The sequence below is a fragment of the Impatiens glandulifera genome, chromosome 2 (assembly GCF_907164915.1).
Source record: "Impatiens glandulifera chromosome 2, dImpGla2.1, whole genome shotgun sequence".
Classification (NCBI taxonomy): Eukaryota; Viridiplantae; Streptophyta; class Magnoliopsida; order Ericales; family Balsaminaceae; genus Impatiens; species Impatiens glandulifera.
The window spans coordinates 51,522,041-51,578,866 of record NC_061863.1 but is presented as its reverse complement, the minus strand read 5'-3'; the positions used below and the strand labels follow the sequence as shown (position 1 = coordinate 51,578,866).

The window sequence follows — 56,826 nt, the reverse complement described above, 5'->3', positions numbered from 1 at the left end:
TCATTTGCATGTTTGGACGAGAAGAGCCAGTTTGAAGTGGCGGTAGTAGACTAGAGATGCCTTTTTCTGGTTCATTCTTTACTATCTCCAAAGAAGAGGCAGTTTGAAGTGGCGGTGGTAGACTGGAGATGCATTCTTCAGGTTCCTTTTTTACTATCGCCAAAGAAGGGGAGTTGTTGTTGGTTTCGGTTTTGATGACATCGGTTAACCAATCCGTTTTCAAATTTCGGGGGGCTTTTCTGCAGACATTTAAGGCCTTTGACGGTCCTGCTTCCTCTTTTTTTGGGATAATTTGGGTAGGAGGCAAGGCTGGGGTGGTTGGAGTGCTGGTGTTCGTGTTGGTTTCTATTTTGGGAGTAATGGGGTTGGCTTTGGGTTTGTCTTGTGCCATTGGAGGGGCTGGTGTTTTGAGTGGAGGAATGGGGTTGTCTTTGGCTTGTGCCATTGGAGGGGTTGGGGTTTTGAGTGGAGGAATGGGGTTGGCTTTGGCTTATGCCATTGGAGGGGTTGTGGTTTTAAGTGGAGGAATGGGGTTGGCTTTGGCTAGTGCCATTGGAGGGGTTGTGGTTTTGAGTGGAGGAATGGGGTTGGCTTTGGGTAGTTCCATTGGAGGGGTTGGGGTTTTGAGTGGAGGAATGGAGTTGGCTTTGGCTAGTGCCATTGGAGGGGTTGGGGCTGTGGTTTTGGTTTCTGTTTTGAGTGGAATGGGGTTCTTGTGGGATTGGGCCGTTGGTGTGATGGTGGTTTGTGTGTTGTCTTGGGTGTTTAGAGGAAGGGTGTTGGATTTGGCTTGGTTGTTGGCGTTGATATTTTTTTGAATGTTGGGAGACAGGGTGCTCTTGTTGGATGGGGCCGTTGGTGGGGGGTTGGCTTTTGACTTTGTTTCGGTGATGGGGGTTAATGTGTTCTTGTTTGTTGGGGCCGTTGGAGTGGTGTTGGCATGGATTTTGGGAGGAAGGATGTCTGCTTTCGCGTGTGTGGTGGTTTCTGTGTTGGGGTTAGTGCCACTTTCTCTAGGCTGCTGATGTTTAGTTTTGTCCAAGCTCCGTTGTAACCCTTCCCTCATGATTGAATGGGAGTTTAGTACAGTGGCCAATGGCTCAAATGCGGACTGTACAAGTTCCATTGCGTTTATCTGGTGCATCTCATTCAGATATTTAGCCCCTTGTGCCAATTCGTCTGCAGCGGCCGCAACCTTCCTCAAACATGATGCCAGGTTCTGTGGAATTGGAGCCTGCTCAGTTTGATTGTCATCTCCATATTGTGGTTGTGTTGGCTCCACATTTTGTTGAATCGGTGGTTGCTCATTCGGAATGGCTATGCGAGCAACTACCCTACTGTTACAACCGTAACATGCTGTCCTCGGTCCGGGCTTGATTGCGGAGGGCCAGGACCGAGAGGTACCCAAAAAGAGTCGCGGGGGTGCGGCAGGGTACCGGAGATGAGGAAGGCTATGGAACTAAAGCTGGTGTTCTGGTACTTGTGTGAAGCGCCAGGACCGAGAAGAAGCGTGCCGAGACGAAGTCGTGTGCGGGCGACTTAGGTGCAGGGTTTCAGCCGAGTGGTCTTGGCTGTGTGTTGGCCAGGACCGAGGGGGTGCCGAGAAGAGTGTCGCGGGCGTGCGGCACTGGCGCCAGAATGCTATGTAATCAATGTTGCTGTCGGACCGAAGGGTTGAGGACCAGGACCGAGAGAATGATGTTAGCATGCGTTTGTCGGACCGAAGGGTTGAGGACCAGGACCGAGAGAATGATGTTAGCATGCGTTTGCCGGACCGAAGGGTTGAGTACCAGGACCGAGAGATTGATGTTAGCATGTGTAGGTCGGGGCCGGATTGCGGAAGGCCAGGACCGAGTGGAGGCCGAAGTGGGGTCGCGTGCGTGCGACCTAGGGCCGAAAGAGTAACAACAGCCGGCGCATTGAGTGTGCGCGCAGAAGGCGGGAAAAGTGTGGAGAAGGAAGCATCCGACCGAGGAGGACCGATGACCGTGGACCGAAGCGTTTCAGCATGGGCCAGATCATTGTACATGGGTCAGGCCTCGACCAGAGATTGGGCCTTGGGCCAGTGGTGGACCGATAATGTCCCGATCCTCTGGGCGACCGAAGAAAGGCGCAGCGTTAAGTCAAAGATGGAAGAAGTCTTGGCCGAGACCGAGTATTTCGGGAAGGCCCGGTCAAAGTCCGGGCCGAGACCGAGTATTTCGGGAAGGCCCGGTCAAAGTCCCTATAATTTCGGAAGGCCAAGTCTTGGATGACTTTTTCAGCCAAGACCTAGCCAAGAGCTTTCTCCGTCTCCAAGTTTCTTATTGTTATTCTTAAGGCTATAAATATGTCATGAGCTGCACAAGACGAATTGTTGGGTGTTAGGATCTAGAGTAGATTTTCGGATAGAAAAATATCCCCCACAAGTGAGAGTCATTTTGTGTGCAGCCTTGATAATTTATAGCCTCTTTGTAATTGATATTTGTGAGTGAATATAATACAAAGTTGGGAATTAGCCCGTAATCTGGTGTGTGTTTATCTTTGCTGAATGTTTGATTTATTATTGTGGGTCTGGGCAGAATTGTTAAGTGAGTTGTTTATTTCTTTGTGAGAAGTGAACCTCGGAGTTGGCTGACTGTTTTGGTGCGCAAAACAGGCCGCACAAGGGCGAAAAACTTAGTAAAAATTCCGCTGCATAATTGCCTTTGTGACAGGTGGTATCAGAGCCTAAGTTGCTGGATATTTTTCAAGAGATGGCCGAAGATAGATCAACCAGAAGTCGAGTTCCAGAGAGAGAACCAAGGGTGCGACACCTTGAAGACTTGGCTGGTGCCCCAACCCCCGGTGGAGAAGATTCTTTATCTATTTTCAGAGCAGATTGCCCAAATTCAGATTGGTTGTCCAGGCGGGATACTAATGCTGAAGTTATGGATTCTGTTGGAAAGAAGGTGTTTCTATGCGAGGAAGGCCTTGAATCTAAACGGGAAAAACTTGATAGAGAGATCAAGTTGTGGAAGAAAGTTGCTGCTTCGAGATTGGAAACAGTAGGGTGTTCTTCAACATGGTTCAAGGTACGTGAACCAACATTCTTTGGCGGTTTGAAGAGCTGCAAAGAAAGGGAAAAGTTTCTGTGGGATCCTGGAGGAGATTGCACAGCAGCGAAGGTCATTATGGTGGAGCGAGGATTTAGAACCAGCATGTGTCTTATGGGGGATGCAGACCTTTATTGGAGGGCTTGGTTGTTCAAAGATTCTTGTTCAGATCATAAGAAGACGGGCTTGCGGGAAGTCCTCTTAGGGATTCTAAAGCGGGGATATGTTTGGTCCCAATATAAAGGCCGGGAGAAGGCCTTGAATTCCAAAGCAGCGCCAAGTAAAGGCGGGCAGATTGCTGATTTCCATGCGGGATATTGGCTGGGACAGATCAGGTGTGTTTCTGTCCTCCTAGATGTTAGTGATATCATTCTAGGAAATATGTTTCTGGTCCAAGCAAAGGTGGAAGTGCAGACTTATGTTGAAGTGCTGCCAAGTGGAGAGTGGAGCTCTCTCTCCTTTATGGCAGAAACTTGCGATGCTCCAAGGAGAAAGAAGTCGAGATGTCTCATAAACATTCAGCCGGATGTAGGCCGAATGTGGGTAGAAGAGGCGGATGCGTCGGCTTTGATGGAGATGAGGGCCAGCGAGGGCCAAGTGTCGGCCTATGTTAAGGGCCCGGCGCTTAAGAAGTCCAGACTCTTGAAGGATGCTAAAAAGGTAACCAAGGGGGACTTCAAACATCAGCTACGGGGGAAGTTGATGGCTTGTTCAGTATGTAAACTGGGCAAGACCGAGAAGAAGATGGAAGTGGGTCTGCTGCAGCGACCATCACATATTCCGGGGAGAATGGGCAGATGTCTCTCAAAGGGCTTCGTTCTCGAATTCCCAAGGGCAAGTGGGAAGATCTCTACTCCGTGTGTGGGTAGATCAGCCAAGTATACGGTCTTAATGGGAGTGCTAAAGGTGTTTCCAGCAGGGGAGACCGAGGAATGTTTTTCTAAATACTTGGGTGCGGCGAAATTCCTGAAGGCGAGCAGGAAGACCTCGGTCCCAGGAGTGGGCCGATCATACAAGTATACGGTCTTATTGGAATGGCTGAAGGGATGCTCGGCCGAGAAGACTATTGAAGGGTGTTTCAAATACTTGGATGCGGAAATATTCCTGAAGGCGATCAGGAAGACCTCTATCAAGGGTGCGGATAGATTTTCTGAGCACACGGTCCTGATGCGGATGCTAAAGGTGAGTTTGGCTAGGGGGACCGAGAAATTATATTCTATGTGCTTGGGTGAGGCGAGTTTGGTGCAACCCACAACGAGGACGTTGTGCTCTTCTAGTGGGGGTGGTTTGTTACAACCGTAACATGCTGGCCTCGGTCCGGGCTTGATTGCGGAGGGCCAGGACCGAGAGGTACCCAAAAAGAGTCGCGGGGGTGCGGCAGGGTACCGGAGATGAGGAAGGCTATGGAACTAAAGCTGGTGTTCTGGCACTTGTGTGAAGCGCCAGGATCGAGAAGAAGCGTGCCGAGACGAAGTCGTGTGCGGGCGACTTAGGTGCAGGGTTTCAGCCGAGTGGTCTTGGCTGTGTGTTGGCCAGGACCGAGGGGGTGCCGAGAAGAGTGTCGCGGGCGTGCGGCACTGGCGCCAGAATGCTTTGTAATCAATGTTGCTGTCGGACCGAAGGGTTGAGGACCAGGACCGAGAGAATGATGTTAGCATGCGTTTGCCGGATCGAAGGGTTGAGGACCAGGACCGAGAGAATGATGTTAGCATGCGTTTGCCGGACCGAAGGGTTGAGTACCAGGACCGAGAGATTGATGTTAGCATGTGTAGGTCGGGGCCGGATTGCGGAAGGCCAGTACCGAGTGGAGGCCGAAGTGGGGTCGCGTGCGTGCGACCTAGGGCCGAAAGAGTAACAACAGCCGGCGCATTGAGTGTGCGCGCAGAAGGCGGGAAAAGTGTGGAGAAGGAAGCATCCGACCGAGGAGGACCGATGACCGTGGACCGAGGCGTTTCAGCATGGGCCAGATCATTGTACATGGGTCAGGCCTCGACCAGAGATTGGGCCTTGGGCCAGTGGTGGACCGATAATGTCCCGATCCTCTGGGCGACCGAAGAAAGGCGCAGCGTTAAGTCAAAGATGGAAGAAGTCTTGGCCGAGACCGAGTATTTCGGGAAGGCCCGGTCAAAGTCCGGGCCGAGACCGAGTATTTCGGGAAGGCCCGGTCAAAGTCCCTATAATTTCGGAAGGCCAAGTCTTGGATGACTTTTTCAGCCAAGACCTAGCCAAGAGCTTTCTCCGTCTCCAAGTTTCTTATTGTTATTCTTAAGGCTATAAATATGTCATGAGCTGCACAAGACGAATTGTTGGGTGTTAGGATCTAGAGTAGATTTTCGGATAGAAAAATATCCCCCACAAGTGAGAGTCATTTTGTGTGCAGCCTTGATAATTTATAGCCTCTTTGTAATTGATATTTGTGAGTGAATATAATACAAAGTTGGGCATTAGCCCGTAATCTGGTGTTTATTGTGGGTCTGGGCAGAATTGTTAAGTGAGTTGTTTATTTCTTTGTGAGAAGTGAACCTCGGAGTTGGCTGACTGTTTTGGTGCGCAAAACAGGCCGCACAAGGGCGAAAAACTTAGTAAAAATTCCGCTGCATAATTGCCTTTGTGACACCTACCATGTCCAAACCCCCCCTGTGCAGCCTCATACTCCACCCTTTCGTACATCTTCTTCTCGTCCCAGCATCCTAAAATAGGAAAACTCCTTGAGATCTGACTGTTTACCTTGAACTCAACCACACGGTCCAAGTAGCACAACTGATACATTAGCATAAACAAATACATGTTACGTTCAAACTCATGAAAAAATATGAAGGTACAACCCACAGCAAATAGATTTCTACACTCACCAAAAGAAACGTTAACGGTCCATGGAAATAGGATGTCTTCTTTTCTTTCCACTTATAAACACTGTCCACTAGCCCGTCTAACGTGAACTTGCACCAGTTGTAGTCTTTGATTTTAGATACATCCTGGAGGGATTTCAGTACTTTGAATCTGTACATAAAACAGGAGTTACTCAAGCCATTTAAAATGATATTGACGTTCCAAATGAAATCACCGAATTAATGCTAGGTTCTTTGGGTATACCTGCACTGTGGATTTTGGGATGTCCACAAAAAACTGGATACAACAAACACCACGAAGTCCATCTTGAAGTTACTGTCTCCTTCTGTGTTCTGTAGAATTTTCTCAGGCATTTGGTAGGTTGAAGGACCTCCACTGTTCTCGTATCCCCATCTCCTTCTCCACGCCGTGAGATGGTCCTTGTACACCTTGTCGTCCGTGTGATTTCCTAAACACTCTGCCACTACTAATTCCCTTCTGGGTATGTTCAATACACATTGAACATCCTCTTCATCAATCTGCATCTCCTCTCCACTGTGTAGGACGATGCTCCTCCTTCTGGGATTGAATAGACTCACAATGCACCGTGAGAATTGAAGTGGGCATTTTGATATGCCAAGTGACAGAAGGGAACCAAATCCTATGTCCCTCACAGCCTGCTTCTGTTCTTCCGATAACCTGTTAATCAGGTGATGAAGTGACGATGGAGAGGTTCTGCTCTTGAAATCAACATCAGGGTCACGAGTCCTTCTTCTTTTCTTCTTAACTTGGTTCTCACTAAGTGCTTCATTAGCCGCGTTGGCCAGAATATCTAGTGGTGTCGTGGGCGTGCCTGATGCCTCGGGTTTTCTTTTCCTTTGTTCAACATTGCATTATCATTAGCAAATTGGATTACTTCCCTAATCCAAATATAGTCAAATTTGTACATTTTCTAACATTAGCGTAATTACCTTAGTGTGTTAACTTCCGTCGTGGATTCAGTATATGGAACTATTTGCATATCGGAATCCTGATTCTGAGATGATAGAGTCACATTTAGATTCGAACGAACTAAACTAAGAAAACGAAATAGAACCAAGCATGCAACCGTAAACACTTCTTACCATTTTCGCAGGAGCAGAAGATACTAACCGGAAGAGAAATGGATTCGTAGTCGAAAGGTCGGAGACGATAGCGCTGGGTCAGATTGTAGAATAACCTGTGTGTATGACGGCCGGAGTCGGGCTTGAGATGTTTTACTTTGTAAAGTGCTCTGTTAGTGTGAATGTATTTTCATGAGGCCGTATCGGTTTTCACAAACATGAATCAGGAGTTTCTCATGAACTTCGTATGAGTAGAAGCGATATTCGCTCATGGAATGTGACATGTAATCCTGCATTATGAATAGAAACATACTAGAATAGGCGAGGATGTATTCGTGCAGAATTCCGCATTGTACGAATATATCTTCGCTTAGGACATGTGTTTCTCGTTTCACCTTATTTGAAAAAAAATTCCCACAATGTGAACAACTATTCGCTTCTCAATGCAGAAGAAGCGAACAAATCTTCGATCTGCAAATCTAACAGATCGTATCCAATCTAAAGGATTGACATTTGATGGGATGGTAGCGGTGGAAATGACTTGCCGTGGTCACAAAGCCTGAGACTTTGTGACAGTTGAATTGACATGTGAAAAATTTTTTGGCGCTTCATTTTATTAATTTCATTTTTAATGGAGCTGTGAATTAAATTTAAGTTATTTTTCTTCAAATATAAATAACAATATATATATTTTAATTTTACACTGATGTAATAAATATAATGTTTGTTATGTATGAATAATTTAATATTTCATATAATGTTCAGTATATTAAATGTAATTTTTTGATTTCTGACAGGAGTTTTCAGCCTTTAATTCTATAAATTTTTGGTTTCGATAATAAGTGTACCAAGATCAAGATCAAACAGCACCTAATTTTTGTTTCTACTTTTTAATTAACAATATATAAATTATGAATGATGTTTCCTGTCTAAAATACTGTAGACTGGTCCGATTCGATGTGTAATGATTAATTTAAGATATGATACACCGTACGAAAACATTTCATTAATGAATTATAAATAAAAATGAAATGTGATTTAAGTGATAAAAATGGAAAAATTGTTTGTAGCGAAGATTTATTCGCTGCGTGTATTTTCCTCCCACATTCCTTCATAATTTTGGTCTTCACATACAAGCGTTGGTGTACTTACATCAGGGGTAAAGGGTCTTCTCATGTTAGGGTTGAGTGTTTCACATGTACGTCAGCTTAGAATTCATTGAAGCAAAGATTTATTCGCTTCATATTAGTTTCTCATAAATTGCAATTTTCACTGAACACGGATATATGTTCGCTGCTTTTCATCTTTAATTAGATGAATACATGTGTTAAAAAATTGAAAAAAATATTAATGTTAATTTTGGCATTTACATACAAGGGTTAGTGTGTTTCCATGAAATTAATGAAGCGAACATTTATTCGCTTCCGACACAAACCCCGTACAGAAAACATGTTTCAAAAAATCAAAATGTTAATATGTTTACGAATATTTATTCGCTGCATGTCATTACCAAGTCTTTCATTAAATTGTTCGGACGCTATAATTGAATTATATGAATTTCTTTAATTGATGATATTTTAAATGTTAATTATATTCGATATGATTTTGCTCATATAGAAATAATAGTATATATAATAAAAATTTATACTTATTTCCTAACATAATTTTATCTATATAGAAATAATGTTTAATGAAATATAATGTTAACATTACACTATTGTAACAATACTTTATCAATAATGAAATATTTAATATAATATAAATACTTCATTAAAATATAATAATTATTACTTTTTGTGATGTGACAAAAAGATTGCACACTGTTCCGATTTGACATATGTTGACGGGCTTAATACTTTTACTGAATCCATAGATATGAAATGATTTCTTTATAGGGTTTTATACAGAAACACACTTCTTTTTCAATGATGAAATATAATTTCTGCATGATGTGACAAAACAAAGGACTGCCTACTGATCCTCCAAGTCATTTGAGCGAATATTTGTTCGCTTCATGTCAGTTTTAATAATTTAGTATACTATTTATTAAACGGAAATTTAAAATACATTTAATTTTGGTCTTCACATACACGGGTTAGTGTCTTTCCATGACAGACAAGCGGGCTTCTCATGGTTTTGTTGGGGGGTGTACACGGGGGATAGGTGGAAAACAATTGTGGCGAATATTTCTTCGCTTATGGAGTTATTTTTGCGAACATATCTTCGCTGTTCGAATTAATTTTTTTATATGATACACGGAACTTCAAAATTCATGTTAATTTTGGTAATTTGTGGGATATTAAAATGTTTTCAGGCTTAATGTTTTCAATAAAATATATTTTAATTCTTATTTATATTGAACATAATTTCCTTCATATAGCAATAGTATTATATTGAATATAATTTTATAATTATTTATGAAAATATTTTTATTAATGTAGAAATAATTTATTATTAAATATAATGTTAATGACAATATTGAATTATTTGTTTTATTTAATATAAGTGTTATTACTTTTTCGTTAATGAAATTACTTTTTCATGATGTGACCAAAGGACTGCCAACTGTTCCGATTTGATATTTCATCACGGGAAATTTACTTTTTCTGAATCAATAGATCTAAATATTTTATGAATAAAACAGATTTTCTGTTTGCTATAAATGTAGGGATTACATAAACAATCTTAGTCGGCAGCATGAAATATTTCGTGAGCGTTGTTGTTGAGAGTGTGTGTTTTTTTCAGATAGTTTGTTGGGATGTATCATTTGGGAGATTCTCTGTGATGGAAAACTTGTACAATGAAGATCAACTGGTGGAAAACATCTTCAGTTACCACGAATGCTTGATACCTCAAGTAGAAACTACCGATCAAATGAAGATCATTCGTGTCCACTGCTGGTGGGAAGCGCCAGCTTTGGGAGATTCCCTGGGATGGAAAACATCTCAAGAGATAACTCAACAGGTGTATGACCCCAGTTATGCATGAGAGATCCGTTGTGGTCGCTTCAATGGAGATGCCTTGAAGCTGGAGATGCAGATGAATATTGTTAAAATGTACAAATGTTTATGAAACGTAGAAATGTTTATGAAACTTGTAATGAAATTTTGTACGTCGAATTATAATAATTATTTGTTATTCATATTTTCATGCACATGTCATTAAACATTTATAAAATAACGAATTTATTATAAATAATAAAGTATTATAATATCTACTCTTCTAGCTAATTATACGTTTCCCATAAGTGAAATCATTGTCATAATTGTAATCTGACGTGACATGTAATGTAAAATGTTTTGGCGCTTCTTCAATCATTCAACCATTCCTTGGATTTAATATACAAGCGAATACATTTTCGTTCAATGTGGTCGACCTCAAATATGAATATCAAGCGAATAGTATTTCGTTTCGTAACAATGTTGTGTTTAATATAGATACTTACAGGCGAATGATTCTTCGTTTTCAAATTCATTAGAGTATGACATTAAAGTGTCACAAATACAATAATATGTAACTTCAAAGATTGGATGCGACTTCATCTTCGTTTTCAAGGGGTTTACAGGCGAAGAAATGTCCGTTCGATTTACTGATTAGATACTGTGTAAGGAAGCGAACAACCAATCGATGGATCAATGTAAGGGGTTTACATGAACACATCAGTTGTTTTACATTATACTTTGAATTGATCATGACATCCAAATTGCAATCAAAGAATCAAACATAACGACAATGATTCGATTTATATCACTCCAGAATAAACTAACTACATAATGTAAAATATAACTTTCAGACTATAATCAAACATAACTTCATAATATTGTTGAATACACAAAAACATTCCATAATCCGTTTACATAAGTACTGCACAGATTAACCAACAATATAGCTGTTCAACAATACAAATGAAGCTCTAGTCTGATTCATGAGAGGATGACTCGTCTATCGGTCCTGTCAGCGACACGACCTCATGTTCGATGACGGGTGGAATGTATAGCTGAATGGCTTCGTTCACAGCATTGATCCATCGGTTGGGGATTAAAACCGTCAAAGAATTTTCAATTATTGATGCGTACTCTAAGTAAAGATGGTGAGGAGTAAGCATGAAGTCCTCCGGAGGATTGTGTCCATTTGAAGGTAGGGGATTCCGTAGGCCAAATTGTCTGTATATGACAGTTGTGCAGTAGGAGGTAGTTCCCTCAAGGCCCAACAAAATGATGAATGGAGAACCCCTCATCTCGTACATCATTTCATTAAAGAGATACCACGGAACAATGAACCTAATTGGGTGAATATCCGAAATAAAATTTGGAGGCACGAGTCCATTGACCCTTTGCACTTCTAGATTGGCAAAGGAAGTGTAGGGAATTGAAGGACGGGGCAACCAATGCAACTTGTCTAACAACCAGAGGTAGAGAACCAAAGGTGATCCACGGCGAGAATAGTTGTTTTCCTCGGGAACAAATTCGTTAAGACCAAGTAATGTCTCAGCAAGTACCAGGCTAGCCAGGTTTGGGGCGTTTCCCATCAGTGCAGGAACTACCTGCAGGATCCTTTCCGAAGGCCGTCGTCCTGCAGCCGGACATAAAAAAAATGAGCCAGAACCACAAGCATGATTAGTTTGCTTTGTGTGTGGTTGATGGTCCTCTCAGCTCCCTAGACACGCCAAATGTACTCGTCTATGCTTGTCATATTGAGAAATCCATGTTGGAGGGTAAACAAAAGAGCATCAAACATTGTACATCCATAGAAGCTGTCGCAAATGTGGACGGCCATATGAGGATCTTGATTGACAGGCAAAATCATGAGTGCAAGACTACCACACCTAAGGATTGAAGCAAAGTCCTCTATCGTCGGGCATATGTGCATTTCCCCAATAACAAAAGAACGAGAGTCCGTATTCCATCTGCTTTGCATGTGGGCCATCAGTCCGTCGTTAACGTTTATTCGTAATAGAGGTAGAATCTCATCTACATGATAGACACTAAAAGGGACAGGGTCATCGTTGATTAGACTTAAGTATCGCTCCAGCTGTTGCTGCGATAAAATCAGCATGTCTGGGTCCATCTCTACATCCATCTTATGAGTTTTACACTAAATGACTGAAGGAAAGACACCGGTAGATAGAGATTTAGGAAGGAAAGAGTCAAAACAGAGAGAGAGGTGAGAGTGAGAGTGTAGTGTGAGAGTGAGAGTGAGAGTGAGGGTATGAGAGTGATGATCTTGATACAGCAGTAGTTGAAGTAATAAATGAGTTTTCATTCTTGAATTGACATCAATACAGAACTCTGGTAGGGGCATTACATGTTGCGAACATATCTTCGTATTATAATTTTTAGTTCATGTAGTTACGAATATATATTCGTCTAGGAATTGACAAACATATATTTAAGAAGATATCTTCGTCTCTTAATTTCAAAATGTGGATTACACCAAAAAATAACATAAGAAGATATCTTCGTTTAGGAATTTGAAAATTTATAGTTAAGAGGATATCTTCGTTAAGGAATTTGCAAACATATATTGAAGAAGATATATTCGTCTCTTATTTTCAAAATATGGATTACACCAAAAACAAACATAAGAAGATATCTTCGTTTAGGAATTCGAAAATATATAGTTAAGAATAGGGGCACAAGATGGCATAAGAATATATTTTCGTTTATGGTTTTAGAAATATGGGCACAGGAAGACATAAGAATATATCTTCGTTTATAAACTTCAAAACTAGAAGTTAAGAATATATCTTCGTTTAAGAATTTTAAAAAATACACTTACAAAATTAACCTCGTTTGTGATTTTAAAAGTATGGGTACAAGAAGACATATCAAACATCAATACATTATAAGTTATAATTACATATCAAACATCCATACATTAAAAATATCTCAATTGACCTGTGTAAACATAAGAATTACTGTACAAGTATAATTCCGTATAACACATACAAATCTCTAATATCTTGATCTAATTACAGTCTTTAACTGAAACATATTGATATTGTGCTCCGACATAAGAATTCTGTATAAATATTTTATTCTCAATGTACTCAAAGCTTCTTCGGCCTTCAAAAGAAAAAGAGAAAGTATAAGAACATTTCAAATTGTTAAATGTCAGAGAATAACATATGGTATAACACTTACATTATTATCGTTGATGTCAATAGACCAACCCTTCGTCACTCCTCTATATGTTTCCATATGTCTCATTAAATATACCCCACAGTCTGTCTTGTTTGTTTGGTCTTGCCAAGGCAGCTTTGGGGCCATGATCCAGTATTTCTTAACATTTTCCGCAATTCTTTGTATGCCTTGCCTTTCCAAGAAAGTCGAAAAACCATCTATTTGTTTCCTCAAATGTACATACTTCTCCAAAATTTTCATTCGATGCGGACGACCGGAGTTGTCTAGTACAGTGATGTTGGAGTCTTTGATATTCACACACACAAGAAAGAAATGTCGGGAAATGACGACAGGTAGGAATATCTGCAAAAAGAACATAAACATTTATTATTTTATGGCATTGTCGTTACTTGGAATTGAGGGATATGTACATACCAGGTCAGCGAAGATGAGGTCTTCTTTTGTGACATGGTAGTTTCTCATGTCTTCTTCAAGGGCTTGGCAAAATAAGAGAATATCATGCTGCAGACTCACCTGCAAAATAAGGGTGGAGACTCAAAGTCATGAACATTGAAGGATACATAGCCCAAAACAAGAGAAGCACTTACATGTGAAATTGATGAAAAACAAATTATTCGTGGTTCATGCCTTGGCAACCTACGGCATTTGGAGTGCACAATTATGGACCAAGCGTCCAACACTTCGCTTGCAATTTCTTCACCCATTTTCATTGTACGAAATAGCTGACGGGTGATATTACCCGGTGCACCTTCGTACAGAACGTCACTGCAAAATAGATTCAGTTAGAAGACCATAACTAACTAATTTCATATTTCAAATTTCTAAAAGCATGCGAAGTAACTTACGATGGAGGCAGGTCTTTATCAAACACAAAATCGGCGAATCTCTGTTCCTTGTTGGTTATTTTGTGGTCCAACATATCCGCAACCTATTGCATGTAAGGGGATCGAAGGTGCACAGGAATTTTTGAGATCTTCCTCTTAGGATATTCTCTAATGTTGATGCGTCCCCCCCATCACCTTCATCTTCATCTTCAGAAGATTCAACGGCCTTAGAAGAATCAGCCTGTTCCTTGCCTTCACCCTGATCACTTGGTGCAACAGACTGAGCTTGAGGTTCCGCAACATTTTCCTTCCCTGCACCATGATCATTTGGTTCAACATGCTGAGATTTGGGTTCCTCAACATGTTCCTTCCCTTCACCCTGATCATCGTCTTCAACAGTGGGTGTCTGCACTTTGTGTGCCTCATCCGGTTCCTTCCCTTCACCCTCATGATCAGTTGGTTCAACACTGGGTGAGTCATCTTTGTTGGGCAGAACTGCATCCTCAGGTTCGTCCTGTTGAGGAGGGGGTGACTTGGCTTGAATGTGCTGAAATGCAGCCTCTACATCTTCCTGTTCAAGAAGGAGTGATTCATCTTCAATGTCCTGACCTACATCCTCAACATCTTTCGGTTGCACAGGGGGTGACGGAGCTTCATTGTGCAGAACGGCATCATCGAGATCATTAGGTTTAACGTGATCTGTTGGATTTTCTTGATTTGCCATCACTGCATCCTCAAAATCATTCAGTTCAACCCTTGCTGGTGGATTGTCTGCATTGTCCTCCACTGCATTCTCACAGGGGTATTCAACCTGTGGACTATTGATTTTAAAGCCCGCACACTGTAAAGTGTCCCCAAGTGCCTCACTTGGAGGATCTTCCACACCTACACGCACCTCACCATCGTTCACCAACTTCAAGTGTTTCATGAACCCCTCAGACTCTCTGAGGTTTAGGAAACTGGCCTCAAAAAAGGGCTTCGGATCGATGTTGCGTTTCTCCAACTCCCCTGATAGGTAATTAAGTTATTGGGCTGTATCTTTAAAAGTTTGCAGGATTTTGGATGTCAACATCTGTACATTATGAAAAACAGATTTCATTAATCTTGAAAATAGAATAATAAAGAACAATGGAAGTCAATTTCTTGTTTCCACATACCTCATTATCGTCTTCTTTTACTTCAACCGAGTCAACTGGATTCTCGGGTTGTTTAACTTCTAGGCGCGCCCTTGCCCTGCCCAGCCCAAAACCACCGGCACGAACTTCTAAATTGGTAAACTCTAACACGGTGACGTCATCCCAACAAGAGATTATTGGAAATTTTCTTTCGTAGGGGATACGTTCACCTTCCACAAAAACATCATCTAGGTAGCAAATCTGGAGTAAAGGAATTGGAAACATGTTAGAAAATATTACATATCTATAAATCATATATAAGAGAGGCAAGAATACTTACCGATAAAAGGGTTATAGGTCCATCGAAATATGGATTTTTATCTTTACTTGCTTTTTCTTTCCAACTTCTGACACTGTCAACCAATCGTTGTAGTGTGAAGTTGCACCAGTTCAGTTCCTTTATGTTATCAACCTCCATTAAGGATTTGAGAATTTTGAACTTGAAATGAAAAAAATACATGTGTCAGTATTCACAAATACAATTAGATATATAATAGGTTTGAATACATGTTTACCTGGCTCGTGAATTTTGAACTGGACATAAAAAACTTGAGACAACAAAGACAACGAAGTCGATTTTGAAATCGTTGTCTGCACTTGTGTTACTTAATATCTTGGGGATCATCGAAAGTGTTTCGGGAGCTTTTGAGTCTTCCCCGGTCCATCTGGTCTTCCAATCCCTCAAGAAATTAAAATAATCAGGGTCCTTAGTCTTGTCCCCCCCAACGGACTCGACTTCGTTCATTGCCCCTCTAGGGAGGTTCATCACGAGTTGTACGAGATCTTCATCGATAAGGATCTCATCACCGTTGGACAATACCAGAGAACTCTTATCCGGGTCAAAACATTGGATTACGTGTCTGGAAAAATGAGCCAGGCACTTGGAGACGCCCATTGTAAGAAGAGAACCAAACCCGATTTCCTTCACGGCTTCCCTCTGTTCTACGCTCAATTTAGGAAATCAGTTGAGCGAGGCCATGAGGTGATGATCTTGTTAGAAATGTCAGTTTACGTTTCTTGATGGTTTTGGTTTTTGGGGGAGATGGTGGTAACTCTTCATCGAAGGGGGTAGTACACGGAGAAATATTAGTGGTTTCTGGGGGTGGTTCGGGTAAATCTTCATCGACTGTTGGAGTGGAGGTAGGAATAACATTGGGTTTTTTTTTTAGGGGGAAAAGGTGGTGGTAAAATCTCATCAAAATGGGTAGTACCTGCAGCAACATCAGTAGCTTCGACAGCAACTGTGGAAACTGATTCAGCAGTCGATGACGACTTAGTATTCGTCTTCGGATTTCTCTTCCTCTTCCTTTCATATGTAAAGTTATTAAACCTCGAAGTCATTATTTTTGGTGGGATAGCATAAATCAGTATTCAACGAAATAAATTGAATAAACATGTGTAAAATTAGTATAAACACAATAAGATTAACATACCTCTCTAGTTTATTGCTGGGATTGACGTTGGATGCAGGAGTGGGGGTAGTTTCGTTTTCGTTTATGCTCCTACAAACTTGCAAGACGACCTCTCGGGAGTCGATGGGATCCACTTCCATGTTGTTGCCTTGGTTCCCTGACATCTTCAGAAGAAATCCTTGTAGTATAAACGAAATATCTAGGGTTTCGACGTTCAGTGTTTGGATTATCGCCGGGGGATAGAGAGAGAAGAATATGAACAGTTGCTTATGAAAATGAAAATGATGGAGAGTGGGATTGTAGCGGGAAATGGAAATTATATCAACTAGTAATGGAAGCGAATAAATATTCGTTCGACATCGTAACTTCTTAAAAAAATGAAAAAAAATAAATTTAAAAAAAACCTGATATTCGAAGCGAAGATTTATTCGCGGGATGTAAATGCACGGGTAAGTGAATTTACATGACAGGCAAGTTGGCTTCTCATGGGAGGGGAGGGGGTTTTACATGAACCTCAGGCTAAAAATAATTGAAAAGAAGAAATCTTCGCTTTCAATCGTCTCCTCGAAAAACAAAATTAAAGCGAATATTTGGTCGTTTACTGAATGTCATTTTAAATTAATTGAATTAACATTTATTAATAAACGGAAATATAAAATTAATAAAAATAAAATAGCCAAGTAATTGAGGCGAAGATTTGTTCGGTTGCTGCATGTGATTTTTAATAAATTAAATTAATATTTAATAAACGGAAATATAAAATCCATGTCATTTTGGTCTTTACATGCACGGGTAAGTGTCTTTCCATGGCAGGCAGACGGTCTTCGCATGGGTGGGTTAGGGGGTTTACATGATGTTTTTATTAAAATTAATTGAAGCAAATATATCTTCGCTCCAGAGGGTCTCGAGGCAAAAAAAAATTAAATAAAAAAATTAATTAAAATTAATTAAAAAAAATATGAATTAATTGAATTAATATTTAATAAACGGAAATATAATTATTAAAATTAATTGAAGCAAATATATCTTCGCTCCTGAGGGTCTTCAAGCCAAAAAAATGAAATAAAAAATTAAATTAAATTCCGAGAAAAAAAATGAATGAATTAATTGAAGCGAATATTATATCGCTGCATGTGATTTTTAATAAATTAAATTAATAATTAATAAACGGAAATATAAAATACATATCATTTTGGTCTTTACATAGACGGGTAAGTGTATTTTCATGAACGGCAGGCGGTCTTCTCATGGGTGGGTATGGGGGTTTACATGAGGGTCAGGGCAACGGGCGTGTAAATCTTCGCTCCCATCGCATCTCACCCTTCCCTCTAACACGTTGCTCTGAGCGAAGATATGTTATCTGGGTGCTATATGATTATTATATTAATTTTCGGGCGTTAACAGGCGTTGCCGTTAACGGCGTCTTATGTGAACCCGGGCCGAAACCCGGATTCTGGATTCTCCCTCCCTCCGTCTCCTCCCCAGATTGATTTATTATTAAAATAATAATGCTGCAATCTGATTGGTCCGCCACAGGGGAACACAGTAATCGGTAGCAGAAGATCTTATTTGAAAGATATTGCCATACCTTCCAAGGACTCTAAGAAGACCCTAAGAACTCTATTCAATTCCCAGAACAAGCCAATCTTGTCATAGTTTCTTCGCTTTGTTTAAATAGAAACAATAAACATTTGGATTGTCCTAATGTTCAATAAACATAAGTAAGATTTAACATCCATCTAATACCGTAAATATGATTCTTAAATGTTCATCAAACTTTCTTAATTTAAATCGTTAGATAATTCACAACAGAGGTAAAAAATAGCTGTCCAAATCAAAAGTAACAGCTACAAAATCTGAATGATGCCAACAAGAACATTAAAATTTGTAAAACATTTTAATTAAGTTAGGTTAGGGAAATACAAACAACAAACAGTCTGCTCAAATACAAACACACAACCAGAAAGACAGTAGACAAGGATTCAATATACAACAACAAGAAACATCTCGGCTTAGCTTGCTTTCTCTACCAACAGAAGAAGCATATGCATAGTCTGATAGTCATCCCGATTCTAAAATCTGTTATTATTATTACTAATCTTCAAGTGGATTAAACACTTGCCCAATGAAGAGAATCACTCCAGTTTGATCTTCTCTTATGATAAAGAGAAATGGATGATCTGCCACAAAATCTATGGGGTCATCATCAATCATTATGGACCTTAGAGCAATCACACCAGCAGAAGCAGCTGCAGCCTCTGTCCCTTCTTCATTGACTTGAACAAAAGACTTGTGGAAAATGCTTGAGACATACAACTGTTGGCCAACTGATGAATCGTCCACCATTTCTGTGAGTCCACCACCCGCAGTTGTAGTAGTAAAAGGAGAAATCAATCCCATTTGCTTCAGAACTTCTGAAGCTTCGAACCCAAAAGAAATCTTAAACCTTGGTATCAGAAACTCTCCCACTTTTACTTTCTTATAAGGCAAGTGTTGATCTAAGAAACCGGAAGGTTGGGAGTTAAGTTTTTCTACCAAGCCTGTCAAACCACCTTCCTCCTTTGAATTCGGAAGGAAAATGTACATGGAAAAGCTACGCTTGTCTTGACCCTGTTCATATCGAAGGCCTAAAACTTTAAAGTCGTCAAAGGCAGAAACAAATTGTTTCTTCTTGCTGCTGGTCATGAAAGGCACTTTAACTGAGTTTCCATTAACAAGGTAAAAGTCATGGTCTTTTGTTTCAGATGCATCAAACTTCTCAGTCCAGGAACCTTTGAAATACAGAGCATTTGTCAGGATTAGCTTACTGGAGCTGTCGACTGAACCGGGGGGAAGAATTTCTTTGATAAGGCCTTTGGTCTCTTTCTCAGCCCATGCGTTTACTTGCCCTGTTACTTCAACAGCCTTTACAGATCATACATATACAATAAATTCAATAATTAAGTCCCCAGAAGAAAACATGAAAGGAGGGTGGGTTACTGACTGACCTTAGTTTGAAAGTCGACTTGATTAGAAGCAGCCTTGTAAACATCTTCCACGACGTGTTTGAAAGAAGACTTAAGAGATAGAGACTGGTCGATCCAGGCAGCATTAGCAAATGACAGTTTGGGGCCACCAAGGGGATCGCCATCGGCGAAGACGAGAGCGATTACCTGTGAAGAAAGAGAGTTGAGATCTTCATTTGAGTTGGACTTAAGGTATGAGAGGAGCTGATCGAGGGTAGGGCCTTTGGCGCCGGAAGCTATGAGGCTGAGAACGACGTGAATTGACAAGGGAGAAAACACCGAGTTGGAGTGCTTGGCATGGCTCAGCATCACCTGCTTCGCCAGCGACAACGAGACGTCCGTCTGATTACTAATCGATTCTCGGAGATCCATTTCGGCAGAGAGAGATTCAGAGGAGAATTAGGAATTGAGTTGAGAGATCAAGATCAGATCAGATACTTCGAGAAGAAGAAAGAAAATGAGAGGAGTTGTTAATAATTGTCTAGGGTTTATAAACTTCAAATTTGGGAACTTAAAAATTCATTTTTGTTATATCTCTCTTTAAATAATTATTGAATTTAACATATATATATATATATATATATATATATTTCATTAGAATAGACCACCATCGTGGAACATGTTATTTGGGACAGCATCAAATGTGCTTCAACATGTAATCGTGACATTTGCTTTCAATATGTAATCCGATCTGTCGATTTTTACTTTTTACTACTAAACTATCATGTTGGATTATATATATAATAATAATATTTAAGGATGTCATACCTTTAAAACATCAACAATAATTGTATAAAATAATTTTATCATAGAAAATATAATTTTTAAGAGTTTTTTTGTTATAAAGCTATGCTCCACAATTTTTTTTTTTAAAATCTATATATATATATATAATTTTTCAAGTGTCGGATGACCGAGTCGAGAGCTGGGTTAATTTGAATATATATATATATATGAGAGTATTGTACAACTCTTTAACCAACTAAACTAATAACACTTTATATTTTAAATTCAACACCAAATTTGATGAACGCGGACATTTTAACAATATAAGTTCAACTTTTTAACTAACTAATCAATATATATATAATGATTAATTTTTAAAAGGTCCGGATTATCGGGTCAAAAGTTGTGGTTAATTTGGATATATATGTGAGTGTAAATGAATACTTGGGTCGGATTGTGGGTTGTCCCGTCCTTAAACATTTTTACCTTAATATTTTTTCACGGTTTTTTATATTATTACTCGTGCAAATGCATAAGATACATGTTAGTCGATTATAATAAGCTTACACTCATCTAATTGTTATCTCTAACTCTAAACCTAATTGAAAATATATTTAATAAAATTATTTTATTTATTTGAATGATTAAAATGTTAGATGATCTAATATTTTTTCTTAAAAATAATAAAATAACTCATGATCAAATTCAATGCTTAAATACATTTTCTTTTATTAAATTTTATATTAGCTAATTCAAGTTGAATTTTTGTTTTATACATGTATTAAATACATTGTTGGAACAATTATTTTTCAGTTCTTTGTGACTTCTTACCCTTATACCTTCCTTGCTAAGATGTTATTCGTAAAAGTTGGGCACATTTGTAAGATTCCAAGTAATTTCTTAATTTCAAACTAAAAGACTAAAGATCTCATACTAACTAATATTATATAACTTAACTCTTAAGTTTTTATTATTGACTTAACTCTTAAGTTTTTATAAATTAATAATTTCTATAAAACTATTATTATTTTTCTTTTTCAAAAAGTATTTAACTTCATTATTGTAATAAAAAGTTAAAGAAAGATTGCAGTAAATACTAACATACACATTTTACAAACACTCAAATCAATATTGACTAAAATAACATTAAGATAAATACTTTCAACAAAACTAATCATCAAATGCTCGGCCACTATCATCGCATAACGTATTGTCGCAAATAATGCATTATTCAAATGATTAAGTCAAACATCAATGATATTATTTTAATCATTAAGCAAGTAAATTTACACAAAAGATATTGATTTTATCATCATGAAACAAGCGAGAGTCACAAAATAAATCAAACAAACAAGAAAAAACATCAGATTTGAGATGTGCAACCAACAAAATTTGACTAGCGTTCAACTAAGTCAGTCTTGGCTTTGAGTCTCGCTCTCGCGTACCGAAACACACATGAAAAAAAATTAATATAGTTATTATTTTTTCCGTTAATTGGATAATATGGTAATAACTTGGTAAGCATCACTTAACATGCAATGTATATGTTAAAACTATTTTTTTTTTTTTTGCTAAATATATATAATTGCATCACTTCTCTTAAATTTCTCAACCTAAGCCGATTTTTTTCAAGCAATCTTATTTATAATTGGCGTCATTGACAACTGAATTCTCTCATCAAGCCAAACCACATATATGAAGCCTCAGTCAGTTTACGGATCAGAATTCTAACAAGGAAGAAAAGAACATGAATAAACAAAGCATCATAGTAGCTATAGCCAGCTTAATTGAATATATCGATCTCAATCTTTCCATTAATACTTATTATATAATAAGTAACATTTAAAAAGTCTTATCTAGGGTTCGGTTTCGAACAAAATTTGGTGTACCGTTATATCATATTATCTTAAAAAAAAGGTTTTAACAATTTTTTTAATATTATATATATATTGTAATAGATTGAAAATTAATATTATTATAAAAAGATAAATTTAAATATTTTTAGAATATAAAAAATAAATAAATATATTTGTGGCATTATATATTTAATTGTGTTTATTAAGGTCATCCAATTAAGATAAGAATCGGACATGAAACACAAATATCATCTCATTCCTAATTAACTGCCGCCCTAGGACCTAGAACCTAAAGGGCAACACGAGACATATTATAATTCTGGTACCTACCTGCATAGAACAGAACGTACATATAGACGATCGGGCAGACCTGCCTCTTAATTATTCATCAATCAAACAGGACATATATATATATATATATTATATATGGATCTTACAATACACATGCACAGAGGCAACCCACCCTGCCGGGCGGCCATATTGGATGATCATAGATAACTAATTCCTCTAGACTGATCGATTAATTAATCATAACAAATCGGATCAGATCGAGGGAAGGAGGGTGAGGGAGATTAATATATGATTTATAGAAGAAGAAGAAGAAGTAAAGTGATGATGATTGTGATCAGAAGTGGTGGTGATTCTTCTTGTCATGATCTTGATGTTTCTCTGCCTCCTTGATGTCGTGGTGCTCGTGTCTGCTGTATCCGGCCGATCCAACCGCCGCCGCCGCTGCAATCTCTTCCTCTATCTTGTGCCTGTGACTGTGCTCCGGATCCTTCTTAGCCTCGTGCTTCTCATGCTTCAGAAATATCATTATATCATATCATATTAAACCTAGATATATTTATAGCTAATTAATTATGAATGAATTACCAATGCAATTGCTCCGGCGGTGGCAGCCCCAAATTCTCCGAGGTGTTCCATATGCTTATGATGCTTCTCTTCCTTCTCTCCCGACTCATCCTTGTGGTGAGAAAAGAGCCCGTGGTGCTGCTTTTTCTCTTCTTCCATTTCTCTATTTTAATTATTCATTTGCTTACCACTAACTATCAAGTATTTATACCACTAATTATTCATTCATTCATTAATTGACCTCTCTAACTATTTTTCATTTTTCATCTCCCCTTTTCCTAGTTAATTAATTTCTTATATATTCATTCATTCATTTCTAAATTATATACTTTTACCCATTAATCAATTATTAATGGACCTCAATGATTTGATTTGATGGGATAATAGTTAAGAATTAATTATTATTTTTATGAATTTCTTGAGTTTGTTTGATATGAGTTATTTGAGAATTTTAAGTGGTTTTTTGAAAAAATAAAAATATTTGTTTAAAAATATAACTTATTTGGATTTTTATTAATTCTATTTATATTTAAATTTTATAAAATAAAACAATACTATTTTAATATTTTAATTAATTAATTTAATAATTTAAAACAAATAAATATAATGGGATAAGTAGGTTTATGATAAACCAAATAAACCTAACATCCATCATTCGCTTGTATAGTTTTTTTTTATTATTCTGTCGGCACTAATTTATTAATGTGAGTTATATATAGAGAGAGAGAGGCTTGTACAAGAATATTCTAAAGATTCTAAACAATATTGTTTCCTAATATTAATTTAAATGAGTTAACAATATTATTTTATTTGAGAAAAACAAATTACTGTAATTTGAATATGAAATAAAAAATAAAAATAAAAAACATATTTTGAATCCACAGTCCAAGAAACAAACCAAAATAAAATATAAAATAACCAAGAAATTTTTATTCAAAACCAAATTACAACCATAACATGTATATATAATCCAATTCATGATACAAAAACAAAAACAAAAAAACAGCTTAATTAGTTAATATTATTACTTATAATAATTCAAATATATATATTTATTTTAAAATATTTTAATTTTATAAATTGAATACTAATTAGACAATTTTGGATATTATTTTTTGTATAATTGAATTATTATTTTGTTGGTGAAAAGTGGGTATTGAGAAAATGACAGGCAACTACAAATTATCTACCATTCCAATCCAACTTTTTTTTTCTCATTTCCTGAGCTGACCTGGAGGATCCACCGGATGAGATCTTATCCATTCAGGTTCTCCAATCTCCTGTCCTCCATCATCAATAATGTCATATCTTCACATTTTTAATCTAAATCATTCATTTTATAAAAAAAAATATATATATATTTAACTTGTAATCAACATTTTTCTATCATTGAATGAGTTTAATTTCTACACTTTTTCATCTCAATATATAGGGAAGTCAATCAAAATGAGAACTATTTAGGGCACTTAACAAGTATATATCCCAAACTTTCACACAATTCTTTCAATTCCAACATCATATATATAGAGAGCATATATATTATTTAGAAAGAAAAGATCACATGTACAATTATTAATAACTAATTAGACATAAATAAAGTGGCAAATTAAATAGTACATATGATTGAAAACAGAAACTTCTAAAACACATTTATTAATATATAGGGTTTTAGAGAATTAGAAGAAATGGTGCTTCTTATGACCTTGTTCTTCCTGTTGTTGTTCATAATTATCCTTAGCTTCCTTCTTCTCGTGGTGCTCGTGGAAAGCGAACCCGCCGGACCCAACAGCTGCCGCCCCCGCTATCTCTTCTTCCCTCCTATGCCTTCCTGCATTCTCCGGATCCTTCTTTGCCTCGTGTTTCTCATACTGCATGCATGCATTCATGTCCACCACGTAAATATTTGTTTGAAATTGTTCATGTATAATAAAATTTATAAAAAGCATGAGATATCCACGTAAACATAATTAATAATTAGTTTACTATTAGGTTTACGTAAGTACCAAGGCATAAGCACCCGCGGCCGCAGTGCCGAATTCTCCCAATTTCTCAAGGTGGTTGTGGTGCTTCTTCTCCTTCTCATAATCGTCGCGTGACTCCCGCCTCTGCTTCTCCTGCCCGCCATCATAGCCACCACCACTACCATAACCACCAGAGTTTCCGCCATTGTAGCCACCACTGCCACCATAACCACCGGATTGAGAGTTTGACCTGTTGCTTTCGTAGCCACCACCGCCACCATAACCACCGGATTGAGAGCTTGACATGTTGCTATCGTAGCCACCACCTCCAGTACCATAACCACCGGTTTGAGAACCAGACCTGTCGCCATCGTAGCCACCACCTCCACCATAACCACCGGATTGAGAGCCAGACCTGTCTCCATCGTAGCCACCACCTCCACCATAACCACCGGATTGAGAGCCGGACCTGTCGCCATCATAGCCGCCGCCGCCGCTGCCACCATAACCACCGGATTGATTGCCGGATCTGTCGCCATCGTAGCCGCCGCCGCCACCACCATAACCACCGGATTCATTACGGCCGCCACCATAACCACCGGATTCATTACGGCCACCACCATAACCACCGGATTCATTACGGCCCTGGTCGTAGCTGCCACCACCATAGCCGGAGTCATTGCCGCCAGTCATACCACCAGTACGGTAAGAACTGTCTGATCCACCTCTATTAGGATTATCTGAAGAGTTATAAGATCTATCATTTCTGTCATCCTGCTGTTGGTTACTGTCTTGGCCAAAGAAGTTAGACATTTTCCCCCGTTTTCTTGTGATTAATTTCTGAGAAAGTTTTATTTATTTATAACATGTTTGTGGGTGAAGCTTGATTTACATTTGAGTGATGATGATACCTAGCTATTTAAAGCATGAATTTGCTAGCCATACATATATATGAGATCAGTTCGAGGGAACGTACGTTACAAATATTAGTAAGAAAGAGATCACCTTAGAATATACTATTCTATTATATTCTATATTGCATTCTAATTTTAACATTCGCTTATTTTTTCTGTCATTATATACACTTTATCATGATATATATGGTATCATATTAGTTTGGTTGGTTGTCCGCACGCTATTGGATGCGTCATGGATCGACCATGGTCGACATATCGACCACCTCATCAGTCAAATGATATGACTGGTCATGTGGATAGCGCGGGTGGTATATATGGTTAGAGTCGGCCCTAGAGTAAGGCAACTAGACAGACGCCTAGGCCTCTGCCTACCCCCGAAACTCTTACAAAAAATAAATTAAATGCTTTATACATATCTTTAACCTTAAAATTGATGGTAGTAGAACATTTATCATAAACAGATCAAGCAATATCTTGCCACGACATAACCAAGCTCTATCTACTTTTAGCGTGGCTGATTAACCTAAAACCAGCACATCGAGTAGTTCTTCATTACCCATGGTGAATAAGACATACCATAGATATTGAGATGATGATGTTGTCTCTGTCTTCGGTTGTTATTGTCACTAGTTTGTTTCTCTTGTATCTATTCTCTAATGTTTGTTTATAATTAATTACAAATTTGCACCTATATGTATTAGTCATTATTAAATTGGACCACTTATTTTTTTCAAGAATAATAATATATATATATATATATATATATATATATATATATATATAATTATATCAATCACTGCACCACGTCATTTTCTTATTCTTTCTTTTATCCAAATTCTCTCCCTCAATCATTTTTTAATTAATAATTTGATACATGTACACTTGTACCTCGTAAGATTGAGATAGTGCATGTAGGGTATGATCGAATTAATCAGGGCGGTACATGCGTGCAGTAGACAACAAATTTAAAAAAAAAATCAACCAATAAAAAGAAACAACGTTTTACCGACAATTATGAATAGACATACACAACACTAAAAAAAAGTTAGCCATGGCAGCATGTGGACTGTTACTTGTCGACAAGAAATTAATTTTCTTAATTAATTTGAAATCTTAATTCAATCTAGTTTATATTAGGATCAAAGTTTAATTAATACATTATTTATTGCCATTTTGAATTTGAGTTATTTAAATTATTTTATTTTTTAGTTATGAAAAGTTAAGTAATTGAATGTATTTAAAAAGTATTAATATTTAGCATATGGAACGGTAGTTGAGCGCTGTTACTTTACTCACTTCATATGTGTTAATTTGTGTCGGCAAAGAAGGAATATACATATATATTCCACCAGATATCCTTTAATGTTTTTTTATTTATATATATATATATATATATATTAACTAACTTCTCTATAGTCTATCCCATGTCCAAACCACACAACCTCAATTATTATTATTATATTATGCTGTAATATTGTGTTTCAACACATTGAATTAACTATATTAAGTCATGAATATAAATTTTTGGCACCAATTTAGACATTCAAAATGACATAAATCTTACAAGGCTTCAAATTTTTTAACAATATTGTCCATGTTATGTTATATCCACATGTTTTTGTTTTTAACTTCACATTATCTCATTCAAACAAGAAAAAAAAATGCATTCTCATTCTCTTACCCCATCCCAGCCTCTCCCAACCAGGTTCATGTGATCATGGACGGCCATGATCATCGTCTCCCCCTAACTACAAATTTTCCTTTTCATTCATTAAAGGAAAAAAAGAAGACTCGAGAGCCGTCACTATTAGAATTTTACTAATCCTAAATTCTAAATTGGAATAAATTCCAAAGAATTTTACTTCACTCAACATATTGCTTGGAAGCTCTAGCTATTCCATGGCATTTCCATTCCATCTCCGATACTCCTAATATAATCTAATCCAAAATTTTCGAATATAACGCAAAATCAAAAGTGAAAAAATGTTTTTTTCCATTGGGTTATATCCCCTTCTTAGAATTCTCAATAGACATTATTTTCAAATGGGTAATCAATGTATAATTAACAACCCGATTATGCAAATTAATGGGATCCTCGATTTACTATCAACTAACCTCTGTTCCCCTCTTCATTGGGAGGGGCAAAAAAATCTTTGTAAAAAAAAAAAAAATTCTAATTTTACCCCTCCCTGTGAGAGGAACAGGGAAGCATGGGTTAAGTGGGAACAAAGGATCTCATTTGCCGATTATGAAACTAGAGTACCCAAAGAGTACGAATCTAGATTTATTATATAAAAGTCGACCCAACTCCGACCCGCCCCGATATTTCTCAACACGGTTATACTCTACTACTATGAATGGGATGAGGTAAGGGAAATAAGGGAATGAGAATGAGAATGTTTTTTTTATTATATTTAATTTGTTTAATTGTGATCAGGGAAAGTTAAAAGAAAAACTGTAATTTTACATAATACAATTTGTTACTATAAAATTGACATTATTCTTTATATTATCACATATTTAAAACACATTAATACATAGTCCGCCCGTGAGTACATGAAAAACACACAAGAAGAAATGCAGCAAGCAACATATATGTGATTTATTCATACAACATACATACATACATACAAACAAACACAACATCAAATTAGAAGAAATGATGCTTCTTTTTACCCTGTTCTTTCTCTTCCTGTTCTTCTTCATCTTGTTTAGCTTCCTTCTTCTCATGGTGCTCGTGGAAGGCGAACCCACCGGACCCAACAGCCGCCACCGCCGCCACCTCTTCCACTATCTTATGCCTTCCCGCATTCTCTGGATCCTTCTTCGCCTCATGCTTCTCGTACTGCATTCATGCATGCATGCATCATGATTTCATGTCCACGTAAATGATAAGATTAATTAATTAGGTTTACATATATATACTTACCAGGGCAAAAGTACCCGCGGCTACAGTGCCCAACTCTCCAAACTTCTCAAGGCGACTGTGGTGCTTCTTCTCCTTCCCATAATCCTCGTGTGACTCCTCCACCTCCTTCTCCTCGCCGCCACCGCCGTAACCAGCTCCTTCATATTTACTCTCATCCTCATCATATTTCTTTTTTTCATTATAATCATCGTGTCTTCCTTTTGGCGCTTCATAATTGTCAGTCCCACCTGATCCATAACCGCCGGATTCAGCCTTGTTATCATAACCACCGCCACCATAACCACCGGATTCAAGGACGGGCTTGTCACCATCGTAGCCACCTCCACCATAACCACCGGATTTGACGCCATCATCGTAGCCACTGCCACCATAACCAGTACCGGATTTGACTCCATCATCGTAGCCACCTCCACCATAACCACCGGATTTGACGCCATCATCGTAGCCACCGCCACCATAACCACCGGATTTGACGCCATCATCATAGCCACCGCCACCATAACCACCGGATTTGACATCATCGTTGCTACCACCGTAGCCGGAGTCAGGGCCCTTGTTGTAGCTGCCACCACGGCCGACATCTTCTTCAGTTATACTAGGACGGTAATCCTCGTCATCTTGCTGCTGCTTCTTCTCGTGGCCAAAGAGATGAGGACGGCGGTGGTGCTCCTCAGACATTGTTTTTTTTTTCCTTTATCTTGTTTAATTATTTGTTACAAGTTTTGGGTCAAGCTTGATTTGGGAAGAACACTACTGATGATGACTATTTATAAGGTTAAATTTGTTAGCCACATTTATATTTATATATATGGAAGCCTAATTAATATGTGGATCAGCTTGTTTGATCTTTGGTTTTTTATGATTCTTTTAGGGATTTTTCTAGAAAATCATTGTTCGATAAGGAAATAGATTATTTAAATTTTTAATTGATTTAATTACTTAAATATTCTTTTGTATTTAAAATTTAAATTTAATAAAAAAAATATTGTAATATTTTAGTTGATCAAATAAATAATTTGATCATTATAATTAATAATACTATGTGATAGAGAGATCATTTATAAAAATAAAATGATAAAAATAAAATCAATTAAATAACCCAAATCAAACAAGCTCTTGATGTTTAATCCTTAACTATATATTTGAACAATTAAACATATATATATATATATATGTTAAATAAATTAATAAAACATTTCACTAATATAGGGTTATTAAAAATTAATCTTAAAAATTAATACAAAATTATTATTTCTTTTAAAAAATAATAATAAAAGTTTGATGGATAATAAAACAAAGTGTAGTCTTGAGTAATCAATTTTAGAGTCTTTAACCAAACCAAGATTAAACAAGACAATAACTGCCACGTACATTTATACATTTCGTGTCGTACACGTTAGTGTTTACTTTGGTATATCAATCACAATTCACAAGGAGTCCATGTGTGAGAAATCTCACTATATCATTTTTATATTATTTGTAATTCTTTTATTTGTATGTTCCTTTCTTATATAATTATCATATATATTATTTTGAAAGAGTATAGGAGTCAATTAAAAAGTGACAGTTGGTAGGTAATAACAATAATGATATTAGATCTTGTTTGGGTTATTTAAAACTTTATTAAATTATTATAGTGTTATTTTATATATAATATATATTTTTTAATATAATAGTATTTTAGGCCTTGTTTGTAATGAGTTGTTTAAAATGTTATGATTTGTAGCTATTAAAAAGAAGTGTATTAATATATAATATAATGATAAAATAATTTATTTACGTTTAAATAAAAAATATTTTAATTAATAAATGAAGTTATATTATCTATAATATATTGAGAAATGATAAATAAAAAAAAAAATATTTTAATAATTTAAGATAACTTTTAAATGACTAAAAATATATCAAATATAAAAATAAATAAATAAAGGTTTTTAATCAGAGGAGCCCATTTACTTTTGCTGATCATAATTTATTTTGTAGGGCCTAACAATCACTTATTTTCCACCACCATATATTAATTATTATTAGATAAGATCACTTATTTTTCAAGAAATAAATTGATATTTTAATTCAATCTAATTTTTATTAGAATTTAAGTTAATTTAATTATATAATTAATTATGTTTTTAGATTTGACTTATCTAAATAATTTAATTTAATTTTAATAATGAAAAATTAAGTTATAATATTTGAATTAATATTTATAAAATTAATCAACTTAATTGTACAATGCCTTCAATATAGGCTGGATACATGCTCTAAGTAGACAACAAATTGAACAAAAGCAATGTTTGAGAGAAGAAAAAAACAATTATTTTACCGACAATTGTCAATTGTCGTAACCTAACAAAAAGTTAGAGATGGATGGAATGGCAGTTGGGCGATGTTACTCACTTTGTGTGTTTGTGTCGGCAAACAAGGAATATCCATATATATTCCACTAGATATATTTTTCATTTTAATTATATAATTTCTCTTATCCCATCACCAATGTATAACTATAAACCACACAATTTACATTATTATTATTATTTTGTTAAAGTAAGACTTTTACATTAAACTACTAATCTATCAAAACCACATCTTGATTCCATTTATCAATTGAATCAATATAAATAAGTTTTTATATTAGTTTTCACAAATAATTAAAAAAAAAAATACTGTCAAAAATACAACATTCAATTAAGATAAATCAGAGGATCAAAATTAATATTTATCATATCTTTTAGTGATGTTCTCTATTAGTATCATAATCCACACTTTGAAGGCTTAATCTTTACCTCTTAAGTTTAGAATTTTATAAACTTTTGTATTTTATTTATTTTATTTAATAAGGACTTGTTTGGATGATTAAAGTTTACGTTTAAAATTTAATTTTAATTTCAAAAGAATTAGTATTGAAACAATTCAATTTTTATGTTTGGAAAAACTATAAAATTCTAATTTAATTTCAAAATTATATTTAAAAAAATATATAATAAAAATTATTTAAATAATATATTTATTTAACAATATAAAATTTGATAGTTTAGGAGTCAAGTCATTTAACATACTAAATTATATAAACACATTAATTTAAATTTCATTCAAATTCAATTCTAATTTTAACCTGAAATGATCTTCAAAACTTAAAAATTGAATTTACACTCCCAACAATTTCATTGTTACCAAAAATATACAACTCACAATATTATATGAAATAAGATTAATTAATTTTAAAGTGTAATTCTAATTAATATATATATATATATATATATATAATAACTAGAATTTAAAAATCTCAATTTTCACATTGTCAAGCTGTTTTTGTATTACTATTAGCTTTTTTCCACATTTTCCTGCATCTTCTCTGCTCCATAGGTAATCTCTCTTAATTTGTGAATTATTATTCTATCATTCTTAATTCCTCTTTGCCATTTCTTTATGTTTTCAAATGAGTAATTTCTCATGTTTCAGATCTAAAGTCCTGCTTGAGATCTCCATTGTTTATGATGGCAGCAACATGATGATGTTTGGATCGGATTCTCTTAACACCACCCTGTAAAAATTAGCTAGCTAGATTACTGTAATTAGATGCATACTTTCAAGTTTTCACCATTCAAAACATTAAAATCAATGAATTATATATTTTATATCCAAACCGCAATTATTATATGTCATTCACTCATTCTCAAAATTATGATTTGTTGCTTTCTTATAAAAGTAAAATCAATAGTTATGTCAAATTTAATAGTGAATAATAACATTGAAAAAGAAATGAAATCAAAGTCAACAAACTTACTTAGCTTATCTCCTCTTCTGCAACAATTTGTCCCATTCCTTCAATTAAGCAAAAGTAAGTGGTGTTATTAGGTTTGATTCCTTTCCTAACCATTTCTCTTAAGAGCTTTTCTGCATGTTCACCCTCTTTGATCTTGCATAAGCCTTGTATTAATGCATTGTAAGTCAATAACGTCGGATCTAAACCCAAGCTTATCATCTCATCTCTCATTCTGAAGGCATCCTTCATGTCCCCTTTTTTACTATACCCACTGATTAATGTGTTATAACTTATATGATCGGGCTTTATACCCTTTCTTTTCATCTCATCGAGAAGAGTACAAGCTTCTTCAACTCTACCCTCTCTACAATAACCCGACATTATACTATTGTAGGTTACTTCATCCGCTACAACATTCAATTTGTCCATCTCCTTCAAAAGTCGAAAAGCCTGTTCAAAGTTCTTGTTTGCACAGTGTCCATCGATCAATGCATTGAACATCACCAGATCAGGCACGATACCAGCCTCCTTCTCCTGTCTTATCCTTACAAACAGATCATCTGCTTCCTTCATTTTGTTCCGTTTGCTCAAGACACTGATAAGTGAAGTGTACGTCACCTTTGTCGGCCGAATCCCTTTACTTATCATCTCGTCGTGAAGGTTAAAGGCTTTCTTCACATCTCCACACCTACAATAACCGTTGATTAATGTGTTGTAAGTTATGGCATCAGAAAAAATCTTCCTTCTTTTCATCTCTTCAATCATATCATCAACTTCCACAAGCTTACCCTCCATGAATAATGCATGAATCAACATATTATATGTCGATACATTTGGGATTATGTCTTTCCTAAGCATCTCATCCCTCCAATGATAAGCTCTATTCAGATCTCCCTTACTGCAATACAAGTCAACGAATGCATTATACGTCACAACAGTTGGAACCAACTTCATTTCCTCCATTTCCTTAACAAGTTCAATTGCCTCCTCAACCCTTCCCTCCTTACACAATCCATTAATCAAAGAACCAAATGTGTAGGAATCTGGGTCGATTCCTTTCGCTTTCATCATTTCGAATACACTTCGGGCCCCTTCAGAGTTCCTCCTCAAAGAGTAGCCATTTATGATTGTGTTATACGTAACAACATTTGGCTTAAATCCTAACTTCTCCATAAACGGAACGAATTCCTTGGCTTTCTTTAACTTCCCTTCCTTGCATAAAAGGTTAATCATAATATTGAATGTGCATACAGTCGAATTAATTTTCAGCCTAAACATCTCTGCATAAAGAAGCCAAGCCTTCTCCGTCAGACCTATCCTAATTAACACACTCAACACTTTATTACAAGTTTCAATCTTGGGTAATATCCCCCCCTTCTCCTTTATCATGCAGAAGCACTCAAAAGCAGCTTCTACCATGTTTAATTCACAAAACGCCTCGATAAGTAAATCCAACGCAGTCGAGCTCGAGATATCAAGACGCCTGATGGCGCTCATTAAATGGTCAAATATATCTGTATTGGTCGCACCATGAGAAGTTATCATCTTCTTCATCTGTTGTAAGCCATGTTTCCGGGAGGGAAGGCGTGAGACTATGACTATACCTAGGCAATGGGACTCAATGTCCAGAAGGCGACCATCGATTTGTTCAATAAATTTCAAAACCAAATCTGGGTTCGAACGTAGATTGTATAATACATGTGAGACTAAAAGGGGGTCCGTATTGTGTGTGGGTAACAACTGTTTGACGCAATCCCACTGACAAGCTAATATAGATTCTTGCAAGGACTGGGCGGTGACAGGCAAGCTTTTGTGGCTGGTAGGAGTTGATGGAATTGAAGATGGTGTGGGTTTAATGACAGAAACTGTGCAGAAGTGCCCTATGGACTGACCTTGGGTTTCAGCGAGTACAGTCGTGACAATTCGAAAGTTGAAAGTTTTAAGGCTCTTCATGATTCGGTGGTAAACAAAATCTGAGCAGGGAAAAGATAATTAAAGCAGATGCAAAGGCAAAGATGAACCGAGAAGTTATTGTCTGTTAACAGAAACAAGAAGTCTAGCATGAGATTAGATAAATCGGCCAAAGGAGAAGGGGCACTGTGAAAGGTAGAGAAAGGCGCCGCTCAGAATGTAGGACATAGGAGACCGTAGAGGGTAAAGTGTTTACCTTTTTACTATTTGGTTTTATTTTATTACTGCTTAGAGTTGTTTAAAGATAACAACGACTGATGGCTGAGACCCACACAATCCAGCAACTCCTCTTGGTCACCACCAACCTGTAATAAGGAAAGAAAGCAAAAGAAATCAGATATTTGATTGTATGATTAGATTTCGTTAAATTTCTGCATGTCATTCTAATTAAAATAAGAATGGAGAAAACTGCCAGGAAACCTTTGACCAGGATACACTGATTTGCCATTTAGAAAATGAAGCCGCCAACACAAGTAAATCATAAAGAATTAAAGCTGTCTTTTTCATGAACAGAAATTGTAAGCTTAACCCACTAACACTAGGGTAACTCAAGTAGAGAGTCTTGTTTAAGAGGATAAAGTTCTCAAGTTCGATTCCCACTAAGAATGCTCTAAATTGAAGTGGGGAACCATGATTGTAAAGTTCATAAATGCAATGTGATTTGATTTTCACTTGAACCTAACACAATAAGTTCATAAACAGTCATCATCAAATGAAACAGTCCAATCACCGATAGTGGAGAAGAGAGCCAAACAGAAGAATAAGGGAGTTAGACTTGGCCCCATCACTTATAAACAGAGAATCAGTAAAGACATAAAGGAGAAGCAGCTAAAAGAGAAGCAGTGGAACAATCAGGAAAAGTTGCAGAGTTGATGTTGAGAAACAATATATTCACAAAAGAAAGAGGAATGTTCATAGAAGAAAAGGAATAACAACGTTTGAAGGCAATGGGAGCTTAGTCAAAGATGGAATTTCTCATTTGAATCAGACTTTTATTGTTGTAGGTTTTGTATGCTTTTTGCTTTTTACTCATTTGGTTTGCTATGTTTTGTTTAATCAAAGTTAGGGTCTGTCTAGCTTTGATCTTGACTCATTTTGAATTCTCTCCCACTTTTAGGTTTCTTTAATAATATGTCAATAACCCGTTACCAAAAAAAAACACAATATGTTTTGCAATTCGCCTTTCAGAAAAATTTTGTCCACATACAAAAATAGTATTATTACTCTAAATAAAGATAATGCTGGGAATTGATATCCATATTTAAGGGTAAAAGGCATCTTCATGTGTGAAGCAAGATCTCCTATTGTGTTTAACCTGTCGTCTTTAGCATTCCTCTAAGTGAGGATGGCCTCCATTAGGTGTAGATCTGCAGGCTTCTGCTATTGATAATCAATCCACTTAACTTGTCCTACCTTTCTATTCCCCAGTAAGCACTTTCATTTTATCCATTGATTAATTCAAGGTAGTCAATTTGAACAAATAGTCACTAAAGCCAGACCTGGTAATGGCGGTAGGCGAATATCTAATCACCACCCCTATATCTATATCTATAATTCGGGACATTTAGGCATCTAAAAATGAGACAGAATAGCAAATGAAATTCTGTAAAGAAACTGGTTCTTATTTACATCCATTTCAGGTGGATAGTCTTCTTAAGAGACTACAACTGCTCATGCTAAACAACCAAAACAAATAAACAAACTTTATGCAACACATTTTGAAGTAATCCTGCCCAATTGTTTAAAGAAGCTACCTCGGAAATGTCAGACTAAGTTACCAAATTTAGGAACTGATAGAATCGAAAAACATTATTAACAGACAATATTGAGATGTGGTGTTAAGATTGCTTGTTTAGTGGGAGTTCAATCCTAAACAAGAATCGTCCATAACAAAACAAGGAATAGAAGTAGGAATGAACTTCTCGCTTGAATCAAAACCCTAAATCACATATGGTAAAAGGAAGCCAAGAGAGATGACAATCAAGCTAAAGAAGTAGACCCATCAAATTGATAAATTAAACTAACAATGTTAATTAGAACAGAAGGGAAAATATAGAACCATACCAGTGTTCGTTTCTTTTGAAGAATTCTTCCAGAGGGGCGCGAAATGGAGATGTTGTTAGAGTCGCGAGACTGAACTGTGAAAATGGCGGCTGACACACAAGTACATGCATTGAAAATGTTTTAAATTTTTATTTTTAATTTTTAATTTTACACATACAAACATTTTGAATGGTTTAGGGTTTAGTAAATATTGGTTTCCAAATCAATCATCTATAATAAAAATTTTATTTTTTATAAAAAAAATTGTTCTTATTATTTAGTTTATTTTAAATTATACAATAAAAAATTTTTAAAAAAAATTATCTTTAAATAAAGTGTGCATTTATTTGGAAATTTGATCAAATGACCCGCGCCTAATAAAAATTACGAAAATGATCCATTCCTATCTTTTGGACAAAAATACTATTTCGACACTGTGTCGCATACTCGCATTATGCGACGGAACCCTAATTCGTCAAGTGTGTCGCTGCAAGACGCGACCGTGCCATCGCGAAACGGGATATTTTTGTCCGAAAAATAGAAAATAATCATTTGCGCAGTTTTTAAATTAAAGCAATTATTATGTCATTTCATCCAATTTCAAAATATTTAATAAGTTAGAGTTATATTTATAAAAAAAAACATATATATATTGATTGTAGTATCTTATTAAAACAAACCAATCACATAGTTTTTATATGACATGAAAACAAAAAATTGAGATGAACTAATAATCAATCAAATTAGATTTACTTTATAACTTTTCACATCTCATATATGTAATTATTAAAATATTTTATACATTAAAATAATAACTTAACTTTTCATAATCTTATTCCGAACAAGATTATTTAATAATCTTTGGAATGACTGACTCCAAAGAAGAACTGATCATGATCAGGTCAATTCATGATGGTGGAAATATACAAGTGTCTGGTCAGCTCTCCCTCCTTATCGAGACAGGTTTAGCATCAGATTCATTCCACCACAACTGATCAGGGTCAAGTTTTATCATATCAAATAGCCTCCCTCTTCACCAAACAGCTTCGAGCAACCGCAATGGATGGATGGATGGATGGATGAATGAGAAGGCGAGTAAGATAAAACCTGGATTTGTGCAGCAGCAGCAACATCTATAATACAAAAGAAAGATAGGTATAAAGGATAATAATCAATAAATCCTCAAAATCGAACCACTAGAACAGTGTGATATGAAATTACCGCAAATTGAAAGACACTTGTCCCTCCTTAAATACGAGCCTCCGCAGCCTCACTTGCACACTAACTACTTCAAGTGCCATGATCCCCCACTCTTCTCTCGTTCAGAGCAGTGCAATGCCGGAGGGAATCTAAACATGCATGCAGTTCCATAAATGGACCTGGGAGATGAATTTAGCAGGAAATCCTTCTTTCTTCTGCATATTCATCATTTATGTTCATGTTCTCCATGAAATAACCAACATCTTTTATTTGCTTTGTCAATTCACCTAAAACAGGATGAACTCTTATCCCTTCAGGATTTGTCATGTCCTCTACCAAAAAGGGAAAAGACCCAGCCCCTACATTGACCCAAGCACAGCCAGGGGGCTTCCTTACACCAAGATCTCTCATAATGGTCCTCACTTTAGCTAGTTTGTCCCAGCTACCGGCAGCAGCATACGTGTTAGCAATCATGACATAATATCCTGCATTGTTTGGTTGCATTTCCAGTAACCTTTCCGAAGCCCATTCTCCAATCTCTGTATTTCCATGTATTCGACATACATTTATGAGAGTGGCCCACACTGCTGCTGTTGGCTTATAAGGCATCTTCATTATGATTGCTTTAGCTTTCTTTAGTAAGCCAGCCCTCCCATAGAGGTCAACCATGCAAGAAAAATGCTCAAAACAAGGTGTTATACCATATACACTTTCCATCTTACTGAATAACCTTTCTCCTTGGATAATAAGACAAGAATGACTACAAGCAGACAAAACAGCAACCATAGTTACATGATCTGGTTTTATCTGAAACTTGATCATCTCATCAAATAGTCCTAGAGCAGTTTGTCCCTCTCCTTGTATCCCATAACCAGTTATTAATGAGGTGTAAGTCACTACATTCCTTTGGCTCGACAAATCAAATAACTGTCTTGCTAGAACAACTTTTCCTGACCTTGCATACATATCAATAAGTGCATTCCCAAGCAATAATAAATCATCTTTGAACCATACACGCCTTGTGATGTAACAATGAATTTCCTTCCCGTGTTGCAGATTAGCTACCCGACCACATAGTGAAATAATGCTTACAAGTGTTATATAATTAGGTTTCATGCCAGAAAGAAACATTTCCCTGAGCAGAAAGGATGCTTTTTCAGAGTATTCCCAATGCGCATAACCAGAAATGATGGAGTTCCAAGAAATGATATCTTTAACTTCAACTGATTCAAACAGCATATATGCCTGATTCAGTTCCTTGCTCTTGGAGTACATAGTGACTAGAGCATTTTTAACATTATCAGCCTCACTAAGACTGCTGCGAATAGCTATAGCATGGATTTCTTTCCCCAAAGTTAGTGCTCTCAAACCAATATGAGAGCATGCACTCAAACCTATACAAAGAGAAACATCGTCTAAATGCAATACACATTTTCTCATCTCGGAGAGACACTCAAGTGCCCCTCCATAGTCGCCTATCCTTAGGCGCCCTCCAATTATTGTGTTCCAAGTGATCATATTTATCTCGACGCCATCCAGTCTCATACCTTGAAAAAGCTCAAAAGCTTCTGCCCACATGCCATTGGATGCATATGCAGAAATGATAGAGTTCCATGAAACAGCGTCCCTGTCAAGCATTTTATCGAATAGAACACGGGCAGAATATATATCCCCACACCTCCCGTACATAGAAACCAATGCATTTTGCACATATAAGCACCAATCAAGATACCTTGATTTGATGATGGTTCTGTGAAGCACTCTTCCTAGCTTAATATTCTCTTCTCCTGCACAAGCCTTGAGAAGAGATGGGTAAGTGAAATTGTCAGGCCTAACTCCCTTCTTAATCATCTCACTATATGCAGAAAAAACATTCCTATAAAGCCCATGTCTAACATAAGAAGAAATGAGCAAGTTCCAAGGCAATGGATGCAAGATGTTTGAAGTTTTGGTTATTACATGGGCATCCAAGAGAAGGCCAAATGATGAATAGAATGTAATTAGCTTAGGAACCAGTTTAGGATCTTGTTGAAGACCTAATGAGATAACATAGGCATGAAGTTGCTTACCCTGTTGAAATGCCCTTAGGTTGATGCAACACAGAAGAAGGCAAGACAGAGATTGCAAAACAAATTCACTTGACGAAAGAGAAGCAGCTGCGTGTTTATGGATGACAGAGTAGACCCTTACAGCTTTGGTTAAATTCCCTTGATCTGCAAAGTTCTTGAGAGATTGGAAAAGAGAATCTGTCATAAAGACAACACTTGTGGTGGATGTTGCCTGTAATAGCCCTCCTTGATTATGAGAATTGGCAAGATGGGTGCTTTGCATTTCTGCTTGTTTGACAGTTTGTTTCCATTTTCTAGGAATGCACTTCTGAACTTGGTAGACAAATTGATCTCTGCGTGACAAATAAATATCAAAGGACCGCATACATCAAATTGAAAGGCTTTTATAAGCTAACCAATGAGTGGATGTAGGCGAAAAGAATGCAACCCATTTGCAACAAACACACTTTAAGTAGCTTCTTATTGTAAAAATGACTCCTTTTTCCAAGAGACGATAGAAAGATAAGCTCTGGGTCAATCATGATTTTGCAAGTAAGGACCAAAGCTCCAAGCAGTACGCAATGAATCAATCTATCAGTTTGCTTAAAGAAAATATCATCTTGTGGGATTTTCTTGCAGTGGAAGACAGAGAGAAAAACGACGAACGGAGGTTAACAAAGCTCTAGAGACAATTGAGTCTCCTTCTTTGCTGAACGAGAGAGAGGAGAAGAAAAATTGATTGACTGTTTTGGAAAGTTGAAACAGTAAAATAAAAAAAATAAAAAACCTAATTTGAGATAAGGAGTTCGGGCCGGGTGCCCGTCGGGTCGGGTGTCGTCGGATGGGTAACTTTCCGTATCTTCGTTTAAAGTTGTCAAAATCAAGAGTTTACGTATAATTGTCCGTTAATAAACTCGTAAAATCTAAAAACGTGAAATCATAAGAGTTTAATTTGAAAAAATAATAATTATAAATTTTTATTATTTGTATATATAATTAAATATTTTATATTTAATTAATTCTAAAAAATTATATATTTTAATATAAAATTAATTAAATAATAATAATAAATAAATAACATTATAAAAATTTATATTTACAAAATTAATTATATAATTTCAATAAATAATAATTTTATTTTTTAATTATTAAATATAATTTATTTTTTAAAGTAAAATCGTAAAATTAAACTTATTTATATACTCGTCAAATTATAAAATCTTATTATCAGAATCTTAAAATTTTAAGAATTAACTTGAAATTTTAACCGTTTAAATTAGTTAATGAAAGTTAAATTAATTGAAATTATATTTAACTCTTAAAAAAATACATTAAAAAATTGATAAAAATATATTTATCAACTAAAAAATAGTTGAACTAATGTCTTAAAAGAAAAAAATTGGGTCGAGTACTCATTTATTTCACGGTCAAAAACCCAAAAATTTACTATTTATAATAGTAACTATTTTTTGAATTTATATAATATTTTAAATTTTATAAAATAAAATAAAAATATTTTAATTAATAAATTAAGTGATTAAAAAACATGAAAAGGAAAACATGGAGGGATAAACTCTTCAATTAAATCTCCATGGAACAAAAATTAAATGTCCTTTTAAAATTGAAATAGGGATAAATAACAGGTCGTGCTTGTGCGCTTTCCCTGCGGGTCATAAAAAGAAATTATCAATAAAAGTATATGTCAAGAAATACATAGATGATTGATATGATATACATACAAGCAAGGGTCCAAGCAAATCTCAGAGTTTAGATCATAATACTTCAAATATATATATATATATATATATATATACTTACTTCAACATTAATACTTTCTTGGTCTCTTTCAAGTTTCAACCATCATCATCATCACAAAATGCTGCAACCACTACCACCCCCACCCATCTTTTTGCGCAGCTCCTCGGTTTCATGATATGCCTTGTCCAAGTTCTCTCTCAGTTTACGGATTTCATCATCCGATATTTTCCTAGCTTCCAGGGCTGCCTTTTCAGCCTTTAACCGTGCATCATGCTCTACTGCCAATTGTTCTTCAAGTCTTCTTGTTGTCTCTCTAAGCTTTGATTCTACCTGTCATTTTATTTTTTGTGTTGCATCCAAACAAGATATTAGCAACTCCTGAATTGTTAAATAAGAACCAGCCAGATTCACATTAATGCTAGCTAATGTATAGGTAAAAGAAGGCTATTCCAAATTACCATCTCAGTTATTCGTTTTAGCTGCTCCTCGTACGATTTCTGCATATCCTCTCTCAGGTTTGATATCTCACTCTTCGAGTACCCTTCCAACGAATTAACTTCTTTAGTCTGATCACGGAGTTTCGAGGCTCCTTTCTGCAGCAGAGAACATTGAACACATACCAAATCATGTTTTAACTTTGTTCAATACCACACCTTTTTTTTTACAAGTCAATTCTCCAACCAACCTGTAATTCAACAAATATATCATCTGTGTATGGCTGACCGCCATTCAACACCATGACCTTGTTGACCAATGAAAGAAGTTGCTCCAATTGTTCCGACTTCCTCTCTGGATCCTTAGTCTTATTGTCAAATAAAACTTTACGATCATTGCAGAGACTGAGAATTTCCTGCACAATATCTTTGGCTGTTAAAGCATCTGCTTTAGTAAATTCACCGTCAGCTTCAGTACCCAAACACCATACATAATCCCACCAAACAAAGCTATAAAGTCTCAATAAATTCATTACCCATTTTCCATCAATAAGTTAGCTAAGTATATTTGAAACAGAATCAAATTAATCCTTACCTGTTGCTTTTATTAATAATAAAACAAAATTCTTGTTCCATCAAAACATCATCCCGGAGTAAGTTTAACACTGAAACATGACCCAAGCACATAAAACAAAGGAAATTTGAAAGAGAAGGATTGATGCATATTCTATGACACTCATTTAGCTCAGCTCAGCTCAGTAGTAGAGCTTACAAACTCATATCCGTAAGGTAATGAGTTTGAGTCTTCGGACCCGGACCATTAGAAAAAAGAAAAGAAAAAGGATTGATGCATATTCTACCCTCTCCAAAGCCATAGATGCACCCTAACGAAGAGAACCAAAGGTGTAAATCTAGAGCTGCCCTATTAAGGCTCGCTTTCCAACACAAATTAAAGTCATTGATGTTTGCATGAAAGAAAGAATGAGTCTATCCTAATCAAATACCATAAGGAACACATGCATAATGAAGCTGTATACACTATTTTTTTATCTGTTACAATTATACATATATACCTACAAAATGGAGCAAGTCAGATCCCAAAGACTCGTTTTAGAGACATCCACAAGTATTTTATGCCTATCTAGTCACTGCAATCAAGATTTAACTAAACATGACAGCAGATTATTTTCAGCTCATATAATTTTACCTGCAGAGGTTCAGGGCACTCACGACCCAAATAATCTTCCAGAGTCTCATCATTGTCTTCAAGGTCATCTCCACCAGTAAAAACTATGATCATATAGTTGTAAATCTTTTCTCCAAACAAAGTCTGCAAACTTTGAAGGGCAGCTTGTTCTTCCTTAGAAAATCGAGTCCTGACCGAGAAAACAACCAGGATTGCATGTATACCATCTTTGGCCATACTGATGCATTTGACAATTTCTTTGCCAATAAACTCAGATTGTCCAGAAAAATCAAACAAACCTGGAATTTATGTTTGTCAGATCAACAAATAGTTGGGAGGAGCATCTCTATCTATCTAGATGCAACTTTAGAATATAACATGTGTTAATGGAGGCTCCTCCTTATGTACAATCATACCTGGTGTATCAATTACATTAAGAATCTGACCATCTTGCAATTCAGTTCTTTGCAGTTCAGACGTTGTTGTAACACCGGCTGAGCTAGACCTTGACTTGAATGATTTTCTCCCAAGAATGCTATTTCCTGTCGCACTTTTACCATTGCCTGTACGACCAACCAAGACAACCGTTCGATCACCATTTGATGGAGAAGTAAATTCCCAATCATCACCAATAAAGCTTCCACCCATTCTAGATACAAAGAACAATAAAAAGCCAAGAAAAGAGATTGTGTTATAAAAGATGGGAAAAAATATTACAATTATATTCAGCTACAACAGTATACTTCTTTCTTCTTCAAATACACCACATGTATTCTTATCCTGAGTAGATCACAACAATTAACACCAAGAAACAATAATTGTTCTAGCAGGTTAAAAGCCCAAACATAAAATCAAATTTTAACCTTTTGTCAGTCGGCTCAAGCAACTTTCTATTCAATTTCATTTGGGTCTATAATTAAGAACTATCTCTAGACATGGAAGAAAAAAAAGAAAGCAAAATTGGGTAAGAAATTGTGGGTCTGAATCAAGAAGACATGACCAAAACGATCGGTCATACCTACTAAGCAAAATTGGGTAATAAAGGTTGTTATGAAGGATGAATAAGTCAACGTTCAACTATGGAGAGTCCATAAATGATGATAGATCCATGAAAGCTTGCAAACGCCAAAAAGGGGAACTAAAACCAGCAACCCTAAGCGCCGGCAAAAGGAGATAGTTGAAGTTAACTAGTTTAATCAAACATAAACGACGACACAACTCAATCAACAAGAACAAGATGAATACTTGAATCAAGAGGTGGCTTACTTTTGATACTTGTGATCGGATATAAGATGGAAGAAGAAGAAGCAAGGCAAGGAATTCTTCTAGTGGGCAAATTATCTATAAACCTTTTCTTGTAAGATTTATATACCAGTTATCTTTTTAGCAAAAAAAAAATAAAAATAAATTATCTAGAAGTGAATGGATAAACATCGTTATTATTATATTATTTAATAGTCCTCATAAATGAGAGAAATGAAAGGAAGAACAAGACTTAGTTTCGTTATCGACCCCACAACACCCTACTGAAATTCTAAAAAAATGAATAAGAATTTTTTTTTATTTTTTTTAATCCTCCCTATTCCCTCTTTTTTCTCACTTTCTTTCGAACCTCTTGTCTTCTTCCCCTCCTTCGGCTATTTCTTCTTCATTTCCGAACATTTCTTTCTTCCGCGACTTGAAATTTCGACGATTTCTTCTTCTTTTTTCCGCGACTTTGGAGTTCGGCGATTTCTTCTTTCTTCTTCTGCGACTTCGGACTTCGACGATTTCTTCTTCCTTTCGATATTCAAAAATGGTAAGTCATGAATCAATGTCGAACAGCTAAAACTCTAAAATCGTTTTATTTTTACTTTTCAAGAGAATCAGATTCCTTCAACTACATCAAAGTCCAACATTTGCGGAATGTAAGTTCCTGAACATGATCATCCTATAATTAGGGTTTTCCAAAACGTTTTCATGTTCAAAAACTTAATTTTATATTTGGAAACTGTATTTAATTGTGTTTCTGATTTCTGTATTTAAGTTAAAAAATTTGAGTTATTAATTTATTAGTTTCTAAAAACTTGTATAATAGAGTAAATACATACAGTAATAGAAATTCATAAATTGAAAGTTTAGCTGAATTATGTTTGGAGATTCGGAACTTGAGCAATTGGTCTCTAACATGACCATATTCAGGACCAATTTTTCTCAAACATGACCATGTTATGAAGCAATTCAATGTTCGGGAATAATTGGTCCCGAACATGGCCATGTTCTGAAACAATTGCTCATTAACATGGTCATGTCCTAGAACAATTGCTTCTTAACTTGGCCATGTTCGGGAACAATTCGTCATTAACATAACCATGTCCTGAAACAATTAGCCACTAACATGACCATGTCCTAAAAACAGACCAATATTATTAATATTTCACATCGGTTTATCAGACATTACACTTTAGTTTTAAAAAATAACATTAAAGTTTAGACATTACACTTCCTTCACTGTAAAAAAAACATTTCAGTTTATATATTAGAGTTTAGGTTAAAACTAACATTACAGATTAGTTTGGTGGTCATCCTCTTCGTGGTCGTCTTATTCGCGACAATCGTCTTCTTCGCAGTGAACTTGACGGTGGTCTTCTTCTCGGTGATTTTCTTCGCGATAGTCGTCAGTTTCGAAATGAGTTACTCATTTAGAGAGAAATCTAAATCTCGTCTTTTTTAGCTATTTTTAATAGGAAAATGCTGTGATTTTATCATAAACTATGATTTAATCAAATTTAAAGAAGAGCGTGCCTTTTAGTTTATTAATTTTCCTTTTTCTCTCTAATCCATCCACCATGGCTTCTTTTTTTTTTCACAGAGAAGAGATGGGGGCGTCGATGGGCCACTGCTCAATGTTGTTCTCTATTGTTCCTCTAAATTTATATATAGATATATTTATTTATTTTATTTTATTATCATAATGTTATATGATACTCAAAGAATTGTGTTAATGGTAGAAAATAATCTTATTTTGTTTCATTCTCTTGAATTAATTTATTACATCTTTAAAATAAAATATGAAATTTCTCTCTTAACTGTTTTTTTTTTCTCTTCACCCCACTACACATTTTTGTAAGTTCAAACAATTTGAAAAATATATTTTTGAAAAAATAAATTGTATAAATGTTTGGAAGTTTTGTGAAAAATAAATATCAAATTTATCATTCCCAAATATTTTCTCATATTAAACACTTTTTAGCCACCCATACTATTTTAATAGTTTTGAAGGTGTAAATTGTGGAAAAAAATACTTAATTTTTTTTAATTTATTCAAAATATGTATAAATATATTTTCATTTATAAACATGATAAATTAATTATTATAAAAATAAATTCTGTCAAATTAAGAAGACAAATACATTTGGTGAGTTTGAGACAAAATCTCACGTAACTATAATTTTTCTTTATTTTATGATTATTATGTTTCAATTTAATTTTGAGTCTTATTGATAGTTCAAACTTTATAAAACACAATTCAGTTTCTTTTAGTTTTATTAATAGTTTAAACTTTAGATGACATGATTCATTTTTTTAGTCTCATTGGATGAAAGTCAGATACTCAAATAGCAATTGGACAATTAATATTTTTTAAATTATTTAATTTACCAATAATATCTATAAAATCAAAATAACTTGTTTATTTATTAAAAAACAATGAACACAAACCCTTCATTGAGTTAATTAAAAATAGAGTAATATAGGAAAACAAAAGATTTTAGAGAATTTTAGAGAATGGTTATGAAATATGTGACATTGATCAATTTCTCTCTAGTTTTAAATTGTACAAGCCACCTGAAGTATTTAATAATTTTATTATCTTTAACTTTTTATTATTTATAAAGTTATTTAATAATTTATTTTTCTTTTTTATTATAAATATTCACTTCATTTAAAATTGGATCATTATGAGATAAATTATTAATTACTAAAAAGATTCAACTCAAATTATTAATATTCAAAATAAATATAATTCAAATTATTAATATTTAACTTAGATAAAAAGAAAACATTATATTAGAAAAGAGAAGTTATAATATTATGTGTTAGTTGAATTAAAATTTTAATATATTTTATTTTAATTAAATATATAAATATATAATTACAAATTAATAGATAAAAAAATATAAATAAAGAAAAGAGAGAAAAATTATTAATTAAAATAAAAGAGATAAATAAATATTTTGAATTAGTCTTATAATCCTAATCAGGTTTCTACATATTTACTATATTTTCGCTATAAACTTATCATCACTCTTAAATAATAATAATAATTTTATTCAATAATTTTAATAAAATTATTATTATTATTATTATGAAAAAAGTGTGCTCGTATTAGATATAAAAAATATATATTAAGTTATTGATTATTTAAGTTGTAGGAGATAATGTTAAACTCTAATATAAATTATTTAGGTTAAAAAAAATTGAAAATTATGTCAAGTGATACACGTATATTATAATCTTTATTTACAGAATGATATTTTTTTTTATATATTACAAGAATTGGTCTAGTAGATATTTTAAAATAAATAGTATTATTATAGATATGTATATACTTTTTTTAATAAATAAAATATTATGTACATAAATATAAACAGATACATCTCTCTTTTATATCTATCTTTTTAATTAAAAAGTAAAATAATATATAGAATTTAATTATATATATATATATATATAAAAGGAAGAATAAATAAGGAAAAAAATGAATGAATCTGTTACTTCTTAAATTAAAAAATAAATAAATTATATTTTGCACACGTTCAATCTACTATAGATTGGAGAATTTCGAACCGCTTCTTTTACCATTAAAAACCAATTTCCCGATCAGACGCTTACGTTTCCGGCTAGGTTTTGCCCGATTCCTTTCCGTTCACCGGTCACCGGTCATCGGTCACCGGAATCTTGATCTACGGCGGCGGATCCTCCTCTGCAACCAACTGCTCTAGCTCGCTGCTTCCTCGGATATCATCGCATCGCAACTTCCATTGCTGAAATACGAATATATAACTGACTTCACTATAAATCCGCTAAAGCAAGTCGAATCCCAATCCTCGAATCTATTGCCATTTGCCCTAGAAGCTTTCGTAGCTTGATACATAACTCCTCATACGGAATTGCATGAGGGGAAAATTGTAGCCCTGGTTTGTGAAGTTTTGCTAAAGTTGGTATTTTGATAATGGCTGAGGATGATGATTCTCCTACCTCCTGTAAACTATGTGGGTTCCTGTGTGCGGTTCTCGCGGTTGCTCCTACGCATAGAATCTCCAACATTCGTGAAGCCCTGCCTCTCAATACCCGTTGTTTCATCTCTGGGGACGGAAATGCTGAAATTGGTTTCAGATCAGAGAACGATCTATTTCTTTCTTTAGTCAACCCTGCTAGAGAGAGTGCCGACGAAAGGGAGAAGGGTAGTGCATCAGCGTCGTGGAAGAAGAAGTGTATGAAGAGAATCGGGCTGGTAAATGGGAGTATGAGCGTGATACACCAGCTTCACACGCTCGTGATCCAAAGATGTTTGGATATTGTTGCTAGAGTAGTCAGAGTGGCCGAGGCCGTGGATAATGCTGAAACAGATAGGGTGGTTCTGCTAATCGATGTGTATTTGCCAAATACTCTCTGGTCCGGATGGCAGTTTCCGAAATTCGGGTCAGTTGCTGCTGCGTTGTTTCGTCACTTGAGGTGAGTGTTTTTTCTTTCTTTCTTCTTTTAGTATTGCATGGCGATAGATTAGAGAAAATGAGCAAATGTTTCATAGGTTTGAACAAAGCCTTCTCTTAGATTTTTTCAATTAGCACTTGAGAGCAATTAACCTGATTGTTCCTTCTAAGGAGTACTAGTTTTGCATTTGTTGATGACTTCTGAGTAGTTCAAATTAGTTTTCACAACATATTTTTCCTTCTAACCTTTTGTATATGCAGCTGTGACTGGGGGGAGAGGTCTGAACTGCTCTCTTCTACTAGCGGTAACAGTCCTACAGCTGACCATAATCATCATAAAGGCATCTGGAACATTTCTGACTGCCATGTGTTTAGATGCAAGATGAACTGTAGTGCTCCTGATCCATCAAAGAGAAAGCTATTTGAACTCAACGAGATTTTCAAAAGCATACCAAGTATAGGGAGAGGAAATTCTGAATGTTCGAGGATAAATCCTTCAGTTCCTTGTACATCTGGTATTTGGAACTTGACAGATGATATTTTAATAAATATTCTTAGCACTCTTGATCCTATTGACCTTGTAAGAGTTGCATCGACCTGTCATCATTTAAAATCCTTGGCTGCTCCAATCATGCCATGCATGAAACTTAAACTTTTCCCTCACCAGCAGGCAGCAGTAGAATGGATGTTACAACGTGAACAGGTTACCAAGATTCTTCCACATCCTTTATATATGCATTTCTTAACCGAAGACAAGTTTCCATTCTATGTGAATGCTGTTTCTGGTGTAATAGTCACGGATTCTGTTCCTACTATAAAAGATTTTCACGGTGGAATGTTTTGTGATGAACCGGGCCTAGGTAAGACAATATCGGCTCTTTCACTCATTCTAAAAACACAAGAAACAATGGCAGAACCTCCTGATGGTGTGCAGGTAATTTGGTGTATGAATAATCATGATCAGAGGTGTGGGTATTATGAGCTTAAGGGAAATAGTACAGCTGTAGGTAAAAGGGCTGTTGGTACTGGTTCCCGTAGGGGACAAATTACTTTGGGTGATGTCACTCCAAAGGCTACATTAAAATTCAGCTTGCGAAGACGTTCAGATCCAGGTCCTGATAGAAGAATGGATAATGTTAAGAAAAATATTTTCCTTACATCCTCGTCAGCTTCTGAATTATCTAAGGGACCGGAGGTCAAAAGAAATACCAGTAAAAGAAAGAATAGTTCAGGACATAGCTTCATTGAGGAGCCCGCGAGCATGTTGACTGGATCACGAGAAACTGGGAAGAAACCAAGGGAGAGTATTGACAATCTTGCACCTCATGAAAGTTGGATACAGTGTGAAGCTTGTCGTAAGTGGAGGAAACTTGAAGATATTAGTCTTGTGAAAACTAACAGTGCATGGTTTTGTAGCATGAATAATGATCCTTCTTATCAGAGATGTAGTGTTCCAGAGGAAGCTTGGGATCATCATCAGCCAATTATGTACTTACCTGGCTTTCACACAAAAGGAACCTCTGGTGGACAAGAGGAAAATATCTCGTTTTTCATCAGTGTACTTAAGAAGAATTATGCACTGATGAATGCCGAAACAAAGAAGGCCTTAACTTGGTTAGTTAAACTTTCACCTGATAAACTTGCAGAGATGGAGACAATTGGCTTAGTACATCCTCTATTAAATATCCGTTTGTCTCGTACAGGTGATGAACGTGAATTCCATAAAATATTCGAAGCGTTTGGCCTTGTCAAAAAACTACAGAAGGGAACTACTAGATGGTATTACCCAGCGAACTTGGAGCATTTGGTACTCGACCTTGATGCTTTAAGAATTGCACTATGCGAGCCTTTGGACTCAATAAGGTTATATTTATCGAGAGCGACTTTAGTTGTTGTGCCATCGAACCTGGTAGATCATTGGAAAACACAAATCCAAAAGCATGTCAAGCCCAATCAGTTGCGTGTTTATGTTTGGGCTGATAATAAGAAACCTAGTGCACACAATCTGGCTTGGGATTATGATGTCATTATAACAACGTTTAGCCGCTTAAGTGCTGAGTGGAATCCCCATAAGAGAAGCGTGTTTATGCAAATTCATTGGTTTCGAGTTTTGTTAGATGAAGGACATACCCTTGGTTTCAGTCTTAGTTTGACAAACAAGTTACAAATGGCTATTTCATTGACAGCTTCAAATCGGTGGTTATTGACAGGAACACCAACTCCAAACACCCCGAACAGTCAATTTTCTAATCTTCAGCCTATGCTTAAATTTCTCCACGAGGAAGCGTATGGACAGGATCAGAAGTCATGGGAAGCTGGCATTCTCAGACCGTTTGAAGCAGAGATGGAAGAGGGGAGATCTCGTTTACTGCAGTTACTTCAGCGGTGTATGATAAGTTCTAGAAAAGATGATCTGCAGACTATTCCTCCCTGCATTAAAAAAGTGTTCTTCCTTGATTTCACTGAAGAACATGCAAAAAGTTACAATGAGTTGGTAGTTACAGTTCGGCGGAATATATTAATGGCTGATTGGAATGATCCATCTCATGTTGAGAGTTTACTGAATCCAAAGCAGTGGAAATTTAGAAGCAATACCATTAGAAATGTGAGGCTGTCTTGCTGTGTGGCTGGACATATAAAAGTAACTCATGCTGGAATAGATATCCAGGAAACTATGGATATGTTAGTTGAAAATGGCCTAGTTCCAATGTCAGAAGAATATGCGTTTATCAAATATAACCTTCAGCACGGTGGCAATTGTATGAGGTTAGAGATGGCTTGTGATATGTGATGGTGCAAACTTCCTTAGAATCCCATGAAAGTTATTCTGATTGTAATTTTCTTTTAATCAGGTGCAAGGAATGGTGCCGATTGCCTGTCATTACACCATGCAGGCATCTTTTGTGCCTTAATTGTGTGTCTTTGGACAGTGAGAAGTGTTCGTTTCCCAACTGCAACAACCCATATGAAATGCAGAGCCCTGAAATATTAACCCGTCCTGAAAATCCTAATCCTAAGTGGCCTGTTCCTCAAGATCTTATTGAATTACAGCCCTCATACAAGCAGGCATGTCTATCTTGACTATCTTTTTTTTTGTATTTCTTAGCATGCTCTATGCTCTCATTTATGAACATGAATGATCGTATTGGATTTCATAAGTTGTACTTGTCCAGGATGAGTGGAATCCCGACTGGCAGTCAACATCAAGCAGCAAAGTTGCATATCTTGTTCGCAGGTTGAAGGAAATTCAAGAAGCTGATGGAATTATTGGTCATTGTGCAGATACGGATTGTAGTACAATTGTAACTTCAGAGAAAGTGATCATATTTTCTCAGTTTCTTGAGCATATACATGTTATTGAACAGCAGGTATTAGCATGTTGTTAATACAAATGCCGATTTGGTTTTGTCATGTGAACATGGCTATGATTTTTGTTGTTGTTGTTCACTTTATCTGCTCTTTGAGGAGAGAAGGGATGGGATGTTCGGTGAAGTTCTAACTTTTCCTCTTACAGCTCACATTTGCTGGCATCAAATTTGTTGGGATGTATAGCCCTATGCCTTCCACTTATAAGGTATAGTTAACTGCCGGGAATTTTCTTATATCTTATTAAAAAGTTGTCATTCTTTCAGTTTGTTTGATTATTTTGTATGGATAATTCCATTTCAAATGTTCAGATGAAAGCTCTGGTTACCTTCCAGAACGACACTTCTTGTATGGCCCTTCTAATGGATGGTAGTGCAGCATTAGGCCTCGATCTGAGCTTTGTAACTCGTGTATTTCTAATGGAACCAATTTGGGATCGGAGGTACTATTCAATGCCCTCTTATTTTCCTTTTTTAAGACAAATTATTATTATTAAATATGCTAATATTAAGTGTAACTAATCTATAATTAGTCTAATATTCAATGCTAATTTAGGATGTGTAGTCCCTTAAATGGAGGATTTACTCCATCCTTTGAATAGGGGAATTCTCTGTAACTATTCTCTAGATTAAGGGTGATTTATATTTAAGGGAGTTACATAATCTATTGAATGGAAATTCCGTGTAATTATTCTTTAGATTATAATAGATTTCTTTCTCTCTCTCACTTTTTTTTATTGTTTGTAATAGCTATATAAAGTTGTGTACCATGGAGGAAGTGTTTAGACATCAATGAACTAAGTCAAAATTGTCTTTTAAAAATATAGAAGAATTATTTATATTTTCTACTCACTTCAATTGACAATCCTCAGTCCAAGTATCATGCTATCAGACCTCGGCACCATCACAATGAATGTTTGTTTCTTCCCTTAAAACCTATGTTGTATTTGACCCCAACATTTCCTTCATTTGCAGCACAGAGGAACAAGTAATAAGTCGTGCTCACCGGATGGGTGCTAGGCGTCCAATTAATGTGGAGACTCTAGCAATGCGTGGAACCATTGAAGAGCAGATGCTTAACTTCTTACAGGTAAGGAAAGTTCCAGAAGCTTTGTACTTCTTTAATTTCTTGATATTTTTCAGTAGTTTGGTTATTTTATTTGTTAAGGTTGAACACGTTCATTATGACTCTGCTTGCATTAAATCTGAAACGTGTACATGGGATGGTGGAAGATACGGTTATGTTAAATAAATGAAAGAGAAGATTTTGTTTGTGAATAGATGGGTATATAGTGGAGATTGAAGAGTCTCATGATAGACATACAAAGAATGATAAACAACAGATCATATTATAGTGTTAGGATGTAATAGAATAGGCCAGAATTAAGTGTAATCCTTAAATGGAGAATTTATCCAATCTTTAAATAACTGATTCCTTTGCATTATTCATCGATTCCCACCTTAGAACACCTTATGTTGAAGTGGATGTCATGGTTGTGAGGGTCATGCTAGCATCCTCCATTCAAACAAAAAAAATCTTCAGATTAGTGGAGATTTCTTTGATTGCATTTCTCTTTTTATTTTTTTGAAATGTTAAAGTTTGCATTAATACAAAGGAAACTCCTTTCAATACAAACAATGAGAAAAGTAAAAGGGGATAGTGAAGAAAGAGGGGGAAATGAAAAAGTCTCTGACATTAGGCCAAATAGGCATATACCCTTCAGGGATAAAAGGTTATAGTCCAATTCATTTAACTCTGAAACAACACAAAAACATTTCCAATCTAAAAAGCCAAATTGAAATGAAGTCCGGTGAAGCTTTACTATGAGTCTATGACGACAAACCATCTATCAATATTGCTCATAATCCTGTGCATAATGATGGGACGAAGCACAATGAAATGGTAAACATTTAATTTAAGAGAAAGTGTAGGACAGACTGGTGTGTAATTCTTTTGTGCCATCAGAATGACAAGTGGTGGATATATTGACAAATGTTAAATAGTTAGGGTTTCCATTAAATAATATCCAAACTAGAAATGAGAAGATAGGTTGGAATTAAGTGTAGTAATTTATAGAATAGAGTGGGTAATGGGTATATGACAACATGCTTTTCACAAAATGCTCATTACTGTAGCTCCTCGCTGATAAACTTGTAATATTTTTAAACTCTTATTCTGTTTGAAACAGGGTGTTCTTTTTTTTTTGCATTTTCAAAAGAAATAATTTACATCTAAAATTTCATCTGTCAAACTAGCATAATCAGCTACATTGCTAACAACATTTGAAACAGGATGCGGATAAGTGTAGAATGGTCTTGAAGGAAGATTTTGGGAATCCATGTATGGATGGAGCAAGATCACACCGTACATTACATGATATTGCTGAGAGCAATTATTTGGCTAAGTTGAACTTTGTCTGCATCAGGCCTCAGTTATGAAGATGCAAAAGAAGAGGTAGTATTAGGCCTTAAAAAAGTTTCTCAGCAACTTTATTCCTTAAAAGTTTTCGAGTCTTCGCATGCATTCGACTGACATCTTCGATACATCTGCTTTTGTCAACTGTATCTCATGGTGTAGACAATGGTCAAAACTAAGGGGTTCCATTTATTTTTTTTTTGTATATTTATTCATCACATGCTGTAAAGGAAGAACAGGCAAGCATTTCAATATTTAGCATTATTTTTGTTTTTCTTTAATATATTTAATCATTTCATACATTTTTGGTGTTTCTAGGCTGCAATATGAAATTGAATGGAGAAATGCTTGGTTGTCATTGAAAAACAAATGTCCATATTTTGAACCTTTTGGTTTGTACAGCACAAAATTTTCTTTCCTTTTGAGCAGTGATTTTTGCAGAAGAACCAAGGCTGGAGTAATGTTTGTTTTGAAATAGACTGGCAGATGTCGTCTTAACCAGAATTGATAAAAATGGTAAGCAAAAAACCACCAAACGATTTTTTAAAACGTTTAACCGAACCGGTTCAAAAGAATTGTCTACATCCTCGTATAACCTTAAATCTCTCCACATAATCAGAACTTCTTTTACAATCTTGAAACACAACTCAAATCAAATTTCTTACACTTGAAAATTTGCTTTTGTTAATGTTTTTCTTACAAAAATGTCCACTATAGAATAAAGGGGTTGATCCAGCAAAAAACACTATTACAATTAGATACTATATATTCAAATTATGTTGGGTAAGGTAACCTTGGAATTACCTTGGGATTGGAGTGTATTATGTCATGTTTATTAGATAATTTAATATTAATAATTAGAATTGTTTTAATATTTAATTTCACTATTTTTAGGCTTTGAGTATAATTTTAATATTTATTTTTTCTATTTTTTAAAAAAAATATCTTATTATTTTATCATTTATAATTGAATCGATTTTTATTTATTTATTTAAATTTAAGAAGTTAACATGAAACTCATATTTTTGTTCTTAATAAATATCAAATCCTAGATAAATTTGTTGACAATTAAATTACCATAATGTGTTGTATGAAACCTATATCTTATATTATAATATGTCAAAGTCTCAAATTGAGACTCCTTATTTGTGTAAATTGAGATTTTAAATATCTTTCTTCAAACCTTATAATTTTAAACTTTTTATTGTTAAAATTATACAAAATTAGATTTTGTCTTAACGATTTCAAATTAACTTATTACAGCTAGCGAATCGAAGGTTTTAACTAAATTTCGATAATCAGATTTCTAAATTCTCTAAAATTCGATAATTTAATTAATGAAATAAATATTATATTTATTTATAAATGTGACTAGTACATAATTCATTTAAATTACAAAATTTAGCTAAGAGTTTCAAATTATATGACTTAAAAAAGATATTTCAAATCTCAAATAAAGGTCCATAATTCTGTCAATATATATATCAAATTAATTTTATTATATATATATTTTTTCAAACATATAAATTAAAAATTGAATTATAATTTTATAATATTTTTTAAATATATGAATTAAACTGAAATTGAATGTGAATTTTTATGAAATTTTCTAATATCAATTTAAAATTGGGTGAAAACTCACTTGCCCATTCTATTCCATTATCCAAAGTTGGGCATTGGTCATTGAAAGTTGAGGGAAAAGAAAAAATTGTTGAAATGCAATAGGGGAGACACCATTTAGGTTATTATTTGGGTAATTTTGTAGAAGGGAAAATGAGTTTAGGGTTTCCTTCCAACTTGCGAAAGATTTTTCATCTAGAACATTGGAGAGATACTTCACAAAACACTCAAGTTTACGTGTTATTTTATTAGCTAAAGTAGAACTGATTTTAACATTATCAAGCTAAATGATCAAAAAGATTTAGGGTGTGTTTGATGATTGGGAATTGGAATTGGAATTGGCATTGGAATTCTAATTCTAATTCCATGAGAATTGACATTGAATTACAATTCAATTCCTATGTTTGGAAAAATGATAGAATTGTAATTCAATTCCAATTCCTATGTTTGGGAAAATGATAGAATTGTAATTCAATTCTAATTCCAATATTTGTAAAATAAAATATCGGTTCAAAATATT

At 35.5% G+C, this 56,826-nt stretch overlaps 8 protein-coding genes across 10 annotated transcripts; 1 reads left to right on the top strand and 7 right to left on the bottom strand.

The window, feature by feature from the left end:
* Positions 1-18,480: 18,480 nt before the first annotated feature.
* Positions 18,481-20,012, bottom strand: LOC124923999 (serpin-ZX-like). Its single transcript, XM_047464024.1, has 2 exons — positions 19,548-20,012; positions 18,481-19,464 (listed from the first exon to the last, which is right to left on the bottom strand). Exons 1-2 carry the CDS (start codon positions 19,935-19,937, stop codon positions 18,655-18,657), a joined length of 1,200 nt encoding a protein of 399 aa, XP_047319980.1. The 5' UTR covers positions 19,938-20,012; the 3' UTR covers positions 18,481-18,654.
* Positions 20,013-22,697: 2,685 nt separating this feature from the next.
* Positions 22,698-23,161, bottom strand: LOC124923690 (abscisic stress-ripening protein 2-like). Its single transcript, XM_047463657.1, has 2 exons — positions 23,024-23,161; positions 22,698-22,949 (listed from the first exon to the last, which is right to left on the bottom strand). The coding sequence occupies exons 1-2, from the start codon at positions 23,159-23,161 to the stop codon at positions 22,773-22,775; spliced, it is 315 nt and encodes a 104-aa protein (XP_047319613.1). The 3' UTR covers positions 22,698-22,772.
* Positions 23,162-24,490: 1,329 nt separating this feature from the next.
* On the bottom strand, positions 24,491-25,873 carry LOC124923689 (TATA-binding protein-associated factor 2N-like). The gene is made up of 2 exons (XM_047463656.1): positions 25,590-25,873; positions 24,491-25,472 (listed from the first exon to the last, which is right to left on the bottom strand). Exons 1-2 carry the CDS (start codon positions 25,774-25,776, stop codon positions 24,994-24,996), a joined length of 666 nt encoding a protein of 221 aa, XP_047319612.1. The 5' UTR covers positions 25,777-25,873; the 3' UTR covers positions 24,491-24,993.
* A 2,493-nt stretch (positions 25,874-28,366) lies between these two features.
* LOC124923728 (ATP-dependent RNA helicase A-like) lies at positions 28,367-29,562 on the bottom strand. 2 transcript variants are annotated; one of them, XM_047463692.1, is made up of 3 exons: positions 29,313-29,562; positions 28,810-29,270; positions 28,367-28,725 (listed from the first exon to the last, which is right to left on the bottom strand). In XM_047463692.1, exons 1-3 carry the CDS (start codon positions 29,485-29,487, stop codon positions 28,531-28,533), a joined length of 831 nt encoding a protein of 276 aa, XP_047319648.1. In that variant the 5' UTR covers positions 29,488-29,562; the 3' UTR covers positions 28,367-28,530. The 2 variants fall into 2 exon arrangements, with proteins under 2 accessions (XP_047319648.1, XP_047319647.1); XM_047463691.1 differs by having other exon boundaries at positions 28,810-29,562.
* Positions 29,563-32,482: 2,920 nt separating this feature from the next.
* LOC124926373 (pentatricopeptide repeat-containing protein At2g15630, mitochondrial) lies at positions 32,483-36,717 on the bottom strand. Its single transcript, XM_047466582.1, has 3 exons — positions 36,608-36,717; positions 34,741-34,848; positions 32,483-34,594 (listed from the first exon to the last, which is right to left on the bottom strand). The coding sequence occupies exon 3, from the start codon at positions 34,523-34,525 to the stop codon at positions 32,594-32,596; it is 1,932 nt and encodes a 643-aa protein (XP_047322538.1). The 5' UTR covers positions 34,526-34,594; positions 34,741-34,848; positions 36,608-36,717; the 3' UTR covers positions 32,483-32,593.
* Positions 36,718-37,867: 1,150 nt separating this feature from the next.
* LOC124928074 (pentatricopeptide repeat-containing protein At1g71490) lies at positions 37,868-40,543 on the bottom strand. Its single transcript, XM_047468606.1, has one exon. It carries the CDS (start codon positions 40,217-40,219, stop codon positions 37,979-37,981), a length of 2,241 nt encoding a protein of 746 aa, XP_047324562.1. The 5' UTR covers positions 40,220-40,543; the 3' UTR covers positions 37,868-37,978.
* Positions 40,544-41,490: 947 nt separating this feature from the next.
* Positions 41,491-44,587, bottom strand: LOC124928075 (immune-associated nucleotide-binding protein 9-like). Of its 2 annotated transcripts, none has more exons than XM_047468608.1 (6): positions 44,479-44,587; positions 43,629-43,861; positions 43,234-43,511; positions 42,278-42,442; positions 42,051-42,185; positions 41,491-41,922 (listed from the first exon to the last, which is right to left on the bottom strand). In XM_047468608.1, the coding sequence occupies exons 2-6, from the start codon at positions 43,858-43,860 to the stop codon at positions 41,704-41,706; spliced, it is 1,029 nt and encodes a 342-aa protein (XP_047324564.1). In that variant the 5' UTR covers position 43,861; positions 44,479-44,587; the 3' UTR covers positions 41,491-41,703. The 2 variants fall into 2 exon arrangements, with proteins under 2 accessions (XP_047324564.1, XP_047324563.1); XM_047468607.1 differs by lacking the exon at positions 44,479-44,587 and adding an exon at positions 44,076-44,131.
* Positions 44,588-48,044: 3,457 nt separating this feature from the next.
* Positions 48,045-54,986, top strand: LOC124923885 (F-box protein At3g54460). The gene is made up of 8 exons (XM_047463868.1): positions 48,045-48,927; positions 49,167-51,671; positions 51,758-51,971; positions 52,079-52,273; positions 52,420-52,479; positions 52,583-52,713; positions 53,246-53,360; positions 54,563-54,986. The coding sequence occupies exons 1-8, from the start codon at positions 48,425-48,427 to the stop codon at positions 54,707-54,709; spliced, it is 3,870 nt and encodes a 1,289-aa protein (XP_047319824.1). The 5' UTR covers positions 48,045-48,424; the 3' UTR covers positions 54,710-54,986.
* The last annotated feature ends 1,840 nt before the right edge of the window (positions 54,987-56,826 follow it).

Bases quoted from the DNA above. Each gene is read 5' to 3' on its own strand.
- LOC124928074 (XM_047468606.1), bottom strand. From the start codon at position 40,219: ATGCGGTCCTTTGATATTTATTTGTCACGCAGAGATCAATTTGTCTAC.
- LOC124923689 (XM_047463656.1), bottom strand. From the start codon at position 25,776: ATGTCTAACTTCTTTGGCCAAGACAGTAACCAACAGCAGGATGACAGA. The intron at 25,473-25,589 runs GTTATGGTGGTG...ATCAATCCGGTG, and splicing joins GGGCCGTAATGAATCCGGTG to GTTATGGTGGCAGCGGCGGC.
- LOC124928075 (XM_047468607.1), bottom strand. From the start codon at position 44,116: ATGAAATTGAATAGAAAGTTGCTTGAGCCGACTGACAAAAG. The intron at 43,862-44,075 runs GTTAAAATTTGA...CTTTGTATCTAG, and splicing joins CTTGAGCCGACTGACAAAAG to AATGGGTGGAAGCTTTATTG. The intron at 43,512-43,628 runs GTATGATTGTAC...CATAAATTCCAG, and splicing joins TAATGTAATTGATACACCAG to GTTTGTTTGATTTTTCTGGA.
- LOC124923885 (XM_047463868.1), top strand. From the start codon at position 48,425: ATGGCTGAGGATGATGATTCTCCTACCTCCTGTAAACTATGTGGGTTC. The intron at 51,972-52,078 runs GCATGTCTATCT...GTACTTGTCCAG, and splicing joins TACAGCCCTCATACAAGCAG to GATGAGTGGAATCCCGACTG. The intron at 52,274-52,419 runs GTATTAGCATGT...TTCCTCTTACAG, and splicing joins TACATGTTATTGAACAGCAG to CTCACATTTGCTGGCATCAA.
- LOC124926373 (XM_047466582.1), bottom strand. From the start codon at position 34,525: ATGAAGAGCCTTAAAACTTTCAACTTTCGAATTGTCACGACTGTACTC.
- LOC124923690 (XM_047463657.1), bottom strand. From the start codon at position 23,161: ATGGAAGAAGAGAAAAAGCAGCACCACGGGCTCTTTTCTCACCACAAG. The intron at 22,950-23,023 runs GTAATTCATTCA...ATATTTCTGAAG, and splicing joins CCGCCGGAGCAATTGCATTG to CATGAGAAGCACGAGGCTAA.
- LOC124923728 (XM_047463691.1), bottom strand. From the start codon at position 29,487: ATGTCTGAGGAGCACCACCGCCGTCCTCATCTCTTTGGCCACGAGAAG. The intron at 28,726-28,809 runs GTAAGTATATAT...GCATGAATGCAG, and splicing joins CCGCGGGTACTTTTGCCCTG to TACGAGAAGCATGAGGCGAA.
- LOC124923999 (XM_047464024.1), bottom strand. From the start codon at position 19,937: ATGGATCTCCGAGAATCGATTAGTAATCAGACGGACGTCTCGTTGTCG. The intron at 19,465-19,547 runs GTCAGTCAGTAA...TGATCTGTAAAG, and splicing joins AAGTCGACTTTCAAACTAAG to GCTGTTGAAGTAACAGGGCA.